Here is a 72,089-nt window from a genome sequence, read left to right as displayed (position 1 = left end):
GGTGGTGAGGGGCTCCCCGTCCCTTTCATTCATTCTGGAAAATGCTGTCAACATCTACAAGGGTGCCTTAGGGTCAGCAGGTCAAGGCAGTCCCAGATTGTGATTTCCCTTAGTGTATCTTGGAAAACGCGTGGCAAAGATGCCATGAGCTAAGCAGAACCGTGTGTTCTGGGAGGAGAGAGCAAACTCAGGTTTCAGTGACGTGGATGATAATCCTGGACATACCCTTCACTAGGTATGTGACCCATGAAAGAGTCACTAACTCTTGCTGTTCAGTTCATCCCTTGAAACACTTGAAACTCTGGGCGTCTCGCACAGATTGTGAAATTTAAAAGGTAAGAGACATGGAAAGGGTTTAAGATAATAAATACATCCTATGTCACATGAATAATGGGATAGTTATTTGTCTTGCAAGTGTCACTTTTGTTGGTGAAGTTCTTCAAAGGGAAGTATTAAGTTCCCACGGGCTTTCCCCTTTGGCTATATTGTTTTGTGGTTGATTGAAAAAGGCCAACCGATTTTGATTCGTCTGTGCCTATTTCGTGTAACCTATTCATACCGGTTTATGGACGTGAGAAAGGTCTATCACCCACTAATCACAGGGTTTATTGGAATAATTTGGCTGCTAAGTGAACTTCCTATTTTGTTGTTGATTTTTTTTTTGGTTAAATGCACATCTCCCCCACGTCGGCGAGCTGGGTGGAGAAGAGCATTCATCGTCTGCCGGGAAGGCCAATTTTTCCATCAAGCTCTGTGAGTAGCTGATCTTTCCTGTTAAAACTTTAACCTCTTCCTTGTGCTTTTGCAACAATGCAATGCATATCACACAATAGGGGAAACTTCCAGGGCCCCATTAGTTATTAGCTTTACTTATATTTCATATCATCATGAGAAGAAGTTCAAGGCAAGTTTTGTTCATAGAAATGAAGACTCTGTGAAGCCACCTCCTCCCAATTACCAATTCGTAGTAAGATAAACTGAGGCGAGATTAAGTCATTAGCATTGTCTCATTGTAATTGTCGCTACCCACCTCCCAAAGGATAAGTTACATCCTTTCATGCTATGCTGTTATTCTATAGGACTGTGGTCCCCACCCCCTGGGCTGCAGACTGGTACCGGTCCATGGCCTGTTAGCAACTGGGCGGCACAGCAGGAGGTGACTGGCAGGCAAGCGAGTGAGGCTTCATCTGTATTTACAACCGCTCCCCGTTGCTCACCATCCCCACCCCTGCCCAGGTCCGTGGGAAAATCGTCTTCCATGAAACTGGTCTCTGGTGCCAACAAGGCTGGGGACCACTGCAGCGTAAGAAAGTCTCTGAAAGGAATCCAATACATTGCACACTAATTCCAGGGTGGTTGTTTTGAAGAGGAACAAAGTCCAAGCCATGCAAATGGAAGGAATGTGCTTTCCTTCTATAAGAGCAGATGGGACATCTCGGAGAAAATAACGATAGTGCCTGCTTTGATGGAGAAAGGTGGCTTCTTAGGTCACTTACAGGTAAATCAGCTGCAGCTCCCTGTCGAAGGAGGTTTCATGTGAACTTGAGCTCCCACCATCCTGCCTAGACCTTGGGACCAACTTCCTTCAGAGTTTTCAGATGCACGTAGATGAGATTCTTCCTGTGCACCCAGGAGAATGCTGGGTTTGTAGGGCAATGGCAGGGAATGAGGGGAAGGGTGGATTTCCTGAGGAAATACAATGCATGCTGGAGCAACCACAGGTAAGGAAAATGAGGAATGGGATGGGTGAGGAGTGGGGGGGACCCCACACGGGACCCCTGCTTCTCTTCATCTTGGTGGAAGAAGGGAATAAGGAGGGTGCCTTTGAGATCATCCTGGCTGCTCGGCGAAAACACGCGGATGTCAATGACATGGTTTGGAGAAGGCAGAGGGTGCCGGGGCAAGGAGACGTGTCTGCCTCCGTCACCTTGTGGACCACCCTGACAGACGTGGGTGGAGAGTGCACCAGCTAAGTCATCTCAGGGCAGCAGACGCTGTGGAGGAACCTGAAGACCAGCAGTGGCCGAGACAATTCCCTGAACACGAGAGACATGGAGAGGAATCCCAGGATCGCTCCATCCCGTCGTGCATGGGCTGGGGGGTCCCACACAGGTTACTCACGTATGCAGTCTCCATGCCCTATGCTTACTAAGGCCATGTTCCTCTCTCATCGCTTCTTTCTTCTCCCATTTCACAGCTAATATACGATGAAGGGATGCAAAACAATGTAAACGTGAGTCGAAGTGACTTCTCAGTAGGTAGGGGCAGCGATTGGAAAGCGAAGCATATTTAATGCATCTCTAAAGGAAATAGATATAGCTCTTTGCACACTTGGTTTTAGTGTAATTCTGTTCAGGTGGATAATCGAGAGTCGCTGTTCCATCTCCAAGTATGAAAATGTTGGTGTCTGTCTGTCTTGATCTCGTTTCTACGTGGCTCAGCCAAGATTGACGAAGACATCAAAGGCAGCTGTGACCAACACCCTTTCCCTTTGCCAGGGGTCTCTGAGCTCGGCTGGAGTCCCTAGCTGGGCTTCTGTGGCTGATCTAGGAGCCTCTTCCCTTCATCTTAGAGGATGGGGCAGGTGGAGCTGGTTGTTGCCGGCCTCTTGGAAGCTGAGAGGGGTGGATGTTCTTGCCAGGTGGTTGGAACAGGAAGAGTTTCTAGGGAGGAGATCCTGTCGGGTCTAGTTCTTAAATCACTAATTAAAATCTCCAGGTAATGGGTTACTAATTTGTTGGTTCCTTGTATCCTTTTACTGCCTTTTGAGGATGGTGGGGGATGGGGAGGCTGTGGTGGTGGTTTTGCTCTTGTCTGATTGCAGTGTGGCTGTACAGCCACGGTCTTCAGAGGCATACCCGCTTGTGTTCCTTTTTCTGATCAAAATTCTGAGAAACAGAGTTTGGAAGGGCCCTGCATCCCGAATTCCTAAGCCATCAGAAACCCACGCCAAGCCAAACCAAGCTTCTCTGAGTTTAAGTAGAAGAAAAAAAATCACTGCTCACTGAGTAACACTTCCCTTCCGAGAGGAGAACTCAAAACTCATCACCATCAACCTGCTTGCTAGTCAGCTTCGCAGGATGTGGGACCAGGTGAAAGGAGAGTGCTGTGTCTTATTTTTTAGAATACGCCGGGGTGGAAAGTCTGAGCACGGGGCTTGGCACCAGAAGTCTTGAGTTGGAGCCTGGGCCCTGCCGTATGCATCTGGGAAAGTCATTTGGATTCTCAGGACCGTGATTTCCTTATCTGTAAAATCTGAGTCATGATACCTTCTGTCCCCTATTTTACAGGGTGGTTGAAGGGGGAGAAAAATTAAAATCACATACTGTTTGCTAAAGGACAATAGAAAGCAAACAGTGCGAAACACAGTGGGATGTTACAGTTACTCAAGGAATGAGAAACCAGAGCGTGTCACAACTTATAAACTTAATCCAAATAAAAGATGCTCCGCCATCCAACACATTCCCTGATGCATGCTCTCAAGTGAAGCAACCCTCTGAGGACTGTTGCTAGCAATGTTGACGCCCGAGCCAGCAGGATTACAGATTTGCTCTTGGTTTTAGCACTTTGGCAGCTACCTGACGTATGAAGACAGGTTTGTCCCCTTCACGGACAATCTCCTGGTGGCTTTTTGGGTGACTTCATTTGGACTTGGATGTTTCTACAGCGTGTAAGGATCCCGTTTAATCCTTTTGCGTTAGGGGCTTCAAATGCCAGGGCCACAGCACGAGTGGCTTGTCACCATATGTTTTCTGGCAGCCGGTGGCCCCAGCAGTGACTACCGTGGAAACCGAGGCAGATCCCAACAGGCGGCTGAGCAGGCAGGTCCGGCACCAGCCTCGAGAAGAACCCTGGGCCGGCTGCCAAGTTTCAGCCAGGAGGGAACATCTCTCCTGGAGTTTATAACCCTGCAAAGAGGGAGTCAATAATGAAAAGCTGCTCCACGCCCTTAATACCATAACATTACTCATGAACACCTTGCTGTTAATTAACAGCGGTAAATACCACAGTTATTTCATTTTGCTCACCACTCTCTCGGGGAGCAACTCTGAGACACCCAGCAGGGGGACGGAGGGGGGAATTTATATGCCCAGGAGGTCTTGGAGGCCTTGCTGAGGCTGGAGTTCCAGCGGGTCTCATCAAGGGGCAGGCTGGTGTTGCTGCCCACATTCTTGCACCCAATGTAGGGTATGTGGCCATGACTTCTCTGGAAAGTTCAAGTTGGAACCTGCTGATCTTTGAACACTCCAGCAAGTGCTTATTTGATATGAACAAGTCTCCAATCGCCTCTGAACCTCCCTGCTTCCTGAGCGGGCCTCCTGAATGAGGGGGTAGCTCTCATCCAGTGTTGACATATGGTCTTCCCCTTTTCCCACTGCTTGGAAGGTCTGACTTAGGAAGCAGTTTTCAACTCTTCCCAGCAGCTCAGTTCTCCCCATAGAGACCTGGCCCCACTGGATGGTCAAGTTTGACATGGCATGTAATAGCCTTTTTAAATATTTTTAATCCAAAAAGCATACATTGAGGACTTCACCATGACAGGCACTGAAGAGACAAAGATAAATGGGACAGGATCTGGCCTGCAGGGAGTCACAGTCAAGCAGTATAGATGGATGAGTAGCAAGTTCAGCTATAATGTTAAATCGTACATACAATGACGGTGGAGGTCATGGGTGCTGTAGTAAGCCACAGGGGAGAGTAGTCATTTTGGGAAGCTGAGAGATGAAATGAAAATTAAGTTTTGAAGGTAGGCATAGGCATTTTCCAGGAAAAGAAGTTTTGGGCATTTCATGGAGAGAGAAATGCACGTGCAACAATCTCAAGGCATAGAAGAGCAAAGCAGTTCCACACAGTGAGAACAAATCAATAGTATATTTTTCTATACATTACTCGTCTTATTTTCTGATTCTTACTTCTCTGTAGAATGTACACTGGGTTTGCCTGTATACATTTTCTGCATATGCTAACATGCCCTGCATGCATAAAACATCCTTGTGTGTATCATGCTATGACAATACCGAGCACGGGCACTGAGTGTTCTATTTCTTTTATGCTCTGCACCCTCCTCCTCCTTCCCTCCACATATGGGGCTCAGCCTTCGCTCAGCCCTCACAATGCCCACTCATCCCAGATCCATTGCCTTTGAAGGTGATGAGTTCGAATTCTCCTCTTTCAAAATTGACTCCAATTCCCTTTCCTAAAATTGCTGTCTGGGAGTGGGGTTGGAGCAGGGAGGGATGTGGGGCTCAGAGTTTTTTCTCTAGCCCACAATGCACTTCCTTCCTTCACTTCTCCCGGGACAACTGTCTAGGTCTTCCAGTGGCAGGTTCTCCTATTCTGCGGGTCTCCAGTTAGGTTCTCAGCTCCTACAACCCGCACCTCCTGTCTCACTCCTGTCCATGCTCCATGGGCCTCGCACCGTGAGTGTCCTCGGTGACGTTCACATGAGGAGATTGAGAGTGGCGAGATTTCTTGGCAAGAGCCCGGTGGGGCTTCAACATTCCGGGAAAAGTTTCTGACTCATGCATTCATTCATTCCTTCACCAGCCCACTGGGCTCCAGGCCCGGTGCTGTGTGCTGGGGTTGCTACACCGGAGAAGACAAATGGTACCTGCCTCCATGAACCCTGCAGTCACAGGATGCTGATCCAGAGCACTCCTGGCGTGGCCAATAGTCATGCTCAGATTTGGGGACCAGGGTTCCCCAGTACCTAAGCTACCTTCTAAGAAGGGCAACTTCCAAGAAGGGCACTGCAGACACTGAAATAGCACATTTCCCTTTCAGGGGGACGGGAAGGAAGCCACCATTGACCTTGAGCACCCCAAGGTTCTGCAAGAGAGAAGGCAGCCCCTCAGTGGACTGTAAACATGGATCCTGGTGGGCAGGGCTGTTAAGCAGAGGATACTCTGGGGAGTTTGTGATGCTTTGACTCCAAACGCTTTACAGTGAATATTTTATTTAGGCAAGAGACACAGAAATCCAGCCAGCATCGGAGGGGTCCCTGGAGACAATGCGTGTCGTGTTTCTAAACCGGGACCCTTCCACCCACAGGTCTTGCAGTTGCAGATGTCTAACTCACAGTAGCAGTTTTGGGGAAGGGGTGGAAGGTTCATTTTGGCCCAGACACAAGCACCCCGCTGCCAACACCCTGTGAAAGGGAGGCAAGGTGCTTGTTCTTCCCTGGCATAATAACAGTCTGCAGTCTGTTGTCTTTTATATGCCTGCTTAGCTCATGGTGAAGACCCAATAAATACTAATTGATGGACAAGGAGCTCTGGGGTTTGGCTCCAGCCAGATCCAAGTACTATGTTTTGAGGAAGTTTATAAGAGCAGCGGAATGTGGGATATTATGTTGTCAGTCCGGAGACTCTTGGGACCCCTCTCCTCCTTGTCTCATAGACAAAGCCTGGGAGAAGTGGGTGGAGCGGGAAGGGAGGCACCTAATTATATTCACGGGTTATATAATTACACTTTCAGGTTCTCACTGGTGGTGGGTTTTAAAGGAGCTTTGAATAATTTCCATTTTGAAATGCTTTGTTTTCCTGGGCTTTGTTTTAGTCACCCTTTATTCATCATCCTTGGTCCTTTCTCCAGCAACTTCCAGAGGGAGTTAGCTGAGGACCAACCCATGGACTTGTACCCATACATGACAAAGCTGGGATCTGCAGAGACTTGCCAAAGCTTTGACAAAAGGATCCAAATATCCTGAATTGAGCCCACGCTCCTCGGCCTGTTGAAGTACCTTTCATGGTGGGACCTCACTATGCACTAACATAGTGGTTGTCACCATCTCGACCCAGACCAGCAGCTGCAGCAGCACCCAGGGACTTTCTGGAAATGCAAATTCTTGGGTTCCATCCTAGAACTCCCAGAAAGTCTAGGGTGAGGCCCAGCAAGCTGAGTTTTAACGAGCCCTCCAGGGGGTTGTGATGCATATTGAAGTTTGGAAATCACTGCTCTAGAGTCTACAGTCTAGAACAATGATTCCCACCCTGGTGACTGGGCAGAACAATCACCTGCCTACACCCCACCCCAGACCTACTAAATTAGACTCCCCAGGAGTGTGGACTAGACATCAGATTACTGTTTAGTTCTTTTGAGCTCCATAGGGATTCTGATGGTGCACAGTCAAGGCTAAACACCACTGTCTCTGAGTGATATACTTTGCCTTACACATATGTTAAGGGGCCGTTCCCATGAGCAAAAATCACAAGGCGGGCTGTGAGGGGGACAAAGGTGTGGACCTCACAGATCTTGCCTAGGAACATAATCACATCTCCCCCAAGGCTCTGGCTGCAGCCAGAAATGCTGCCTATAAACTTTTGATCTAACCAAGGAGGGGGAAAAAAAAAAAGAAACCAACTTAGATGAGATAGATAAACAAATATTCTTATGAAAAAATTTTAAAAATATGTTTTCAGTGCCTTGATTTTCAGTTGCACACAAACATTAAATGCTCAGGGTGGGGGGAAGGGGGGCCCATAGCTCCTCAAGCCAGTCTCTGGTGTCCCTACTGGCACAGACTTTAGCTCTCACTTGGTGCTTTGCACATACATTGTCTTCAAGGCCAAAACATTACTCACAAAAAATCTTATTTTTTTTTGGTTTTGTTGTTGTTCTTGATGTAGAGCTAAAGTAACATGGGAGGAAAATTTTGAAAATTCAGTCGAACAAGGATTTGTGGAGCAGGTAGTAGGCTCTGAGGCATACATATGGTGCCTGATATTGAGCAGCTTACAGTCTAGTGGGGAGACTGACATTTAAACAGGTGATTTTAATAAAATGCGGTGAATGCAATAATAAAAGCAATCATGGGGGAGATTTGGGGAGGTGGTGATGTTTTTGCTGGGTCTTTAAGGTTGCATAGGAGTCTTCTGGCTGAAGAAAAGGAGGAAGAGTGGGGGGCGGAGGGGAGGTGGAGAACAGTAATATTCCAGCAAGGGGAGAGGACTTGTGCAAAACAAGAAACAGTGTGATGTGCTGAGGGGTGACACACAAGTAAGTTATTTTGGAATGTCAAGGGAGAGGCAGAAAGCAGGGAAACATGAAGGATGTAAACAGTAGGCAGGACAGGTCGCAAAGGGCCCCTGTACACCCTGTCAAGCAGCGGTTTGTTGGGTGGGATTTGCACTGAGGACTGGTGTGCTCGGAGGTGGACTTTCAATACGGCATTCTGGCCGCAGTACGGAGGATGATCTTGAAAGTGGAGTAGGTGACAGGGAGAAGCAGCGACCGCTCGAACTCTGCTGTGAAGTCCAGGCATGAAACAATGGGGGCCTGAAACAGTGGCAGCAGGAAGGGGAGAAGAGAGCCAATTCCAGGCATGTTCAGGACACAGCATCAATACGGCTTACTGATGGGTAGACTACGGAAGAGAGAGAAGTCACTGATTTCCAGGTCTCTGACTTGGTGGCCTGAGTGTCATTGGTTCTGGATGTATAAGAGAAGGGTCCACAATGCCTCCCAATATAGGCATTGGGAGGGACGAAATGAGATACCTTTTTTTTTTTTTTTTTAAAGTTAAGCCTAGGGATGTAATGAGATGCATTTTGGATGTGCTGATTTGAGAGTTTTATGCCGTACCTGGCAAGACATGATGACGGCCGGCCGGGTGCCAGCCAGGGTTAGTCTGAGAAACAGAACCAGCAGGATATATGTGTGTATGTGCGTGGCATGTGAGAGAGAGACAGAGGGAGGCAGAGAGATAGGAAGGGACGGAGATAGATAGAGACAGAAAGATAATCAAAAAGACAGAGAGATTTATTTTAAGGAAGGGGCTCACGTGAGTCCAGAGTCTGACCGGGGAAGCTGGCAAAGTAGAGACTGGTGGGTGGGTTGTGGTTACAGTATGAAGGCCGTCTGCTAGGGAAGTCCTTCTCTTCCAGGGGAAGAGAGGCTTTGCTTCATGCAGGCCTTCAGCGAACTGGATGTGCCCACCGAGTTATGGAGTCCTCTGCTCTACTCAGAGTCCACCGATGTGAATGTCAATCTCATTCAAAATACACCTTCACAGAAACCTCCTGCAAGATGGCAACCAAATGCCCAGGCACCGTGGCTCAGCCAAGGTGACACATTAAATTAAGCATGATGCTCACTCATGCTGAGGGAAACAGTTGTGTGGTTGTGAGCCACACAAAAGAGAAGTCACAAAAGAGAGGCCACGTGGAGGACAGGCCCACGTGACGAGGCGTGGAAGGAGGCCCCAGGCTGACGTCCAGTGAGGATCTGAGGCCTCAGGCCAACAGCCATGCAAGGGAGCTTGGAAGCAGAACCCACCCCCAAGCCCACCCCAAGTCATGCATTGAGATGACCACACTCCTGCAAGGGACATCTAGGCAGGGGACCCTGCTAAGTTGCACCCAGATTCCTGACCCACAGACACTGGGAGATGCTAAATGTGTTGTTGCTTTTAAGTTGCTAAGTGTTGGTGTCATTTGTCCCTGAGCAATAGATAGCCACATGCCACGCTGCATAGGCTGGCCCTGGTATTTCCCAAATGTTTTATCTTAAGTCCAGGTGTGTGTCCTTGGTGCCCAGTGTGGAGAACTGACTCGTGACCATCCAACACTCTACCAGGATGGCCCAATCGTGATCATTTTACTGCTCTCCCTCTCCCTCCTTCGCTCCACCTTGGACGGTCTTAATCCAGTCTCTAGATGGGGAAACCGAGTTTGGAAGCGGCCAATAGTCCAGCATGATGGAACCACTCTCGTCCTGGTTCTGGGGTCCGCGCTAGGAGCTCCCCCGCCCCATGGCCCGGCCGTTCCCATGTCAAAAGCACGACTTTCCTTTAGTCGAAGCCTTCTGCAAGGAGGACGTGGCCACATTCCACACTGAAGCAGAGACTTATTGCATCTGGGGAAGGAATTCATTCTGCTGAGCCGGGCAGCGGGCCCCCTCGGTAGGCAGTCTATCCATGTTAATAAATGTCTCACCTACCAGACAGCTTCAATAAGGTGAACCGCAGAGGAGAGGTCATGCTTGTCAGTTTAGTTTTGCCGAGACACGGAGGGCCCGTCTGATGCGGCCCTGGAATTTAGCTGTTGTCCTGAAGGGAAGAGAGGCTGGCAGTTTCTCCCCAAAGACCTGCCCCCACCCCCAGACACCCTCTCGCTTTGTTTCCATTCTTGACGTCTTGAGGCTGCCGGAGTCATGTGGCCCTGTGTCCCACACATGTGTGCATCATGATGTACCGTGTTTCCCCGAAAATAAGACAGGGTCTTATATGTATTTTTCCTCAGGAAGACACCCTAGGGCTTATTTTCAGGGGATGCGTTATTTTTTTTTAAAGTACGGTACAACAAGCTGCATTTATTCAAATATAGTTAAGTGGTCTCCTTCTGGAACATCATCATAACTCTCCAAACCCCAAATTCCATCCTGAATTTCTTGCGACTCTATTTCCTTTACAACCATTGGCCCCAATCTCTTATGTAGAGCAATAGAGCTCTCACGGGGCAGACGAGAAGGGCTGCTCATCTTCTTTACCACTCCGAGACGAAACGCATGGGTTGTGCAGACACGCTGTGTAGCCACGCCCATCACTAGGTCTTATTTTCGGGGTAGGGCTTATATTGCACGAATGTTTAGAAATCCTGCTAGGGCTTATTTTATGGGTACGTCTTATTTTCGGGGAAACACAGTATAATATATTTGTGCAGAGATTTTTCTATTTTTAAAAATGCTTCCATAGCAGCTGTTTTATTTGTAGTCCCAATAGGCAACCTATGCTGGGACTATATCCCCATCTTACCGGTGGGTATCACTGAGTTTCGGAAGGTGCCTGGCTCCCTGGTTACACTGTGAATGAGGAATGCGTCTCCTCCTGTCGTATCTCTTTGCATCATCTTCAAACAAGACCTCAGGGCTCAAGAGAACTCCCTCGTGTTCCTCAGATCTTCAGAATGTCACCAAGGGGAGTGATAGGCAGAATGCCTCATGCTTGGGCATTCCCCATGTACCATGAGAGGGAAATGGAAGACAAACAGATCAGGACCAGGTCAAATCTGACAACAAGAGGGAATCTAGGAATCATCTGGGTCAGGCCTGTCACTTGACAAATAAAAACAGGTCCACGTGGGGCAGCAGGTGCCCAAAGTCAGGGCGCCGGGCCAAACCACGGCTTCAGCGCCATGTTTCACGCTAACCAAGGAGATGCCGCAGCCTGTGGGGGCTACGGGCATCTGTGTGCCTGTGCTGGTGGCAGATCCCTTCCTGCCTCCTCTTCCCTCTGCCCCGTGAGCAGGTGGCCCCATAAGCCCAGCAGAGCCAGGTTCCACGGTGAGCTTTGTGTCCCTCCAGAGCCTTAGGGCCCCTTCCCGCAGCCCTGCCCCTCCCACACCGGCCCTGGGCCCCTAGATGTTTCACCTGCCACCGTAGGTCTCTCTGCTTCTCCGGGGGCCCCTCCTCCTCCCTGTATACCCTGTCAGCCCGTGAGTAATGGTCCCTCTCCTTCAAAGAGCAAACAAGATTGATGAGGGAGAAAAAGGCCAGTGACGATCCCCTGCTCCTCCCTGCCCCGGCAGAAAACATGCTTGTTCCGTGTGGATTTATGAAGTGGTCACGTCTCCCCTTCCAGATAAAGCCTGGCAGAGACGCGCCCACCCACGCTCACATTCCCTTGCAGCAGCCGGGCGCGGAGGGAAGATTCTCCGAGGTGGGTGTGCAAATGGGGCCACCAGTGGGGAGCGAGCGGGGGCTGCTTTTTCAGACCCAGAGGAATCCAGACTATTGCTCAGACCTTCCTGGTTTTTCTCGAGCAGCCAGAATCCTGAGAGGGCGTCAGTGGGATTAAGGAGAGGGCTGCCTTTTTTTTTTTGATTTTGATTACAAGTCAAATCCTGCTCCAAGAAAATGGGATATTTCTGCACCATGAGAACATCTGTTCCGGCTCAGGACGTTTCCCTGTTTGATCACCTCCACCTGAAGACAGCGATGACAGATACGACACAGAATGCTCAGGTTGATGCACATTCCAAATAAACAATCAATAATTTTTTTCTAGTAAAAGTACATCCCAAATACTACATGAGATATTCCTTATACTTAAAAAAAAATATTCTTTTTTTCCTTTTTGCTAAATTGCGCCGCCCCGACCCAAGAGCCATTTTGCCGGTATATCTTTGTTCTTTGTTTTATGCATGAGTTTAAAAGTGCTTTGGGGAAATAAATTCCCAGAGGTCAGCAAGAAATGGGCCTCCTTTTTGTATTTCCTTCCGCACCAGGTGCCCCAGTGCCCGGCTCCTCCTGGGGCAGCTTGACTCCTGGCCGGCATGGCCAAGACCCGTGGCAATGACTTTGAGCAGGCAAAGGCAGAAGACCTGTAGAGCAGCGGTTCTCAACAGGGACAATTTTGCACCCAGGGGATATTTGGAAACGTCCAGACTGAGGTTGTCAAGACTGAGAGGTGCGGGGGTGGGGCTGCTGCTGGCCTCCAGCAGCTAAAGCAAGGATGCCACAGACCCCCCTGCGATGCACACACACACACACACACACACACACACACACACACACACACGATGCCACACACAGCCTCAGATACAGATAACAGTGAAGTTGAGAATCCCCAAAGTAAAGGAAGAAAATCAGTGTTTGGGATAAAAGACTGGGGCCTCCACTACGAACCTGTAGTCTAAAAAGTTCTCCCAGTCATCAGGGACTGGGCAGGCAGCTGGGGCCGCAGCCCGCCCCCTCCCCCACTGGGAGCCCTGAGTCTGGAAGCCCCTGCCTCTGACTTCCCCTTGAAGGCTGCCCCAGAGGTTAATTTTAACCATCTTCCATGCATATAACAATGTTGGGGGCTGGGCAGTCTCCATCCTGTGGGGCTCAGGTCCTCTCCTGCGGCTTTCTGCCCTTCCCTGTCGCTTCCCCACACGGGCCTGTCCATGGCTGGGCAAAGCCTGGTGTAACCGGTTGCCAACCCACGCCCACGTGTGTTCTCTCTGCCCCCATGGAGACGGAAGGAGAGATGTCTCTGTGCTTCCTGCTCAGTGGAAAATCTGAAAGCACTGAAGAAGCAACACACATCACGCCCCACCCCCTGCCCTCTGTGTCCCCTTCCCTTAACAGCCCGGGGCCCCCAGGCAGGAGACCAGCAGAGCCAGCATCCGTTCCTGGGTTCTTACAGCCGGAGAATGGACTGGAAGCTACGCTGCAGAGGAGGAGGAACTCACCTTCAGCAGACCACAGCGGCCCTCAGTAACCTCTAGTTCGGGGAGTTTTGTGAGTTCAGCTGTCCGGCACGCACGCACGCACGCCCCTGCATCTTTCTGTTTTCCTTTCGCACTTCTCAGCAGAGAGGAGGAAGCTGAGCCCCCACGCTCAGCAGCCAACAAGGATGGAGAAACTGAAAACACCCCCATCAGCTCCCCTAAGAGCCCCCCATGGACCGTGGGTGAGCAAAAAATCCAGTCCTCTCTCTAGAGGGGAAAACAAACAAACCCTTCAAAACAAGAACAAAGACAAAAACAAGCAATGGAATAAGGGGGGGGGCGACTTTGCTTCTTAAGTGAAATGATAGGATGGGCAACTTTTGAGCTTGTGTTTTGAGCTAGAAGGGTTAAAAAAAAGTTCTAGGCTTACGGATTAGATTTTTGTTTCCCACAGCCCCCTACATCTTCACCTATCCCTGGAGAAGCCAAATAGTTTATTTTATGTGACTCGTGACTTTCCCCTCCACCAAGCGACAGCCGCTAGTGGTGGCCTGTGGGGTTTCAGCAGAGAAAGCTGCCCCGGAGCAGGCCCCGACGTCCCCTCCCTCTCCGGCCCCTTTTTCTGTCTGCCCCTTGCTCGGGGCTCCCGCTTTCCCCACCCTGCCCTTTCCAAAAGATTTATAGAGCACAGTGGCTTGAGAACAAATGAGCAGACTTTAGGCTGATGTATTCTGCATACTAATGACAAGATACTGCTTCTGTACCTAGGGGCAAAGCCAGGTCAGGCCAGTTTAACCATAAACTTTATTTATGGGCTTATAACTTTGCAGCTGCAGTAGCTCTGCCCAATCTTGGGACTGAGATCTGTCTCTCTCTATAGATTCATACATACTTTTTAAACAAATTTGGTGGGGGTGGGGAAGAGAGTGCTGGTAGCTCGCTCTTTACGATCTCCTGGGTAATTCCAGCAAGAAGTTTAAGCCAAAGGGAGAAGTGGGGTCCGACAAGAAACTAGCAGTGGTAGCTGCAGAAGTAGTAGTCGTAGTCGCATAATACTTCCTCCCTGGGAATAATAAAGCAGTAATAGTAATACTTCCTTCTCGGGGGCGGGAATCTAGTCTATCTGGCACTGCTGAGTTTTCCACAAGCTGATTTTCAGACCCACCCATCTTGAATCTTGAATGGCAGAATGAACTGTCTGCTCTGAAGTGGCTCGAGACCCTTCCTCCAGAGGATCTTACAAGTCTGATCATCTTCCTTGCTCCAGCGAGCTGGTTCCCCCAGTCCAGATGGGGTGCGGCTCTGAGCTCAGTTCTCAGGACGTCCCTCTGGCTTTCTGGTTGTATGTCGTGACCCTGTTTGTTCAAGTGGGCGCAGCATGAGAAAGCGCCCAGAATCGCAGGCTCAGTGCCATGGAAATGGGTTGATCGTGCTTGGACTCAATGTCACCGACTTAGCTCAAGGATAGAGATGGTATAGATAGCTTTAGTCACTCGGCAAAGATGCACTAGTCACTTGTTCTGTGCTTGGTGTCAGGGACACTGTGGGGAGCAAGATACCATCATCCCCTGTCCATGCTGAGTTTAGCAGATGGTCTAGCATCTGCTGGATGGAATAGCAAGTCCATTCCCACTGCTAAGGATGCATTTTCAAGCATGTGTTGGGCCACTTCTGGCTCCTGGCCCAGTATTAGTAAGCCATGCAAGTCCTCCAAATGACAAGGTAAACAGTATTGGATGCATGGTTGGGGGTCAGCCTCAGTGTCCTGGGGACTTGAGTCACAGTCTCTGGCCATCCGTGGAATGGTTCATTTAACCCTTCGGTGCTTTAGCTCGCCCTTCAAGAGTCTGTGAGCTCCTGTGACCTTCAACAAAAACTTGGAAACACAAGGTCACCCTGCATCCTTGCTGCTTTTCTCTGGTTCTGGGAGCTCCCCTGTCAGTTCTACCCCTTCTGGGGTCAGAAATTGGATAAAGACATCCTTTGAAAGTTGCTCAGAGCAAAATGTTCCCCTCTGGGGAAGGACCCTGGCCAAGTTGACATGAGATGCCAGAGTCTTTGTCCTTGGTTCTTAGGAACCCACTCTTGTTTCCATATGGCTCGTGTGCTTAGCTTCTGCTTCACGCTGAAGGAAAGTGATACAAGATGTCACATTCATCCTTTAGGAGAGTTCATCCTCATTTTCACCTCCCTTTCCCATGTTTACCCCCTTGGGAGGGGTAGATCTCTCTTTGGGTGGGAGACACTCGAGGACCATAGGGGCGTGGAGGTCAGTGGTGGAGGAAAACTGGGCGGCTGGTTTGTGTGTGTTTGGGGAGTGGCGTGAGGCAGTGGGTTGGGGCCGCAGAGCTCTGGAGTTTGAGTGTATTAGATTAATGGAACAGAATAAATAGCCTAGAAAAACACCCACCCAAATAATCTTTGTGTGATTTTCGACAAAAGAGCAAAGGCAATTCAATGGAGAAAGAATAGTCTTCTCAATAAACGATACTAAAACAATTCGACATACATATGCAAAAGAACAAAACAAAACAGCCTAGGCACATATCTTACACCTTATACAAAAATTAAAAATTAACTCAAAATGAATCATGGCTCCAACTGTAAAATGAATAACTATAAAACTTCTTGAAGAAAACAGGAGAAAATCCACATGGCCTTGAATTTGTGATGTGTTCTTAAATACAGCACCAATTGTGCAATCCATGAAAGAAAAAAATGGATGTCAGGCTTTATTAAGATTGCAAATGTCTGCTGTGCAAAAGACACTCATAAGAAAATGAAAAGGCAAGCCACAGACTGGGAGAAAATATTCACAAAACACACATTGGATAAAAACATGTACACAAAAATAGACAAGGAACTCTTAAAACTTAATAATAAGAAAATAACCCAATTTTAAAAAATGGGAAGAAGATGTGGACAGAACCTCACCCAAGAAGATATATAGATGTCAGATAGCATATGAAAATGATATGTTCAATATCATTCGTCATTAGAGAATTGCAATTAAAAGAACAAAATACCACTACATACCTATTAAAATGACTAAGATTCAAAAACCAACAATACCAAGTTTTGGTGAGGATGCAGAGCAACGGAGACTCATTTGTTGCTGGTGGGTATACAAAATAGCACAGCCACTTTGGAAGACAATTTGACAGTTTCTTAAACTAGACATAGTCTTACCCTACCGTCTAGCAATCAGACTCCTAGGTATTTGTCCTACCGGTTTGAAAGCACATGGCTACACAAAAATCTGCATGTGAATAACAGTTTTATTCATAATTACCAAAATCTGGAAGCAACCACGACATCCTTCAATAGGTGAATGGATACATAAACTGTGGTACGTGCATGCAATGAATTATTATTCAGCAATAAAAAGAAATGACGCATCAAGCTGCTAAAAGACATAAATGGATCTTAAATGCATATTGCTACATGAAGGAATTCAGTCTGAAAAAGCTTCACAATATAAGATTCCAATTATATGCCAGTCTGGAAAAGGTAAAACTTTGGGGATGGTAAACAGGTCAGTGATTGCAAGGATTCAGTGAGGTGGGAGGTTTAGATGGATGAAACATAGGAAATTATTTAGGGCAGTGAAACTATCATGTACAATAGTGTAACGGTGAGTCTAAGAATATTAAGCTTTCGCCAGAACCCATAGAACTTTACAGCACAAAGAGTACACCCTAACGTATACGTTTAAAAACAAATAATTTAAGAGTTTGAGGGATCCCAGGATGGAAGGCAGATGTGACAAAAGAATCTAAATGTATTACAAATGTATGAAAGAACACCAATGAATGGGGTCAGGGAATTGGATACGTAAGTAACTTTGGGAATAAGTGGAGGCCATAGGCTGAAAGCAAAAAGAACAGTACACAAACTCTGTGCTGTTAAAAATGGTCTCCCATGAGAGTATGAGTTAGCCATTCTGAAACCATTATGCATATAGTCTGGGATGGGACAATTACGTAAAAGGATGGAGGACAGTAGGAGCCCAGTTTTTATTGTTGGAGTGGGAGATTATAGATCAGCAGGGGGAAGAGACTGGAATGATCAAGGTGGGTATAGTTTAGGCACAGATGGTTACACACAGAAATATTTGTAGATGTATGTGTGTACATACAGGTTAGCAGACACACACACGATTCCTTGCTCTATCAGTCAAGAGAACCTAGAAACAATGACACCCCAGTAACAATGAGCACATTAAGTGCCCAGGTCTTGGTTTCTAAAACCATTCGCCTGTAAAAAGAACCAGGGCTGCTTGGAGAAACAGCTGATTTCATGAAAGCAGAAAATATACAAAATTAACCTGGTGTATCTTGCAGTTCCAGAAAGTAAGAAAATGCTCAAAAACCAAAGGCAAAACAAAACAAAACGACAAAAGCAAAACAAAACACCCCCACAATGACGGGGGTGTGTTAAAGGAATACGGGAGCCTACTGGGAAAACTTCCAATGGTCAAAGCTAGTTGAGCGAAAAAATAAATAAGTAATATTGCATATAACCCAAAGTATAAAATAAATACCCATGAGTTTATCATGATATAAATAAACGATTGAATAAATAAATGGAGAACAAAGCTCCTGTGCAGAAGAATTTCCAAATAATGCCTGCAGCTTCAACACTGAAAAGGCGGAGCCTAGCTCCCATTCCTTGAGTGTGGGCTGCACACGCTGACTTCCTCCCAGGGAGTACAGTGTGGGGAGGGAGGAGAAGAGAAAAGCGAGACTCCTGGCAGGCCCTACCCCGGCCAGGTCATCCACCTCAACATCAGCAGTGATTCATCCTGTTGATAGTACGGACTCTGATATCTACGACGAAAGTGGCACGTTGCATGCATGGTCTTCCTCCCCAGATTCCCCCAAAGCACATCATCTCACTCTAATCTCACACGAAAAGCCAAAAACCATGCAAATCCCAACTGAGGGGCATTCAACAAGATGCCTGAGCAGTATCCCTCAAAACTGTCACTGTCATCATCAAATACAAGCAAAGTCAGTCTGAGAAATTACCACAACCAAGAGGGGGGCTAAGGAGACATGATGGGGTGTCCTGGCTGAGAGCCTGGGAAAGAAAAGGGTCATTAGGGGAAAACCAAGGAACTCTGAATAAAGTATGGACTTGAATTCATAACAATTTATTAATTTTTTGTTCATGAATGGTGACAAATGTACCACACTAATGCAGGATGTTTATAATGGAGGAAACTGGGTGTGGAATATAAAGGAAATGTCTATACTTTTTCTCAATAATTAAAAAAATCTGAAACTATTCTAAAATTTAAAAAAAAGATACAGGCAGCTAGCTGGATTTGGCTAGGTGGCTGATTTTTACCAGCCAATGGTTTTAAACCTGCTACTCATGAGAATTAATTTTAAACCTGGTACTCATGAGGAACTTTTTGAGAATTTTTTTTTTTTTTTTATAAAATAGGCAATTTGCACGTTAAGACTCGATGAAAAGTCTCAATCCCACCCGTGTCCCCAAGTAATCTGTCACTCCCTGGTCCCTATAGTCATTACTTTTATTACTTTCTTTTGTATTCATCCAGTGTTTCATTAAGCAAATGTGAGCAATAATAAAGTATATTCTTGATTTTCCCCCTTTCTTCTGACACAAACAATAGTACCTTATAAATACTGTTCTGCCAGTTGCTTGCTTTCTTTCTGTGTATGCCAGAGATCTTTCAGTATAAGAATGGAGAAATCTTTCTCATTCTTTTTAGACAGATGCATAGTATTCTAAGTTTAAGAGGTTATTTAACCAGCGCCTCCCACGGATAGACATTTGGGTGGTTGTCTCCAATCTTTGCCATTATAAATTATGCTGTAGTGAATAATCTTATAGGTATGGAATTATAAGCTTGATTGGAGGTTTGTTTTCGATGCCTGCATTCCACTTCCAGGGAATTAAATCAGAAATCCTTAGGGCAGGTCCTGGGCATCCTTATTTTTAGAAAGTCTTTTAGCTAATCCCAACGTGCATCTCAGATTGAGCAGCACTGACACAGAACAAACACATCCCAGAAATTAAGAGGGGGGTTGATTGATACGGAAAATGTCAGGCACTGGGACTTGGCCACTTGTACCTCCCCGTCACTCCGCATCTCCGCTGGCCAGCCCTGCTCGTGGCCAGTTGGAGGGCACGCTGCTTGCATGATCCTGATTGGGTAATTTTTGAATCTCACTGTTTTTGATTGGATGTTAAAGCTTGGTGTTGATTGGATGTTAAAGCTTGTAGTTGATTGGATGCTTTTTGAGCCCTACCAAGGGTATAAAAGCAGGAGGAGACCAAGGAAGGGGGGCAGAAGGGGCAGAAGATCGGAAGTCAGGAAGAGAGCTGTAATACTAGGTGTGCTGAGTCTGCTGGGGAGAAATAAAGGCTGTTCTCCGACTCTTTGTGTGCTGCTCAGTTCTTTCCCCGGTCATGAGCTACAACGCTAGCCGCAACAGGATGGTTCTCAGGCCAGGCAGCATATCAGAATCACTGAAGAGCTATACAAAAATATATAAAAGTATCTGTGTACGAGGCTCACCTTGGAAAAACTGGATCTTAATGGGGGCAGGGCCAGAACCTGAGAGAGTATTTTTTTTTTAAAGCTTCCTATGTGATTCGAATGTGTCATTAGGGTTAAGAACCGTCCATCTAGGGGAAAAGTGCACCTTGTCAGAGAAAGACCTGCAGAATTGTCTTTCCTTCACCTGGATCTTGAGGTCCACGGTCTGTCTCCCTGCTCCCCTCCCTAAGCCACGCCTTGGAGAGAAACTTGGAAGCAGCTCTAGAGCCCAGGGTGAGTGACGAGTCACGCTGAGTGCCCACAGCGCAAGGGTGTGGGCGGTGGGCTGTCCCGGCCCACGGGCAGCATGAACATGAAGCGGCCGCCTGCGGTCGGAGGGCGCGCTCCGCTGCCCATCCGTGAGCTCCAGATTAATGTTTTGCCAGCCCTTGATGAACTTTCGTTTCCTTCCGGCAACCTCTCTTTCTCACCAGCAGAGCTGCCGTGAGCTGTGAGGACATGCGTACACAAACCGAAACTTCTCTTTCCTCGTCTTTACTTGATCTCAATGAGTTGGCTTGAAATCCACGACCTGACGGGCTTGGGGCATTGCTTCCACATGGTGTCATGGGGAAGTTCGAGGGGAAATGGATTTTTAAAAAAAAGAAACAAAGAAAGAAATAGCCCTTAGCGATTGACGTGTGTTGGGTATCTACTCGTGGAACCCTTGCCCCAGACGTATGGCATTTTATCGTCCCCGTTTTACAACGGGAAACCGAGGCACAGAGAGCTTAAGACATTTGTCCGAAGTAACACAGCCGGGTAGTGTCAAAGGAAGTGGATCTCAAAACCTGGTCTGTCCAGCTCCCAAACCCAAGCTGTATGCTACACTGCCGCCTTCCAAAAGGAGCTGAGAAATTGCTCCTGCTTTCTGTGTATCTTAGAGGATTGCCATCTTTGATGGAATCCAAAACATTGGTGGCCTCCACCTTGGGAGGCATAAAAGGAATCTGTAGGTATTATCTACCTTTATTCCAAGGCTGACTTTCCACATAAGGCAAGAAGAGCTGCTCTGCATCTCCGATGAAACCACAGTGCTTTTTCATGGTGGTGTCCCTAATAGTTCTTCAAGTCCCTCCTGGAACACCACAAATGCCACCTGCTATAACAAATATTACAATAACCAATATTGTTTCCAGGTGTCACAGAAGTGTCACCCTGGTAGCCTCATTCAACCTTCATTCCACTGTGTTACATAAGTAAACTTGGGTTCCAAGAACTTAAGTGCCCAAGGTCACGGCACTAGGAAGTGGTCCAGCCAGATTCAAATTCTAGTCTCATTTCACACCTACGCTGGTGCTCAAATGCTGCCCAGCCCATGCCAGTGTATTTTCTAGGTAAACTTTCCTTTTCACCTCCTGGTGAGTCTTTCTACTTTCCTGTCTAGCTACCCCTAAAAACATTCACAACTTCTAAGTCTCTTTCTCTTTCTTCCCTTACCCAAGCCAGGGGGAATTAGGCCACAGTGGATGGATTGATATGTGAAGTTAACCCATGTCTTCCCCAGCCCGTGGCCAGACAAATTCCAGACGTTAGAATCTGGGGCAAGGAACTGGAGTGAGAACCCAAGGGTTAATATTGCTATAGTGGGAAAGTTATCTGCTTTGTTGTAAAACACAGCTTCCCAGCACTACAGAAGGGGCTATTAGCATGCAAATGTACTTTGCCTCATGCTTTTTAATGTTTTACTTCTCTTAATTACTGAAACCGGTTGTAATTTCTGAGCACTGCTGGCTTCAGGGAAGCAGTTTCCTCCAAAGCAAGCGAGCTATCATTGCACCTGGAAAGATTTGAATTCTAATTTTATTAACCAGTTGGGTGAGGCATTTTCTCCTCTCTTCCTCTAAGTGGGGGCGGTGGGGAAGTCCAGGTTGAAGTTAGAAACCTTCTCACTTGCTCCAGTGCTTAGCTAGTTTCCTCTGCATTCTTTGGTTTAGAACTTGACGTTCTCAGTAAGAGATCAAAAATCACATAGGAGCTTTGATGAAGATATGAGCATGCTTATTAAAGTCTTTAGACATCAGAAAACTGGTTGTGAGTTAGCACTGAAAAATATTTCTGAATGCTACATGGATTGGGGTAGCATCCATTCTCTCATCCCAGAGACGTTCTAGATGAGTACATTTTCTGTAAGGTAACTTCCAGTTCTAAAACTCTACTTGCTACGAAGTAGAAATGGGTGAGAAAGGAACCTCTGCTCTGGTAAGCAAATGTTGCTGCTGGCACTGATGAGATCATGAAGGAAATTATTTCCCCCTTTCCCCATCTACACATACACCCAGCTGATTTTTTATTCATGAGTCAGTAGTGAATGGAGAGATCCTGAAACCAGGCGCAGGCTCCAGAAAACAGGTCATTTTTCTAGATGTTCCACAGATGCCGTTGTTGGTCAAGCGATTTCATTTTCTAGAAGTATTTTGTTATGGAACTCTTGCTTTCTGGTTGAACAGCAGTCTGTGGAGGCTGAAACGTCATCAGAGGCAACCGCTCCATGTGGATCTAGGACTGCCGCATGCAGACGTCTGTACTGGCCAGCGACATACCTATGCAGGGCAAGGGTGCAGTTGCCACCCAGACCTCACCTGATGCAAAAAAAAAGTCAATGTGTTGGGTAGATAGCGAGGGATCCCGGGTCTCCTAGGTATGAAAGTGGATGTTATTGCACCCATCTTGGCCCTGCCCGGGGCCTAATTCTCCATAGGGGGGAGGGGAAGGGAATACTCTATAAATCTGCCAATCAGAACTTGGTGAGCCAGCTGCAAAAGAATGTAGAGGACTCTCTAGCCCACAGGTCACGCAGCATGGGTACCATAAAGTCCCAAGAAGTGACCTAGAACTCACATGCCTAGTTAAAGCTCAGGTCATGTGACTCCCAGCTGTCCAATCAAAGTGGTTCCATGGTGACCTCTGAACCACGAAGGAGGTCCCTATCTGGGCATTATAAAATAGATGCAGACCGTAGCCAACCTCTCTTTGCCCTTCCTTTGGCTCTCCCTTTGCGGTGACAATGGGTCTGGTCGTCATCTGGGGCGTATCCTCATCTGTGGTGCATGTACCATGCTCTGAGAACCTGTGTCTTGCTCTTGCTCTGTAATCCTATCTTGCATTCCTCACTTACTTTAGCCTGTCTGGTCATTCTTCGGCCATGGGTGCATCAGGAACCGACCTTTCAGACTAAAACCCGGCAAATGAAAATACAAATTCTGCCTCTGCTGAATTTGTTCTGCCAATGCTTATCTTCTTTTGTCATCTGCTATATAGAAGGGGTCACCCGTGTCTTTTGTTAGCTATTCATCCGCCACTTTTTGGCAGTCCTGTCTGCTAGTTTGTTCTCTCAGTTGAATTCTGAGTTTCTGGGAACCCCAAGTGCAATGAGAAACGATGGAGAACCGCATCCTCATTACTTGTTAAATGAAAGAACAGGACACCTGCAGCAGCAAAGTGCTCAAACAGGCCTTCTCCCACCTTGGGTTGGTTTTCACGTGCCGCGTGTGTCTTGTCTTCCCACGTGCACCTGTCTGCATCCTCAGGATGTCCTGTACGATGTCCTGCCCTTAGAACAGTGTGTTGGTAAAAGCACGATGGCAACACACAACAGGAAATAAACCACGAGTGTCTCTGCTGATTTAGATTTGCGCGTGCACAAGTTCTCCTGGGCAAGGGAGACTGTGGTGTCTGAGCGGAATGGAGTCAAAGCAAGAAGCTATTTGGGCAGAGCCAAGCTCTGCACTGGGCTTTGAAGGAAACTAAAGAGAGGACAAGAGGAGTTTGCTCCTCAGGTAGAGGAGGCTGGAATAGGGAACTGTCAGCAGGGTGACAGGTCGCCATGACTCGCCATGCTGTCAGACCACTGGGTCGAATCCGGGACTCTTTTCAGTTTGCCTTTAAAGTCTTTTCAGTTAGGAGTGGGAATAGTGAGTTCGAGAACCGACTTTCCCCTTTTTGAGCACCGCATTTGAGCACCAGGCACTTTACATTCACCGGCCATTTGGGAGAATTCAATAGGTGGGTTTTGTCTCCATTTTGCAAGAAAAAGAACCTGAGGTTTAGAGAATCCCAGGTGCCCCAGGCCACAGGACAGGTGAGGGAGGGTCTTAGAATGAGGGCTTCCCTCCTCAGTTCTTCCTGATTCCAGAGCTCTCCCCTCCCCCACACTGCCTCTGACACGGAGCAGAACCTCCCCTTTGCAGAACGGGCGGCGGGGAGGGTCCCCTCGAAGGTGGCCTCCGTGGTCGCAAGTGGCCACCTCCGAGGGTCTCCCAGCCACCCACCCGCCAGCCCTTCCCCTCCCCGACAATTTCCACTTGTTCCTTTCGGAGAAAACATGACTTTTCCCATTGATGGAACTCACAGGCCAACAATGCACCCACTGGGGACCAGCTTTGACACCCACCCCCCACCCCACCTGCCCGGCCTTCCTGCAGGGGGTGGGTGGGGAGGGGGCCGGGGGAACTCCCTGCATAACAATGTCTGGCCCTGCTGCCCTTTTGCTATTAGCACCTAATGAAAATGTAACCGCGTTTAACCCCCCACGGTCCTGCACGGGCGAGGGGGGAGCGGCGTGGGCCTAATTCCTTTGTATGATAAGCAGCCCCGGGTGCTCGGACGGGCCCTGCCTCTCTCCCCGGAGGGGACGCGAGCTGTGCACGGCCAGCTCGGACCTCTCAGCTGTCCGGGGCACAATGGGGAAAGTATCTTTTGTGGCATTAACGGCTTTGGGGAGGGGAGAGGGGAGGGTGCGGGCCGGCGGGGAGGGGGTGCGGTTGAAGAGGAGGAGAACAATGCGTGAGAAGCCGGGGCTGCGGGTTTCCCACACGGACCAATACGCGCCCCCCGCCCCCCTCTGGGAGCGACAGATCCGCAGCGACCAGCCCACAGCTGATCCCGCCTTGATTGGCTTTTTTTTTTTTTCCATTGTGCTCTCAAGGGACGAAAATCCTTTTGTGGCGTGAAAGGAGAGGCGTTCCTGCCGTCCCCTCCCTCGAACTGATTGGCTGTGTCACAAGATGCCCAAATCCACCCGGATTAATGTGCGGCCGGCCGGGCGGCGGTGAGGACGCCTGAGCCCGCCCCTCCGGGCGAGCGTGTCTGCTGGCCTGGGAGCAGGGGAGGGGACACCCCGAGGGGCAGGCCACCACTCTCCCCGTATTTATTATTCCCCCGCCCCCAGCCCCGCGGGGATGTTTATTCATGGGCCACATCTGCTGGCTGGCAGGCAGGCAACACGTCTCTCGTTAGGAAGAATGCCTGGGAGTCCCCAAGGAGCCCGGGAAATGGGGCACATTCCTTAGGACCCGCCTTCTCGCTCTTGCGGTGGCGTTCCGCGACCCTCCTGTGATGCCAGCCGTGTCCCCACGTCCCCGCCCCAGCGCCCAGCCCTCCGCGGGGGGCAGCCGCCACTCACCTGCAGAGACTGGCCTCCCCTGTCCCAGGGACCCGGGGCTAGAAGGAGAACACCCTCTCTCTCTCTGCCCTTTGCCCCTTCTGTCCCGCCTACCTGACTCACCCGACCCCTGCGGTAGCTTCTTGTATACATCCATCCATCCACATCCATCCATCCCCGGCCTTTGAGAACCGGCTCGGGGTTGGCATCTCTGACTCTCCTAATGGGAAGACCGTTCTTCTCTCTCTGATGTCTCATAGTGTTTCTGTACCTCTTTCATCACGTTTACCACTTTTTACAGTTAAGTAATCATGATTCAAGGGTGTGCTGTCCCTCCTCTCTCAGCCCGTAAGGTCCCCGGAGGATAGGACATGACTGGTCCACCCCGGTTACACCACCGGCCCTGGAAGCAGTGCTGGCCCTATGTGTGTGCACTCCGGAAGTGTCATTCACTAGCTTGTGAGGGAGTGCGGTGAGTGAATGCATGGGGAGACGCATGTGGCTGGACCCACACGTCTTGGATCTCTCTTTCAGATCTGTCGAGGGTGCCGGATTAGTCTAGAGGGGGTGCAATGCCTCTTGCTCCTCATTTGTAAAATGCTGCAAAGTTTGCTTCAACTAAGCTTCCAGTTTGTCTGTCCTGTGTTCAGCTTTAGCAGTACCATGCATTTCAAAAAATTAGACACTGATGGAAAGAAGGGCCTCAACACAAAGAAGACAGAGAGAACTAAGCCCAGATTTGGGGAAAAGACACCGCATTGAGTCACTGACAGGTCAGTCTGTAGCACCAGCTACCAGGCAGCCAGGCTAGTCATCACTTTTGGATCAGCAGCTGGGAATGTCTTGGCTGTTTTTTCATATAATTGATATTGGCTTTTGGAAATGGGAAAGCCTATGATTTACATAGGAATATATGGGCAAGGAAGAAAAATAGGAAAAAATAATGGAGGAAATTGTGATGTTTTCATGGGCAAACCAGGTCAAGGCTTTGGAGTTTGCAAGTAAAGAAGTAATAGCAGACAAAGCTGTGTCGGAGTCATATAGTTTTAGCAGTGCTAGCAAGAGTTCAAATTAAATTGTGGCTGGTTCTGGTTCTGAGTGGCGGTGTGTTAGTAGGACTATGGCAAGAGGTAGGGCGTGGCTTCTAAGTGGGATGGCCGGCTCTAAAATGGTAAGTAGGACATCTTTCAGGTATGTGGTTGAGCGCCTGGAAGGCTCCTTCTTCCAGGAGAAACTGAAGAAGTGGAGTGTGATCACAGAGACACTTTCACCTGTAAGAGCTGTTAAATATTGCTCAGCTGTATCAGTCATTCACATTTTAGTGTGAACTGAGTCAATCAAGTTGCCTGTTTCTTAAATCTTAGCTGATATTAGCTGCCCTAGGTAATGGGAATTTGACCACTAAGAGTAGACCTGGGTAGAGTGAAGGCTAAGAAAACCCTAACACCCTCAGAGAAAGGACTCTAGGAAGAGAGAAAAATGCAGAAAGGGGGAGGAGTGTGGTTGCTAAGCAAACTTCCCTTTTTTCCTCCCCCACCTACATTTTGCCTAAGATGATGCCTCTCTGGGAAATGTGGCAATGACTATTCACTTTTCTACCCCTCTCCTTCCAGAACCCTGCATGCAATGGTTACCGCTGCAACATTGCTCCCTTCCAGGTCAAATAAGAACCCAAAGCACCTTTCAAAAAGAAAGAACAAAAAAAGCCACATGAGTTCTTAGTTCCAAGTAAGCTTTACAAAGGACTTTTGGAATAAAATCCTTTCCCCACTTGGGATCAGTGTTTAGACTGGACGTGGGGAAGTGAATTAAATTGGGGGATGGAGGAAGTGGCCAGGTCTCTGAGGGTATCTGATCCTCCTTCTTTGATTAATGAAGAATCCAAGAAGTTACGTACAGCGTGCATCTCAGTATGTCAGCCCGGGCGGACCTGCATCAGGCACTTGGAGTGTTAAAATAAAAATGTGAGTCTCGTTCTCCTGCCCAGACCTGCCTCTTCGGAATCTCTGGGGGAGGGCTCTGGGAATCTGCATTTTAACAAGTACCCAGGTGATTCAGTTAGCCAGGTCGCACTATGGCACTGTGCCTGAGTAGAAGAGTCAAATCCAGACCCACTGTGGCTCATGCAGAGCCCGGGGTACACCTACCCTGCCCACCTGAGAGGACCCTGAACCGAGAGGAGGCTGATGGTGATTCTGAGCTAAGCAGCCTTAGCAGTGATTAACACTTAAAATCAAAACACACTTTCGATTTATTTCATTAATTCCACGAGCCTACTTACTTTTTTTTTTAAAAGAGGATTGGCTTTAATAGAGACAAAAAAATTAATATTCAAATATGGGAATCCGTCTTCCAAGGCATAGGAGGTTAGACGGTAGCTTTGAAAAAGTGAAAGGACAATGAAAATTTTGAGAACATGTTCTTTCTAAAGATAAAGTGCTTGTCCATGAAACGAAAGTCCTTTGTTGCCATTAGAAGTTGAGTGCCTCTCTCTAAACAGGCTCATGAGAGCGTCTACGCATTTGTTATCTGCATGTATGCATAAATAATACAGTTATTCATGCCCAGCCTTCTAAGAGCTCCGGCTTTTAAGACATAAGTCTGTCTGAGAGGGAACTTGGCGTGAATTGGCATCACTCTGGACAGATATAACTGAGGCTTGGCTTAGAACTGTTGGGGGGAAAACTTAGAAGATTGTCCAATGTTTATTTTTTTAAAAAGACATCTCGGATAGGTTTTAGTTTATGAAAAGGAAGTATTGAAATTAGTACTGTTTTTCTAAAGTTAATCTGTCATTTTATACTTTAAAATAAATTTGGGGTCAAGAAGAAACAACTTCAGCTCCATTCTTTGTGGTAAGAAGATTTGCATGCATTTTTATAAATGTTGCGTTACCTAGAGCTGAGTTAACGATGTCATGACGAATTATTTCCCACCAAAGTGGATGAGTCAACAGTCACCTTCCGGGACAGACAGAGTTTACAACCTAAAGAGAACAGTTTTCTAAAGCCAACTTTTTAACAGAGTAGTTTCCTGTTACATTTCTTCGCCTCAAGTTTTCAAAACGATAGCGGGGCAGTGTTGGAAGTCTCCAAGTTGCTTTGTAAAATCTATGTGTTTTCCTAGACATTATTTGGGTTTTATTTTTACCATCGTTAATGCATCTAGTCCTTTGCTTTCTTATTGAAGTACAATAATATACCTACAGAAAAGTGCACAAATCATAGGTGAGCAGCTTGACGAATTTCATGCACTGAACACACCTGTGTAACTCGTGCCGGGATCACGACAGGGAACATGAGGAGAAGCCCCTTAGTGATCACTTCGAGCGACTCCGTCTCCCTCCCTGCTAAGCGAAGCCCCTATCCTAACTTTGAATGCCATCAATCTATCCTGCTTATCTTTGAACTTTATGTAAATGAAATTATACAGTATAGATGGTTTTGTGTCCGGCTCCTTCTACTCAACGTTCACTCTGATTGTTGCATAAAGTTCCAGATTGGTTTTTTTTTTTTTTTTTTTTTGCATTTTGGTGAAATATTCCATTGTGTGAAAATATCACAATTTATTTTTCCATTCTACTCTGGATGGACATTTGGGTAGTTTCCAGTTTAACTAGAATGTACATAGAGTTTAAAGGTTTTTTTTTTTGTTGTTGTTGTTGTTTTGTTCTTTGTTTTTTTTTTTTTGAGACAGAGTCTCACTTTGTTGCCCAGGCTAGAGTGAGTGCCCTGGCGTCAGCCTAGCTCACAGCAACCTCAAACTCCTGGGCTCAAGCAATCCTGCTGCCTCAGCCTCCCGAGTAGCTGGGACTACAGGCATGCGCCACCATGCCCAAGCTAATTTTTTCTATGTATATTAGTTGACCAATTAATTTCTTTCTATTTATAGTAGAGACAGGGTCTCGCTCTTGCTCAGGTTGGTTTCGGACTCCTGAGCTCAAAGGATCCGCCCACCTCGGCCTCCCAGAGAGCTAGGATTACAGGCGTGAGCCACCGTGCCCGGCCTGTTGTTTTTTTTTAAGATAGGGTCTTGCTCTGCTGTCCAAGCTACAGTACAGTGGTGTGATCACAGCTCACTGCAACCTCAAACTCCTGGGCTCAAGTGATCCTCCTGCCTCAGCCTCCTGAGGAGCTGGAATTACAGGTACCTGCCACCATGCCTGGCTATTTTTTCTATACTTTTTTTTTTGGTAGACATGGGGTCTTGCTCTTACTCAGGCTGATCTTGAACTCTTGGCCTCAAGCAATCCTCCCAGCCTTCAGCCTCCCAAAGTGCTAGGATCACAGAAAGTTTAAAGTCTTTTTCAAGCAGGCCCACAAAGCTTGAGGGCATTTTAAAAATGGGTAAAAATCCTTTTGAATTTTTGAAGTAGGATGCTAAAAAAAATCCCCACAAACTCCCAAATTGTAAACATATCATGATGGTAGGTGTCATACTAATAAAAGATAGAAATTGTCCCTGTGACTTCCAGAGATTATGATCTAAAATATGCAGGAGCAGTAGCCTGAGAAAGTAGTACATTGAGGATACAAAGCTACTGAGTGAGCATGGAATAATGGCAGGACACGTTGAAATGTTCACAATTTGCAGTTCTACATTTTTATCTAGAAATGTTAATGTAACTTGCATTACCAACGTCTCGAGCGTGTGTTATGTGCACTAGACCTGGCTCACACAGGGAACCCGGTACCACTGGGCCTTGCAAGAACTAAGGACTGAACCCAGAGAGTCCTGCAGGCCAGGCTTTCCCTCTCTCTCCTCTCTCAGGAGCCCAGTGCACTCTCCGTTCTGCTTTGCTCATACGTATGCCTCACGATCCCTTTTCAGAATTGCTCTGCTGTATTTACTTGTCGTTTCTGGGGTTCTGTAACATTGTGCACATGGCTTTGGTTGGACCTTGCAGACCCAGACGGTGACTCTTTCTCACCTCGTTACTCAACTCCACCTGCTGATTGGCAACAGGTCTTTCTCTCCATTTTCTAATCCCTAAGCCCCCAAGGGTGGAATGCGCTTGGCCCCACCTCATCTTTTGTTCACTTGGTGAACTGAATTGCTTGCCTGGGGGTCAGGGGATCCAACCAGCTGGTTGACTTGCACCCGGGATGTCTAATGAGTCTCCATGTGCTCCCAGCTGCATTTCAATTTCCCAGAACTACTTGGGAAGTGAGCTTTATCCTGCTTCGTGGCATTTCTGTTGGGTTTTGTCTCTAAGAAAAGATTCCCTGTACAAGGTGTACATTTCTTTAGACACTGAGTAGGCAGTGGTGCATACATACACACAGGACAAAAAAAAAGTTTTATGCCTTGATACTGGCCTCCACACCTTAACACCTTCGGGTTTATAATATCTGCACAACTGTAACTGAGTGTGAGCCAAAACTGCAGCAGACCACCTGTCGGCTTGGTTTAGAAAATCACCTCCACCAGGCAGGATGAGACTGGATATACCTTAAGGTCCCTTCCAGCCCGGGCATTCTGTGAGTGCATAAATGAGGCTGGAACCCTCTGGTGCTGTCTATGGCCTGATATGCAGGAAGTCCTCTGGACATTTCACTCACCGTCTAGAAACAGTTTCGTTAGCATTCGTCATTATCATTAATTAAAATCCAACAATTCATTGACCAATTTTACACTTTTATCCAAATGCAAATCTTCCCTTTGGGCCGCCCAGAAGCAACCAGCACTGCCCACATGCACACAGGGTTGGGAAGCATGCACAAGGCAGTGGGCTGCTCAGACGGAGGGGACCAGGGAAGTGACGTCGGGTACCAGGGCGCCCAGCTCTAGAACAAGAGGGACTGTCCGAAGAGTGGCAGACACAGTCCTGACTCTAACTGAGTTGGGTGGGTCCTCGGCTTTTATATGGAGAAGATATTCTGTGATTGGGAGCACTGCTTCTTAACAGAAGATGTCTGTTTTGTAAGCATCCTTTTCCCCAATCTGTCCTCCCCTCTGTTCATATTGGCTGTCACGACTACTTTGCTTCTTAAAAAAGTTGTGTACATTCACATGTATGTGTATATTTATTACATAGAGAATATAGGTAGTGTGTATATAGTGTAGGTATATAATTAAAGGGGATGGCAAGTATGTGTATACACATGCATGTATATACATACACATGTGTGTATGTGTGTGTACAGTCATGCATCACTTAATGATCGAGAAACTCATCGTTAGGCAGTTTCACAACTGTGGGAACACCAGAGAGTGCAGTTACACAAACCTAGAGGGTGTAGCTCACTACACACCCAGGCTACCTGGTTCAGGCTACTGCTCCTGGGCTACAGCCTGCACAGCGTGTTACTGTGCTGCATACCGTAGGCAATTGGAATGCAATGGTAAGTATTTGTGTATCCAGGCATATCCAAACATAGAAAAGGTACAGTAAAATGCAGGATTATAATCTTATGGAACCTCCGCCGTGTTGTAGATGTGGTCCGTTGTTGACTTAAATGTTGCTGTTCAGCATATATATAATGTTATTAAAAAGCAAAGTGGTCACAGAGTCCAAATGACTTGCCATCCCATTCAATCCATGGAATGTGGAGCTGGAGGAGATCCCTTTGCTTTTATAAAGAGAAACTGAGGCACAGAGAGTGACGATGACTTGCCCAAGGTCACAGATCGAGTGGGTAAGAGAATGTGGGGCTACAACCTGGGTCTCCTGCCCCCCAGGCCAGTGCGCTCTCCGCTGCTTCTGCACGGGCCTCCCCTGGGCAGTGAGACAGCCAGGGGTGGGTCAAGGAGGAGCTACTGCCACAGTCCCCCCGGGGGGGGGGTGCGTGTGCACGAGGGGCCCTGGAGGGGCCGTGTCCGGGACTCTTACACGCTTGGGAAGAGCAGGTGATTCCGGAATGATGGAGTGTCAGGACTCTGGGAAGGCCCGCTGCCGTGCCCCAGTCCCCTGCGATGAGCATACTATATGTTCTTGAGGAAGGAATGAGGCATTTCTGTCCACTCTGTGTCTGTAGTGCCTGTCTCAGTGCTTGGGGACAAAACAGAGTTCCAAAAACATTTATGGAGCCAACTTTCTTGTCTAATTGACTTTCAGATGTAAATAACTGTGTATAGGGGGGTGGCTTATGTTTTAAATTGTCACTTGTCATCTACTCCATGCCACAGATGAATAAATGAATGTTTGAAAAGCAGGTTGCACGTCAGGGAGGAGGAGATAGTGTGAAACTGGGTTCTGGAAATAAGGGTAAAACCAGGAGTTAGAACAAGTACGGACCAGGAAGAGAACAGCACCAAAGACAAATGTCCAGGGTTTCACAATTTGCACCTAGACTGTCCCTGTCCCCAGGGCTGTGGTGGCCATCAGAAAGCCTTCACCCTGTGGCTAAGCCAGCACCCTGGAGAGACTCTGGACCACCCTCTTCCCTTCCTGGGCATTTGCCTGTTTTCTGTTTCCCTTGAGGGAATAGATGTTTCTTCTCTTTCTCGTATTGGCTTTCGCCTTATAGTTGGTCCCTTGAGAACAAGTTTTTAGCCTGACATTCTTACCCCTGGAATAGGTGCGACTGTGGCCATCGCTGCTGATCTCACCCCCCACCCCATCCCCAGTTCCCAGCCTGACAACCCTGTCTATGATGCTTCCCACCGAGGCAACTTGAAAGAACCTTGGAGAAAGAACCTTGGAGAACGAACGGCATGAAGGTCACCATCATCAACGGCATTTTGCAATCACGTTGTCAGATTAACCTTTCTGCATTTAACGAGTCCCCTTCTCACTTAGTGCCCCTTGCTCTTCCTTGGATCCATAAATAGTGGTGACAATCTTGGAGACGTGTCTGCCAAAATCAAGGGCAGATTTACACTCTGGATTGTGAGAGCAACATACAACTTGACCCTAATATCCAGAATACCGAAGGCTCATCTCTGGGCAACAATTCTTGTTGGTCAGTCCTGCCAGGGTTCGAAAAGTTTAAGAGGGAATAAAAGATGGTCTAAAAAAGAGCAGGAAAAGGGGACTGTTTCTGCTTTATTATCGAGTTATTTAACCTAGACAAGAAAGATTTGAGGGGGGAGTTAATAGCTACCTTTATTTTTATTTCAGAATATTACAGGGGTACAAATGCTGAAGTTACAATATTGCCTTTGCCCCCACCGGAGTCAGAGCTAGCTTTGTACCTACGGAGGGGAGAGGCGAGAAACCAGCATGGGTAGCGTGCATGTCTACCAGGCGTTTCTACTCAGGCTTCCCTCCCCAGATCCTCACCAAATCCCAGCGAGATCAGTGTTACCGCCAGGCTTTCACACGTGAAGAAACCGGGGCTTGGAGAAGTTAGGTGACAGCGAGAGGAGGATCTCGTTCCATCCTTCCCAAGCACAGAGAACATAAGAGGAAAAGGTCGTTCTTACAAACTGAAGACGTTTTAATTTAGTTCGGACATTCACCTACCTGAGGACACGGGATCCAGGAAACGAGTGACCAGGAGCTTGGAAGGGCAGACAGAGCTGGGTTCAAATCTTGGCTCTGCCAGTATTTCTCCATTTGCTACTTACGTGGCCTTAGGGGAGTTTTGAGCCTCATTTTCCTCCTCTGTCAAGTAGGGTTATGAGCATTAAGTGTTATGAGTTTAAATGGCAAGCCACGCTTAACACGTAAGACAAGTCCCAAAAAATTGGCAGGTATCATTAATACAAAAGGTCTTTGCCACCAGAAGATGGAGGTGAATCTTCTGTGTCTCCAGCTAGTGACAGGAGTGATTCAGATCAGGAGGCAGAGAAAGCTTCCCGTGTGACCCCATAGAGACCTGGCTCCAGGCGGGATTATGAATGTTGGTACCTCTCCGTGAACTACCCACAGATTAAGATTACAGGGCTGATCCAGCCAGGCGCAGGAAGGGAAGAGCCAGAATTTCCTGGTTGCAGCTAGAGGTTCCCCCTAGGAGCTCAAGTTCCCTAAAGCTTCCCTGTTCGGGACCCCTAACACTTGGTGCTGGGGTCCAGTCCTAGGCGATGACTTTGGCTGTTGGTAGAAAAACAGGAAAAGTATTCAAGTCTGCATGAAAACCAGGAGTGCTCAGAATTTGAAGGATTCCATCTGCCCTCTTTTTTTTTTTTTTTTTTTTTTTGAGGATCCCAGTATATTAAAAATACATGCAAATCTAAGGTTGTAACAATTTGGTATTTTTTTAAGCATTTACCTTGAACAAAACATGCTCAGTTTCAACAACACTCGGAATTGCAATGGCCATGTGCGTGTTCTCAGGTGCAGATTAAGTCGAGACTTTGAGTTTAAGGTGCTTTGGAAACAGAGTGCCCCACCTTGCAGGAGGCTTGGGAGGGAATAAGAAATCTCCCTGACTCCGGGGTCTTGCTAATGCCTCAGGATGCCTGGCCTCTTGAGTAGCCTCTACTGTCATCTTCGAGGACTTTTCCAAGGCTTGGGGGCTGCTGGTCAGGATGGGGTTTTCTAGGACCGCAACACAAAGCTCTCATCACCACGTCTTGGTTGAAATGGAAGAACTGCAACATCCGACCCCCAGATGCCAAATTTGCCCTGTTGTGCCTCCAGGGGCCCCCATCCTTGTATCGGATATTTCTTTATTCACCCCCCACCAACTGGAGCTGCGCAGTGAACCCCGCATGCCGCCCGCCCCCAAATCTGTCTGGACGCTGCCCCAGAGGGCTGGGTGCTTGCGCTGAGATTTGATTTTCGCGAGGGAGGTGAAGTGGCCCCGTGGGAGGGGCGGGCTGCTGACTGTGTGAATGTGGCCGCTCATTGTTCCTCCGCTTCATTCTTCAGGCCTCGATGGGGCTGATTTAGAAATCCTAATCAGGGAGCTCTCAGGGCTTCCCGGGGGTGACACAACTTGAGCGGCTCTGGGGGATTCTTTGTTCTCCGATGACAGCTGACTTGGTCGCCAGTGGGAACAGTTTGAGCATAACTCTACACTGGGCCTGCTGGCAGCTGCGGCCTTAACTCTTTGTTCCCCGCTCCCCTAGGTCCTACCTTAGCATGACAACTCTTCAAATCACCTTCCTGTGGATGGAGGACCAGGGAGGGCGGTGGGTGCAGAATGGGGGAGGGGCACACTGTGTCCCACACTGGGGACACTCTTGGAAAACCAGGCGTGCCCCCTGCCCCATGCAGTTCCATGTTGCTGGCAGTAATGGCTGTCTGGTCGGAGCCCAGGCACAAACTGGGACTGTTCGCCGTCTTACACAGGTGCTTGGGAGGACTTTTTTCCGACCTGTCAGAAGTGACTAGAAGCAGAAGGACAGGGGATCTTAAATACATGCTCACACCCTGGGGTTTTCTTCTAATCTCAAAACAGAGCCAAGAAATTCAGGAAATCTGAGCTTCTGATGAGAAAGCCATAGAGCAAATGTCTAAGAGCGCTGGATCAGAGCCAGGCAGACTTGCGCTGGAATTGCAGTGTCGCCGTTTGACCCACCTTGGCAAGTTATTTCATCTGTCCAGGCCTTGGTATAGTCATCTGTGAAAGGGGAGATGGTTATGATAACAGCACAACCCCATCGGACTGTCGGGAGGATCAAATGAGACGGTGTATGGGATTGTCTGCTGTAGGCATTACGAGACTGCATTAAAACTTTTAACTACGTTAAGAGACCACTGCTGCTGTTCTGACACCATACACTTTCTCCAGAAAGAAGATGCTGTTGCTCTTGGAGGCAGACGGGAGGTGAAAGCTATAAATATCTCTTAAACCAAATTGTTTTGCAGTTTCTCTTTGGTTCTGAGCTGGAGAAACAGCCAAAAGAAGATTGCTGGAAAGTGATGTTTGGTACCAAATCAATTATTCATTCAACAAACTTTTGAGTGCCAGTTATAAAATAGGCACTGAGGATAACAAAGATGATTAAGACATAGACCTGGCCGTGGGAAGCGGAGATGATAAAAGTGGGTGCATAGTTAGGATCCTTGGTTGCAAATCCAGAGACCTCACTCTAAGTTGCACACGTAAAAAGAGGACTTGAAAGGAAGAATGCCGGAGTGGCTGGTGAAGTTCAAGAACATGTTGGACAGTGGTGTATTTGGATGGGGAGAGATGTAAACTTGCCTCAGAGATAACTAGGGCAAGAGATTCAAGTGTGATCAGGCCCCTCTCTCTGGCTCTGCTTCCCACTTCCCTGTGTTTGCTGGCTCCAACATCCTGCCTCCCAGCAGGTTCCTGTAATGCATGGGGGACAACATAGGTGCAACCACCCCAAGTTTAACATTGCACAGAATCCCTGGTGAGGAGACTCAATGATCTAACCATGGCCAAATGCCCACTCAGGGCTGAGTGACTCTGGCCATGGGACAGGCTCTTATTCTAACACAGTCATCTCTGAACCCCTGTGAATGGGGACCAGGGGATTTGACCAATTCTCAAAAGAATTATTGGAAAGACTATTGTAGACAAAACTACTGTAGGAGCAAGGGCCAGATCATAAAGGGAGTTTGGAATTTACCCCTAGGCCAAAGGGAATAAGTGAAAAATTTAAACTGAGGAATAAAATGACCATGTTTATACCTTCCTACTGTAATGTTAAGAGCCAGTGGATAGGAGGGGGTGATTTGGGGAGTAGAGACAGCTATCAGCTGGCTACTGCAACAGTCCAAGCATTAGATTTTGTGAGCCTAAAGTAGAGTGGTGAACAATGGCGATAGCCAGAAGGTGACAAATATGAGAGATATTTAGGAGGTAGAGTTAGCAGAACCAGTTAACTAGATACTAGAAGAAAAAAAGTGAAATATTAAGGATGATCTCCAAGTTTTCATGTGGAAAAGTTTATAGAAACAGACTATAGCCATTGTCCTGAACTGGTTGTGCCTGATAAATTGATGGGCCAGTGAAATCCCCAGATATATCCGTATCTATATCTAAATCTGTGTGTCTTCCCATCTGTCTGTCCGTTCGAGGGCCGAGGGGACTGTTTGGTCCCTGGGAGAGCGATGGGGAGGAAGAGATAGGTAGCTGATAGAACGGCGACCATTCCCCCAGCTTGGCCCCAGACTCCAACCTGGTTCCCTGTGGAAGGAGCAGCAGCAAGCAAACGTGCAAAGTCTGAAATGGGGTATATCTAGATGACACTATGGGACCCAGAGCTGGAAAAAGGGGAATACTTCCCATTGCTTTGAGGCTCTAGAAGTGACTATAGCCCAGTGAGGACTAAGGGACACACTTTGGGAGCTCAGAGTTCTCTGCTTTCTTCTGTACACACTCAGCAGCCTTCTCCTAGAGGGAACCAGGAGTGAGGCTTCAGCTCTAGGATGCCGCAGACTCACTGCAGGAACTATCATGGGGGGGGGGATGCATTCTAGCTTTATCCAGAGTAAATAGTATCCTATTATCTTATGATGGAGGGGGAATGGAATTAAGGAGACCAACTTAGAAGTAATGCATACTGCTTAAGTGAGAAGTTAATGAGGACCTAACATAGGTGGTGGCAGTAGACATGAAAAGATGGGAACAATATGAAAGACAACAGGAGTTGGCCTCATAAGGGCTTGCAAGTTGCATGTGAGGGCCAAATGAGAAGTGAGGAACTATAATGATTTCCTAATATGTAGCCTTGGCAAAGGAAAATGGTGGTTCTGCTAACAGAATTAGAAGAGTCAGCAAGAGAACATGGTTTGGTTTGGAATTCAAGGAGTCTAAAGCACATATAAGTCCTGATTTGAGGAGGCAAAAAATAAGAAAATATTATATTCTGGGATATGTGATGCCAAGATATAAGGAGCATAAGGCCAGGATGAGTGATGAATGCTATTGGAAGATGTGTTTGGGATTAGAACTAGAGACTTCCTGTTTGGGGGGAGAATGTTTAGGACTAGATGGTATGGTATGGATTAGGGTTCTTTCCCATGAAGGCTCTGCCTGTCATCTATCTATACATTCATCTATCCACCCAGCCATCCATCCACCCATCCATCCACCCATCCATCCATCCCTCTACCCATCCATTGATCCATCCATCCACCCATATATCTATCCATCCATCCATCCATCCACACATCATTTACCCATCCACCCACCCATTCACCCAGCCATCCACCCATCCACCCATTTATCCATTCATCCATCCATCTACCTACCCATCCATCCATCTACCTACCCATCCATCCATCCACCTACACATCCATCCATCCATTCATCCATCCATCCACCCATCCATATATCCATCCACCCAACAAACTAACCATTATTTCTTAAACACCTCCTATTTTCTTGACTGCACTTTTAGAGAGTCCAAAAACAAAGCACAACTTAATCTCTGGAGCCAGTAAATCATGAAATCTCCATGATTTCAAAAGAACACTTGGCATCAACTTGTCGGTACTTTTGCTTGTCTAACTGGTCAAAATAAGTAGGGGTCTTCTCATAGACTCTGATCATCTGGTTAACACTTTCCTTTTAGCCAAATGGCAAATAGTTTAATTCCAATAGAATGCCTAAAAGTCTTCCTCAGCAATTGGTATTGGGATTATTTACATTTTATATTATTCATTTCAAATTTAAATTCCCTATCATTTTCTGGATTGATGGCTTTTAAGCAACCTCTGTATCAGTCTTTCACAGTGGTCCATATTTTATGCTCAGAGAATACAAATTCATTTGTATGTCAGCTTTAGCCACATATAAAGATGGGTATGTTTTCTAGAATACATACAGTGCATTGCTGTCTTTTCTGACTCCCCCTCTTCCCACCATTCAACACGAACTATTAACAGTTGACTGTGCCTTGGACAATTAAGCCTGGCAGGACAGTTTGGTGAACCCCTCAGCCTATATCTCTTTAAAGAGGAAATTTCATTTGTCATCTCAATCTCCGGAACTCCAAAACTTACTGTTTTTGGTCATTAAGAGCAAAATTGTCAAATAGATGACAGTTTTGGTAAGTATAATGGTAGGGATTTTTTTTTCCAACCTCTGTGGAAAGCAATATGGAGATACCTTAAAGTGATACAAGTAGATCTACCATTTGATCCAGCAATTCCACTACTGGGCATCCACCCAAAAGATCAAGTCACTTTATGAAGAAGACACCTGCACTCAAATGTTTATAGCAGCACAATTCACAATTGTAAAGTTGTGGAAACAACCCAAGTGCCCATCAATTCATGAGTGGATTAATAAAATGTGGTATATGTACACTATGTAGTACTATTCAGCTTGAAGAAACAGTGGTGATATAGCACCTGTTCTATTTTCCTGGATAGAGCTGGAACCCATTCTACGAAGTGAAGTATCTCAAGAATGAAAAAACAAGCACCACATGTACTCACCAGCAAATTGGTATTAACGGACCAACACCTCAGTGAACATATAGGAATAACATTTATCACGTGTCAGGCAGGTGGGAGGGGGGAGGAGGAGATGGGTATATACAAACACAATGAGTGAGATGTGCAACGTTTGGGGGATGGTCACACTTGAGGTCTGACTCGGGGGAGGAGGGGCATGGGCAATATATGTAATTTTAACACTTGCACCCCCATAATACATTAAAATAAAAAAGAAAAGAAAAGAAAAAAACCAAAGTAATTTATTAGTACTCTATTTAAAAAAATAAGCAAACCAAAAAACAATCAAACTGGCTTATGTAACACAGGAGATTTATTGGTTAACTCTATTGGAAGGGTCATGGATAAGGTGGAATTCAGGGTTGGTTTGCTCTGATGAGTCAATTAAGTCAGCAAGGACCCGGTTTCACTTTGTCTCTGTTCTGTGTTTGTTGGTGCCCCTTTTATCTATCGGCCAGTTTTCTTCAGGGTGACATGGCTGATGCTCTGGGTTTGTTATCTGTAAGCCACGTAGTCCAAAAGTGTGAAGGTCCCTTTGGGCAGCTCTTTCTCCCAAAGTTAGAGACTGACTCTCTCAGAAATCTTAGCAAACTTTCTCTAGATAGTCAGATGAGAAAACACCCTGTATTGATTGGCACAGACTTCATTTACCCCGACCAATCATTGTGGAAGGAGGTCAAGAATCTAATTTCCGATTGGTCCAACCTTGCAGCTGGTGGGGGGGGGGGTCAATCTCCATTTAACCTCAGGACTGCTATACATCTGAGGAATAATATCAGGATTTGGGGGCATTCAGCTATAATTTCTGCTACAGTAAGGTTTTAAAATTTTTTGGTATCCAGTTAACCAGCATGTATTAAGTGCTTTCTATATAGCAAGGAGCCCTGCTGGGTTTTTGGCAATTGACTGCAAAAAAAAAAAAAATCCTGGTCTTGACTTTTTGAGTACTGAAATAGCAAAGCAATGATCTGGAAGCTTTGAGCAACAGGCGGAATCTGTCCTGTAGCTTTTGGGGAGGGGGGTGATTGCAGAGAGTGGCTTGTTATAAAAATCATGGCAGGTACCTAGAATTCGAACTATTCAAATGACTGAGTTTCCAGGCACCTAAGTAGGAACATGTCATTTGCATGAAAAAGAAGTAGGCGTGCAGTTTCTTTCCTGCCTTCCTCCCCTGTGTATGTTTGATGACAGTTGTTTGGGGGAAATTATGACCACTAGACCTGCTGGGCTGCGGTACAACTCCAGTTAATATTTGACTATTGGCTTCCTGCTGCCCAGAAAACTAATAGTGAAGAATAAACCACAATATAAGTGAAGTCTCTCCTTTTCTCGCTCCAACTTTTGTGTCTCTAACCCTTTTAAAGAGATGCCTCTCTGCTTGTAAATTTGGAGAGTATGTTCACTGCTTGTCCCAAAGGGAGACAGTGAAAAAAAAAACCCTTTACTGGTACTGGGGCCTTGTCTGTTTTCCAAAGCGGTTGAAGGAAAGGATGCTGGTGACTAAGTCTCCAGACGTTCTGCCTGGTTTACCAGCTTCTTGGGAGTATATACCGCTGCCTGTCTTCAAGGGTATCCAGGTGTGTAGGTGAAGCAGATGAGAAAATTAGGGATGGAAATTGCAAAGAAGAGAGCTTTGATGTGTGGTGTCAACATGGATCAGAATGACACAACCACCGGTGGAGAGAAATGAGGTTTCTAGTTCCGAGGACAAAATTCATCTGTCGCAACTTAGTGCCCCTGGTTCCCCATCTCACGTCCCTTCCCCTTCCAGCCCCCCCGAGGACTGAAGAATCCTGTTGGCATATTGATTCCCATGCACCTGTGTCCACCAGCCCACCCTTTATGGATGTTTCCTGATCTCCTGGCTTCAGCTGGCTGGTGTCTCCGTGGTAACGGAGAGCGGAGAGGGGGACGTGGGGGCATTTCAGTCCATTTGTCATCAATTGCCACTGTTTTGTTCCGCCTGGTGTGCGCCCTCGATTGTGTGCCCGAGGAGGCAAAGTAGAGCACAGATTCGGCTGAAGGGCTGCTCCCGCCCCCGGGGACTGGGGGTGGGGCCGTGTCGCCCATGCAACTGCCTTCTGAGAGAGCCAAGGAGCAGAGACTGTAATAGCATGCCCACCTCCCCTGGGACAGTAATCACTCTGTGACTCAGATTTCATGTTTTCGGAGGGAGGGTGGCATTCGTATCAGCCCAAAGACCTTGACTGTATTATTGAATTAAGAGGCAGGAGTTTCAGATACAACCTCCCCATAATGTAGACTAAGATGTGATCTTTCTTATTCTGGGTTGGAATTTTACTTAAAAAAAAAAAAAAGATGCTGGGACTACCAGGTAGCACCGCCTTAAAAAGCAGAGCACGAGTTGTGCACCTTGTTTTTGTTTTGCATCCTGTCTGTATGCCGCACGTTCATCTCCATCACACCTACGAAGACTGTCCTACCCCAGCCCCCGCCAGCCCCCACGTCTGGCGCAAACAGTTCGAGCCTGGAGTTCGGTGGAAACATTCTTGGTAGGCGGGGCCTACGAATGCCACTGTCCTGGGCTGATTGGACTCGTGCTTCTGCTCTGCTTCTATTTTTGTCCTCAGCAAAGGCTCAGACCAAGTTCCTCCCTGGCGGGTTGGGCAATGCCCAGGCTCTCGTTGCATGAGGAACTCACCGGGGTGGCCCAGTTTGGTGGCCCCGTCTCCACATCTTCTCCCTTTGGGCTGTCTGCATCAGTCACAGCATGTCATCTTTCCTCCTCTGAACCTTCGCTGCTTCCTCAGCGCGCGTCACAGGGATTGCTCCGTGCTGTCTTCCGCCCTTACTCTGTTTGCTTCCTTTCCTTCACCCCTCTGGGCTCTTTTGTCTCTTCCCACTCTTTGATGAGGGCTGGTGCTGTCTCTCCTGAGCGCTGCGCTTCCTTCCTTGCGGCGCCATCCACTTCTGCAGCTGTAGCTGTGAGTTCCGAGGCGGAATCTCAAACCCACCTCTGAACCGGGATCGCTCTCCTAAGCAACCCGCTCTGAGCGACAGCACCGTGCGACGTGAACAACCGAACTGTTCAAAACTCATTTGACCTCCTCTTAAATGTCCCTCCTGCCATTTTCTGTTGTATTGTCAGCATCTCTGTTCTTCCAGTTGCTCAGGCTCCGAATCTCTGGATCAGCTGCAATTACTCTCCCATGTGACAGCACTCGCACTTGCCTCCTCTTCCTCTTCCCCCCACCCCGAGGCAGCCTGGTCGGTCTCCATCTTCCTGGGCTCTCCCGGGCCAGGGCTCTGCGCTGTTCCAGTCTCTGCCCCTTCCCCTTTGTCCTTCCCGATGCTTCTGCCACTTCTGGCCAAGCCATGCTCTGCTCAAAACCTTTACTACGTCTCTAATCCCTAGAAATCAAAGTCCAATCTTTGCTCAATGTCACACAAGGCTCCCCGCAGACGCGGCTTACACTCTGACGCTCTGGCTCTACCCCTCCTGTGTTCTTTGACTCGGCCCTCTGACTCCTGGAGGCTGCTCCTGGGACTGTGAAAAGGCATATTCTTTGGTGAAATACACTGAAAATCTTGAATGTGTGCTTTTTCTTTTTTGAGGTAGGGTCTCTCTCTCTCTCACTCAGGCTAGAGTGCGGTGGCATCATCATAGCTCATGGCACCCTCAAACTCCTGGGCTCAAGCAATCCTCTCACCTCAGCCTCCCTAGCAGCTGGGACTACAGGCACACGCCACCACGCCCAGATAATTTTTCTTATTTTTTGTAGAGGTGGGTGGGGGGGGTCTCCCTATGTTGCCCAGGCTGGTCTTGAACTCTTGGCTTCAAGCAATCATCCTGCCTCAGCCTCCCAAACTGCTGAGATTACAGCATGAACCACGCTGTCCTTGAAGGTGTGTTTTGACCAAGTTATTCCACTTCCAGGAATTTATCTTGAGAAAATAAATAGCTGCACAAAGATATGTACAGAAGAAACTTCATTATAGCATTATTTGCAACGATGAAAACCTGAAAAGAGTATCAGTGTCCAATAATATCAATACAATGTAACACTAGGCAACGATTAAAAAAATAATGTACACCTATTTACAGATAGGAAAGTTATTTCCATCATTTTTCTGTGTTCTAAGTAAAAAAAGTTATGGAATAATACATATTAATATAGAATTGATATATATTAATATAGGAGGTTGTATATAATATATGCATAAAGGAATAGAGCAAATCTAGAGGAGATATATGTGTGTGCATATATATATATCAGCATATAGACACATATAAATACAAATATATATAGTGACTCAAGTTGTAGTTAACGGCTTTTTTCTTAACAGTATTTGAAACATTTATGCCATAACTATGGACTAATGACAAGAAGCAATAGTTAAATTCACAATGTGCTGAGGCAAAGCAGTTTAAAAAAGAAAAACGTCCTCCACTCTTTAGTCTCCTTGCCTTTGTTAACCTCACCATCATGCCCATAAGGCTTCACATCCCCGTGTTGTGACAAAGTACTATCCGTTCCCAAATCCAGTTAAACTCCTTTTGCAAGGAGGGAGCAAAGGATCTGGAGCCAGAGGTTCCAGGTTCGTGTCCTCATTCTGCTCCTATGGAGCTGGGTTTCCTTCTCTGCAGAGGCGGGAGGGTAATGACACCCAGTTCACAGGCCTGGCCGAAGGAGGGGACAACGTAGGCGCGAAGCAGTCTGAGAACAGCAGAGCATCACGCGGCGGTCAGGGACCGTGATTCATTGTTATTACTAAGGCCCTTGGGTCTAACGCCGAGGACTGAGTTGCCACACAAGGGCCTGGCGACTTGTCAGCCTCAGCCTCGAGCCCGGTGGTGGACACGGCCCAAGCTTCGCATTGGTCGGAGTCCTGGCCCCCGCGGATTGGCTGTGCGGGTGAAAGTGGGGGTAGGATTCCTCCCCGCGTGCCCCCAGCACTTCCCGTCCCTGCCAGGGTTTCCAAAGCGACGCTTAACTCTAGAAGTCTTGGAGAGAAACACTGTGTCCTGGGCCGGCCGGCCAGCCTGGGAGCCGCGTGGAGACCTCAGAGCTGCCTTGCTGTCTCCCCACCCCGTCCCAGGGCCCCACTCGAGATCCGAGGGGCCGAGCGGTCCCCAGGAGCTGGCAGCCCTCAGTGCCACTGGCTGTGTGGACCATAAAGAGGCCACCATCTCCCACCAGCATAGCCCTGGCTGGAGAGCAAGCTGGCTGTCCTGTGTGTGTGTGTGTGTGTGTGTGTGTGTGTGTGTGTGTGTGTCACTAGTGTAAAGCCTTCTCTGCCCACAAGAGGATGGGGCCTACTGCATGCTTTCTAAAGTGAGTCAGGACTCAAAACCACCTACTCAGGCCCTGCACAGTTTGAGTGGGAAGGGGAGAGTCTGGGAAGAAGTCAGGAGGGACCAGAGGCTGATGCCAGCCCCTACCGAGGTCACCGTGCCGTGGGGCGTGGCAACCAGGCACTGTCTGATGTACCCTGCTTGCCTATGGGAGAAGGGGCATCCCTGAGGTGATCGGTAGGGAGTCCCGGAGGTGAGCAGCTGCCCAGGAGAAGGACTTGGAGGCGGAAGGGGCGAGAAAGCCCGAGATCATTTGTCTTGGCCTGGTTGGAAGCTGCCTGGCCAGCCCGCCCGAACCTGTCAACAACCGGAGAGTGAGGTCAGCTGAGGCTGGAGGCATCTCGAGCTATCACCGGGGCCTCTTGAATCATCCATGATGCAGCCCTTTATCAGCCTGGGAGGAGGCAGCCCCCGGGAACAAAACCCCCCAGGGTAGGGCTTGATTTTGAGCAAGGCCGCATCCGGAATGACCGGCCAGGATGAGTTAGCCCCCGACATGCACTCCAAGATAACCAAACAAGTGGACTTGCTGAAGGGACTATTTAGTATTCTCCATCTGGGATCAGGGCAGAGCTGATGTTCTTCTTTTCCCAAATCCGGCCTAACTTAACCCCCGAGGAACCAGGCTGCGGATTTCCCAGGCTTCATGCATCTTCTCCCAGCAGCCGAGGGGGCGGGGAGGATGGAAACAGTTTTACTTCTGGGGAAAGATTAGGGCTCATTTCGAGGCAGGGAGTGAGATATCGCCGGGGGAGAATGGGGAGTGTTGTCAGCGATGTCCTGCTAAAAAGAAACAACTGCAGCGCCCAAGCACCGCGCCGGAGAGATAGGAGAGAGAGAGTGGGCACGGCTCGTACCTCCCGTGTCTCTAACCGCTTCAAGGCCGCCCCCAACGGCACGGGCACGGGGGAGAGGCCGGCGCATCCCCGGAGCCATTTCGTGAGTGACAAGGAGGCGCTGGCTGCCTGAAATGGTGACCCTGGAGTTAGAATCAGGAGGGAGGCTGGAATTTTTAGTACAGCCTTGAAAGAAAACATTGGCCCACCCCACCCCACCGCTGGGATGGGAATAAGGGCAGGAGGCTAGCAAAATAAATAAAATCTGCTGTCTTTACTGACCAGGCAGAAATTGTTACTTGAACGGCAAAGGGAAAAAAATGTGCCAGATAGTCTTCCCGGACTTGTTTTCCGCCTTCCCATCCTTGCGTCCCTTATCAGTGTGTTTCTAGAAGAATTCCAAAAGGAGCAGCAATTGCATGAGGGCTAGGAGAAGAGCAGTTGCAGGAAGTAAAAGTAGCGTGGAGCTGAAGGGTGGGGGACGTCTTGTGACACCCTCAGGCCGGCGTTCCCACCCGGGGAGACCCCCCCATCATCAGCTGACAACATCAGAGCAGGCACTGGCTGTTTGCCAAGATTTCCCCAAAGCCACCCAGGGACACGTCACTAACCGAAAGGAAGAGAAAAGTGCACAGCACAGCACTTCTATTCACCTTACGTTTTGTGCTTCAACAGAGAAGTCAGTTGTCACAAAAGCAGCCCAGTTTGCAGTCGTGGGGAAGTTTGAATGGTTCTCCTTTGAGCTGCCCTTTTGCATTTTTTTCAATATCGACTATACCAAGGGTCCAGGGAGATGGCCAGAGGTGGTCCCAGCTCCAGGCTCTTCAACCCTGCTACTGCCACCAGCCGTGCGTGGGGATGGCTGCTCGTTTGCTTTGTGGGTGTCAGTAAGTTCATTTGAAAGTGATTACGTGCTTACGAGATTGCTATGCTCTCGGGCCAGTGACAGGAGCCAGGCCTGTCACCTGAAGGGTGCGTTCATTGGTTTCGGTGGTTGCCATAGTGTCACCGGACATCCAGGCAAATGGAGCTGTGGCTGTGTTAGGGCCACCTGGGTGAGCTGTTGAGATGGGCGATCTTTGCTCTGAGAGCAGCAAGTGTCTGGAGGGGTATGGGATGGGAAATGCTAAGACCCCTTTCACGTGGAGACAAGTCCCCAAGGAGCATGGCCCCTGGAAGGTGTCTCCTAAAGTGTCTCAGCACATTTGCCTGAGAATGTCACACAAGACGTGGACTGGCACCTGGTGGTGGCCCTGGGAGGGAGTTCTCTGTGAAGGTTCAGAAAAGCAAGCTCTGCAGTCTGGGTGCTGCCTAAACTTCCTCTGTTTTCTTTATTTTCCTTTGGTTTTCTTTTCCCTCTCTCTCTTTCATTTAAATTCCCTCATATGGGCTAAGGGAAACCAAGGGAGAATAGCTGGCCACGTTTGGGCCAGAACTCTCAGGGACAGGGACTCGCCCTGGGCTGACACGACTGTGAGTGTGAGAGTTGGAGGGGAAGAGGGTGAAGGAAGGATGACACTCAGGAGAGACGCTGGCATTGCCTGGCCACCCCCATCTCCCCACCTGGAGGATCAGCTTCCAGTTTTAGAGCCTTGGGGACTTTGTGATTTGTTTGAGTAAGGGAAGCTGTTTCCCTTACATCCTTTTAAAATAAATAAATATAAGGCTGTCATATCATTTTACAGATGCTGCTACCAACAAACACAGATTTGGAGCTCTGGCTATTTTTTACAACATCAGACAAAGACGGGGAATGTAGTGCAAGGGAGGGTGTTAGGGAAAATTAGCTGGTTTATCTATGCCTCCTGTTACTTCCACCACCACTAGTAGTAACAACAAGAGCACACCACCATCACTGACACCATCACTGCCTTCATCAATGCCACCATCACCACTGTCACCATCTCCACTAACACCATCACCACCACCACCATCACCACTATCACCACTAACACCATCACCACCATCACCATCACCACCATCACCACTAACACCATCACCACCACCACCACCATCACCACTATCACCACTAACACCATCACCATCACCACTGTCACCATCTCCACTAACACCATCACCACCATCACCATCACCACCATCACCACTAACACCATCACCACCACCACCATCACCACTCTCACCACTAACACCATCACCATCACCACCATCACCACTAACACCATCACCACCACCACCATCACCACTATCACCACTAACACCATCACCATCACCACTGTCACCATCACCACTAACTAACACCATCACCACCATCACCATCACCACCATCACCACTAACACCATCACCACCACCACCATCACCACTAACACCATCACCACCACCACCATCACCACCATTACCACCACCACCACCACCACCATCACCACCACCACCACCACCACCATCACCATCATCACCATCACCATGACCACTGTGACCACCTCAACCACCACCAGCACCACCAGCACCACCACCACCACCACCACCACCACCACCACCACCACCGATACCACCACCATCAACAACACCAACACCATAACTATCATCATTACCACCATCGCCATCACCGTCACCACCACCATCACTACTATCACCACTAACACCATCACCCCACTATCATCACCACCACCACCACTACCAGTACTGCTGCTGCTGTCACTTTCTCCCCCCACCCCCACTACCATTATCTCCTCCAAGTAGCTCTTAGGAACACCACAAAGTTAGGGTCTGCCAACCTCAGCCAAAACAACGTATGCCAGATTGTTGAACCAGAAGGGGGTCACTGAGCCTATAGGTTCATTATTCGAGTTGATGACTCTGAAAAAGTAAGTGTCCCAAAGCTACTTGCTGGACAACAGTAGCCACCTGTTGTAAAGTTTCTGCTTTTGGAGCCAGAAACTTGTTCTGTCTTTGCTTGATTTTAGTTCTTGCCTTTGCTCTGCCATTTAGCAACAGACTGACCTTGAGGGAATCACTTCTCTTTGGGGCCCTCAATATCTTATGTATAAAATGAGGATAATTAAAACCCATAGCCTTTTAGAGTTTAAAAGAGAAAGCACATGTAAAACGCTTATCACATTATCTGACTGATAAAGGATGCTAAAAATCCTTCCTTTCATCCCTCCTTTCTTCTTCTTCCTCTCTTTGTTCTTCCAATTTTCCATCTTCTCATTACTTCTAGATCTGAGGTCCCCATCTGTCCCCACACCTTGAATTCAGATAGGAAGCCATTAATACAGGATACTAATAAACCTTTATAGCTTCTCCTTTAGCTCCTCACACCCTATATTCACAGTGTACTCTCCTTTTTCCCCCAGAGGAGAAGAGTTGATCCCCGACACCGAGCAGGAGGAAGATGGACGAGGACCATGGCAGGGGACTGCCGGGGGAGGTCCAGCTCCCCCAGAGGATGGGGTCGGGCCCTGTGAGAGTGCTAATTAAAAGGTCAGGCTGCTTTTCTGGTGTCTTCCAGGAGAGCTCGCAGGGTGAGCAGGCGGGGGAAGGCCGGGCTTCCTGACACCGCCTGCCAACTCTGTACTGCAGCTGCTTGCCGGAGAGCTGGCTGCAGAGAGCTGTTTGCTTTGGCCAGATGCGCTACACGGAAACAGTAGTAGGACAATGTCGGGGGAGTGGCAGGGACCGAGGCAGAGGGGGCCCCGTGCATTTTCAGCGGAGAGAAAAGCCTTCTTTACAGGTGGTGTCAGGCCTCAGGCTGCCTCGAGGAGCCAGCTGTGTCTCGGGTACAAGATGCTGGCCTACCGGGACGTCGGGTGCCGAGGCTGAGGGTGGCAGGAGGAGCGTCTATGCCTGTGAGTGCAGAAGTGGGTGGTGTCCCTCGAGGAGGACAAGCGGGGGTCTGAGAGGAGTCGGTCAGACTTGGCCTTACTTTGCCTGTCTCCGTTTGAGTTGGGTTTTCATGGATGGTGGAGAGCTGTGGCCCATGGGCATGTGTGTCGTGCGTTGGTGATGCGGAAAATGTCAGGCACCGGGACGTGGCCACCTGCCGCCTCCCCGTGGCTCCACATCTCAAGGGGCCAGCGCTGTGCTGGAGGGCACGCTGCTCGGCCCGGCCCCGCAGTAGAGCCACCGGGGCCGCGTACCGGCTTGGCCGCGCGTGCTGGAATGCCCCGAGGCCCGCTTCTGGGCCCTGCACGCTGACCTCCTTTGCTGTCCAGGCCTCGCTAGGTGCCCGGCAGCCTCCTGTCATCCAGCTGCGCTGCTCGCATGATCCTGATTGGGTAATTTTTGAATCCCACTGTTGCTGATTGGATGTTAAAGTTTGTTGCTGATTGGATGTTAAAGCTTGTAGTTGATTGGATGCTTCTTGAGCCCTACCAAGGGTATAAAAGCAGGTGCAGAAGGGCAGGAAGGGGAGAAGATTGGAAGATGCAAAGAGAGCTGTAACACTAGCTGTGCTGAGCCTGCCGTGGAAGAATAAAGGCTGTTCTCCAACTCTTCGTGTGCCAGCTTGGTTCTTTCCCCAGTCAAGAGCTGTAGCACTAAGATGTACACTTGCAGTAACATTCTCAACCCCAGGAGGAGATGACCTTGAACTGGAGGAGGAGCAACGTCACCAGGAGATGGCCGTCAGTAAATGTGACAGTTCCAACAGGGGCTTTCAGTTGTCACTCATCGTTTTTAACTTTATTTGCAATAATAAAATATGTAAGATTTCTGATGCACCATGTATGCTACCCAGTATGCTTTACATACATGATCACATTCAATCTTTAAGAATAAATTGAGAGATGACTGCCCTAAAGCTCATGATGCTCAGATGAGGTAGGTCATGAAGCTAATAAGAGATAAAATTATTTCTATAGTCTTGACTATATAAATCTGCCTCTAAGCCTGGGTTCTCAGCAGCCCTGTTATGCTGCACCAGTAGTGATAACCATTTCCCAGCAAGTGCTACAGCCACCTCTAAAGACCACCCAAATAGGAGGAAGTGGGGGTGGGTATACTCATACCTACGGGTCCCGTGTGTGCACACTGTCTGGGGGATGGGCACGCTTGTAGCTCTGACTCGGGTGGGGGAAAGGCAATAGATGGAACCTAAACATTTGTATCCCCGTAATATTATGAAATTAAAAAAAAAAAAAAAGACTACCCAAAGGTAAGCCAGCCCAGTGTGGGATTGGAGATACCATGAATGAAAGTGTGAAGGGGAGAGGCTGGACCCTCTCTAGATCCTGGGAAAAGGCAGGTGACCCTTCAGCGTTTTGCAGAAGCAGTGCCTCCAAGAATCAGCCTTGACCTGCAAGAATGATTTGATTTCTTTCTACACTGCTAAGGCTGACGGGATGAGGAGGCTGAGCAGAGAGGCAGAGGACCACAGCCTCATGCCTCCAGCCCCTTGAGGAGACTGGCTGCGCTTGACTTGGTCTCATGTTTTGGCATTGTGAGCAACTCTTACCAGCAGGAATTTTCCACGTGAGCTACATCAATGGAGGAAGCCCCAACCGAGCATACAGGGTCCCCAGATTGTGATTGCTCCTTTCTGTGACAGACGACAATCGATTGTTCCTGGTCCCTTGGTCATATACCTTTTTTCCCCCCTCTGGGGAAAAGCAATACCCAGGAAGGATTTTTCTACTTATTCTGCTCTCTGGGAAGAATTCAAAACAGCTGGGAGGGAAGCGGTGTTTGACTGCTTGGGGTCGCCTGGGAGCCTCGGAACCAGCCAAGAGGGAGTTGGAGGAAAAATCAGCTGCTCTGTCATTTAAGGAGAACACCAACTGAGTCCGGATCCTCTTAACTTCCGGTCACCACAGTGGGTCCCTCCTGCCTGCTCAGCCACCAGCTGGTCATCACAGAGGCACTGACCGCCCCCACCCTTTGTCCAGGGAGGAAATCAGACTTGGAGTAGCTCTAGCTGGGAGCCTGGCCCCGCCTGCCCCTCCCCTGCAACTGTCTCCTCCCCCTCCTTCCTCTGCTCTGACTTGCTCCCTGTTTCCAAGAGGGGGTTTCAAAAATAAGAAGCGAACACACCCTTGGCAAGTGCTGGGAAGAGGGAAATGTGTTTGACACATGCTCACCCAGAGCCACTGAGGGCTCCCAGCAGGATACAATTAATGGCCCAGGGGGAAGAAGGGATTGCAACAGTATGTTTTTTTCCCCTCCCATATCCCTAGTTCCTGGAGTTTGGCAACATGTCATGGTGGAGAGAAGAGCATCCCAAGGATCTGTAAATAAATAACTGGTGCGCACGGGTCTCAGGTGTAAGTGGGAGGGAGTCCAAGGAGGTACGTTGCTCATCCTACAGTGGAAATGCATGGATTCAGGGGAAACCTGGGTTGCAAACTAGACACCAGCTAAAGGGCATTAGGACATTTTCCCAACTTTAATTTTTTGAGCATTCAAGCTAATTTAAAATATATTTATAAAAAAGAAAGAACGTAAGAAAAAAATTAGAAAAGCGAAGCAGGGTAATTAAAGTTATTAAAAACTGTTTACAGTTAGGCTAAGAAATCCACAGGCACCTAAACCTCATAGGGAGTCAGCATCAAAACTGGGAACAGGACTTTCTGTTCCATGTCTTTAAAATGCAAATTTGGTCCCTGGGCATTGTAAGACTCTAGAAAGCCAAACCCCTTCTCCTTGTGAGCAAATTCTCTTTATTTTAGAGTCTCTGAATCCCAAAGAGCTTCCTTACGCTATAAGGTAACAAAGCACTAAATCGTCTTCCCAAGTGGCCAGGCCCAGAAAGACTCCAGGAATCCCCAGGTCCTTCCCTCCCATAAATCCCAAGGGCAGAAGAAAAAAAAAGAAAGGAGAAAAATTGATTGTAAAATGTTTAGGGGAAACCAGATTTAGAATGAATAGAATACCTCAGTGCAGCCTCAAACTCCTGGGCTCAAAGGATCCTCCTGAGCAGCCAGGACTACAGATGTACGCCACCATGCTCCACTTATTATTTTATTTTTTGTAGAGATGGAGTCTTGCTATGTTGCCCAGGGGAGTCTTGACCTCCTAGCCTCAAGTGATCCTCCGACCTCAGCCTCCCAAAGTGCTGGGATTATAGGTGTGAGCCACTGTGTGTCCCGGCCCGCGGGACCTTCTGTTACTCGTGGGGTCAAGGGGGACCTTGCCTGAAAGAGATGGGCGAGAGAAAGGAACGAGACCAAGCAAAGGGTTGTCAAGGTCTACTTTACTTGGATTTTTAGTAGGTTTTATATACAGAAACAAGGAAGTAGAAACAGAAAAATAGAGTGGGGGGATGATGAGGCTTGGGTGTGGGCCAATCAGCCCCAATCAGCGTCTTATTGGCACCAGAAGCTGTTTGTGATTGATCACTCAACCTCAACCTGGCAGGGGGTCGGGAACAATTGGAGGTAGCATGCCCTGGAGCAAGCACGTCATGGAATGCATTCTTCTTGGAACTATAGCTGGAGGGCTGGGTGCTATTTTCGTCTTAGGCTCTTTTCTGGGGCGAGGCCCGTGCGTAGGACAAGTCGTTGGGATGTGGAGGGTCTTAGTCTCCAACATCTCCCCCTATCTTTATTAATATGAGGGAGATTTACACAGGCTGGTGGAGAGCCTGTCTTAGGCTACGCGATGGGCTTCCGCGACCAGCACCCCAAATGTAAGATCGGGAGATCGAAATGACGGTGAGGCCTCTGTCTTAGGCTATGTAGGTGGCATCCAGCTCCGGCACTTCTGATTATGAAGTGTGCCCCCGGGCATGGACCGGCAATATTCCCGTCATGGAGTTACCTCACTGCTGGCGGGGTGTGCACCTGGTACGCGGCATCGCGATAATCCCGTCATGGGCGTCTCCACAGCCTTTGGAACCAACTGTGTTCCATGTCTGAGGCAAGGTTAGAAAAATTTAGACCCTCTGTGGTTGAATGGGGAGACTGTGTATGGAGGTCTTCTCTGGAGCCTCTTAGTTCTAGCCGTTGGTAAAACACGGAGACCGATTTTTGTGTGGCTGCGTCTACCTGCGACTTGACAAAGTTGGTTAGTTTTTTGAATGCCCAAGGCCCCAAAGTGAGAAGCAACAAAAAACCTACAAACGGCCCCAAGACACTGGGAAGCAATGTGGATAGCCAGGGGGATGTGGAAAACCAATTTTGATACCATGCCTCACTTTGTTCTCTCCGTTTTTTTCTATCTTCTAGGCTCTGTCTAACTCTCTCAATGCTATCTTCTACCAGACCTGTTTTGTCTGCGTAAAAGCAGCATTCTTCTTTGAGTGCTGCGCACAAACCTCCCTCTTGGAGGAACACTAAGTCTAGGCCTCTTCTATTTTGCAACACTACCTCAGAAAGTGAAGCGAGGGATTCTTTGAGATACTTTAGGCCCTGCTGTAGCTCTCAGAGGTCGTTATCGATGGCAGCAGAGAGCTGCAGGTACTGCTGGTTGGAGGTGACTAGAGAGGCTGTGCCTGTCCCAGCCCCTGTGGCACCAAGGCCTAGAACAACTGTGAGTGTTATGGCCATGATGGGCTCCCTTTTTTCCCGGGGCATTGTGATGCCACGCTCCCAAAATTTGAGCAATTTGTCAGCAGGATGTACAGTGAGTCTGGGGAAGAGCATGACTAACACACAATATTCTCTTTGCTCAAGAAACGTTGCAGTGACTACATACGGGGTAAGGCCGGAAGAACAAGCAAAATAGGAGGTGTTAGATGCCTGAATATACTGAAAAGTGGAGTTGACAGTAATTGACTGATTGCATGTTTTCTCTAAGGGTTCGGGAGGGAGCATTCTTGGGCTAAGAAGGCAAAGGCCTAGGCCTGTGACCGTGACCTGGCTGAGTGTCAGGCCACCATGGGTCTCTAGGCCCCATTTGAGTCTGCTGGTGTTGTTAGTAAATAATAGTTTATCAAATGTAGCGACACCCTCATAGAAGGGAGGCCGGGGGGAGTAGCATACCCAACACTCCTGATATTCTGAATTATTGGCCTCTCAGATGGTCCTGATAGAGGCGTTGACTAAGGTGAGAATTCGTTTTGCAGAGGAGGGGGGCAAACCTGAATCTTTTCAGGGGACAAGCGGAGGCCTCGAGCTTGTAAGGCCGAGACAACCTGCATGGTAACTTGATGTAAGGTTGCCTCGTCGACTCCCAAAAAGAATGTCATCCATATAATGAATTATATATAGCTGAGGATGTTGAATTCTAAAAGAATCAATTGTCTGAGCCACATATTTTTGGCAAAGGGTAGGGCTGTTGGCCATGCCTTGAGGCAATACTCGCCGCTGGAAACGAGGGGAGGGTCCTATACAGTTTACTACCGGAAGACTGAAGGCCAAGGGCTTACAGTCATCTGGGTGCAATGGTATGGAGAAAAAGCAGTCTTTCAGGTCAATGACTATCTTATAGTAGCCTCTGGGGATAGCTACGGGCGAAGGCAAACCGGGCTGGAGTGCCCCCATGGGAACCATTGTTCCCAAGCAAGTCTTGTAGCAGCCGCCACTTGCCAGTCCTTTTTAGAATGACAAAAAGGGGGGTGTTCCATGGTGAAGTAGAGGGCTCTATGTGTCCGGCAGCTAATTGTTCCTGCACCAACGCTGTAGCTGCGGCTAGCTTGTTAGATGGGAGGGGCCACTGATCGATCCAGACAGGTGAGTCACTTTTCCAAGTGATTTTATCTGCCTGAAGTGCAGGGGGATCAATGGCCCTTACAAAAAATGTTCTTTGAACCCTAGTGCTGATCTGTCTGACTTAGGGATGGTGGTTAAGGGTGCTCTTAGTCCCTGACCCTCTTTGCCTAAACCCTGTCCTGGGAGGAATCTCTGTTTAAGCATTTGGCTGGTTATAACCTCATTGGGGCTGCACATAATGACATTCATTTGTGCAAGGATATCACGCCCCCATAAGTTAACAGGTAGGCTCGGGACTACAAAGGGTTGAGTGGTACCCCTGTTTCCCTCAGGGTCTTCCCATGTTAAAATTTTTGAGCTCTGGAGAGTATCTTTAGACTGTCCTATACCTTGTAAGTGCGTAAGGGAGGGCTGGAGTGGCCATGAATCGGGCCAGGCGTCTTGGGCAATAACCGTGGAATCGGCGCCTGAATCAAGAAGGCCTTCAAAAAGTTTACCATCTAATTTTAGTCGCCGTTCTTTGGTGATAGCTTGGACCCAATAGAGATCAGAAGAGCCAGGGCAGGAAGCACCTCGGTTAGAGGCGATGGCTGGGAAGGATGTATTAAGGGGCAAGGGTAATGCCTGAGCTAAGCGCTGTCCCTTAGAGACACACACAGGGCCGGTAAGCGCACTGGCTAAGATGTTAATTTCCCCTGTAAAGTCACTATCTATTATGGAGGGGTGGACTATGAGCCCTGCAAGGGTGGAGGAGGCTCGGCCCAGAATAAAAAAGAACATGTTAGCGGGGGGGGGGGGGGGGGGGGCAGTGGGCAAAATTTGAACACCATCCTCAGGTCTTAATATTGTGTCGGAGGAGGCACACAAGTCCACTCCTGCGCTCCCTGTGGTTGCTCAGAGGAGTCTAAAGTCTGGGGGCTCTCTTGTCGGCTGTTCCCCGAGGCCGACTGGAATTGAATAGGACAGGGGGCCCGGGGCTGGCCCCTCAGGCCGTTTCCCGAAAGGGGGGGCAAGGGATTTCCAAGGACATCAGTCTTGGAGCGGCATTGATTGGCCCAATGCTTTCCCCTCTTACAGTGAGGACAGAGGGAGGGGGCTGGGCTGGCCTGCCTGGCGGCTCACTGAGGTTAGGGGTAGCAAAGGAGGCGGCTAGGGGGCACTGCCTCGCAAAGTGCCCTGGTTGACCGCATTTAAAGCAGTCCCTCTGTGCCGCGGTCCCTTGGATGGCGGCCCCAACCGCAAGCTGTACGGCCTGCGATACCTTATGGGTGAAGGGGTCAACATCATTACACATTCTAATCATGTCATTAAGGTCTTTGTTTTTGAGTTTGCCCCTGAGGATGGCCCTACAGGTGCTGTTGGCGTTTTCATAGCCCAATTGTTTAATAAGCCTATTATTCTCATCCTTGTGTCCGAGGGTTCGTTCAGCAGACTCTAAAAGCCTGCCCACAAATTTACTAAAACCCTCTGAGCTCCCTGGGTGATTTTTGTCAGGGGAGTAAGGACAGATCCCGTAGAGGGACGTGCTCGCCAGGCGCCGAAGGCGGCCGAGGCGGTCTGAGACAAAAGTCCAATTGGGAGTCTCCTTTGGCGCTGTTCAGAGGCAAATTTCCCTTGTCCGCTAAGCTTTTCAAGGGGCCAAGATGCAGAATTGGGGTTTTTAAAAGTATTAGCAGCCGTGGTCTGACAGCGGTCGAGAAAGTCGGCTTTCCATGAGAGGAACTGCCCGCGAGAAAGGACCGCCTGTACTAGCTTGACCCATTCTCCGGGGAGCAGGTAGCCGCCCCCTGAGGCTGCCTCCAGGAGGGAGTAGGTAAAGGGTGCATTGGGCCCATACGCCCTAATGGCAGAGTTCAGTTCTTTTAAGGTTTTGAATTTTAGTCTGCGAAATTCAGTGGGCTCTGAGTCTGTTTCTTCTGGGAAGTCATCGCTCTCGCTTTCTCTTTCCCTCCCTTCCGTATCCTCATTATCCGAATCTTGGGGCGGGGACTGGCTCGAAGAAGGGGCGGTAAGGTTTTTCTGGCCACCAGACCGGGTAACTACCGGGAATGCTAAGGCCTTATGGGAGGATTTTAAGGATTTCTTATGTAAGGTGATGTGAGACTGGGCGGTCTCATGACATGGGTGGCTAATGAAAACCGAATCTTTAAGCGTATCTTGGAGGGAGGACAAGTCTTTGGAAAGCTGGGCAAACTCTTTTTGAAGTTGTAAGACATCCTTTAATTGCGTAACCCTTTGACTTAAGTCTTTTTTGGTACGCAAAAGTAAGGGCATTGTAAGGGGAGGCATTAACGAAGGTGCGTAAATCTGGGGCGCGTAAGGAGGCGGCCATTCGGGATTGTGACATCGGGCCGCTTCCTCTTCGAGGGTTGCCTCTTCTGCGGGGTCAAGGGACTCTTGGAGGGGTTGTTTCTTGAACACCGGGTAATTAAATGCATGAGGGGCTGTACTCTTGGGTAAGGGAGGATAGAGGGTCTTGGTGTCTGGCCTACTAATCGGGGGCTCATCTCTAGATGTCTGGAGCTCAACCGATGGGTCTGGAGGGGGTATATTAATACAAACCGAGGGGCAAGGGAAAGGGCATGTTGGTCTCTCAGGATCATTAGGAGAAGCCGACTCTCCGGTCGCCTCTAAAGATGTTTTCGGAGCAGACCGCGACACGGGTCGGAGGCAGAATTCTGCTACTGAGAGCAGCTGCTTTTTATTGGGGTCTGAATCTGCTCCCTCAACAATATCTCTGATTAGTCCCCAGTAGGAGAAAACGGATACAGGGACGGCATCTGGGCCCTGAATCAGAAGTAAATTGTTTAAATCTCTGCCTACCTTCTGCCATTTGCGTGGGTGAATCTCAGGTCCACCAACAATAAACCAAGGACAAGCACGATCAATGAACACAAAAAACTTTACTAGATCCTTTTTCTTAACTCTAATTCCTCTCTCTCTGAGTGAGGCCTTGAGATCCTTGATAAAAACGGCCTCTTTAGACAATGAATGGCCCATCTCGAGGGGGTGACAATGTAAAAATTTACTCACCAGACCGTCGACTCTGTGAGCGGCAGAACTAAGGTCTCTGTAGGGTTTCCTTCAGCCGAAGAGCTCACCGCGGCGTCACCCGACAAAGGTCCGTACCTTGGGCCCCACGTTGGGCGCCACTTGTCCCGGCCCTCGGGACCTTCTGTTACTCGTGGGGTCAAGGGGGACCTTGCCTGAAAGAGATGGGCGAGACAAAGGAACGACACCAAGCAAAGGGTTGTCAAGGTCTACTTTACTTGGATTTTTAGTAGGTTTTATATGCAGAAACAAAGAAGTAGAAACAGAAAAATAGAGTGGGGGGATGATGAGGCTTGGGTGTGGGCCAATCAGCCCCAATCAGCGTCTTATTGGCACCGGAAGCTGTTTGTGATGGATCACTCAACCTCAACCTGGCAGGGGGTCGGGAACAATTGCAGGTAGCATGCCCTGGAGCAAGCACGTCATGGAATGCATTCTTTTCGGCACTATAGCTGGAGGGCTGGGTGCTATTTTCGTCTTAGGCTCTTTTCCGGGGCGAGGCCCCTAGGACACGTCGTTGGGATGTGGAGGGTCTTAGTCTCCAACATCTCCCCCTATCTTTATTAATATGAGGGAGATTTACACAGGTTGGTGGAGAGCCTGTCTTAGGCTACGCGATGGGCTTCCGCGACCAGCACCCCAAATGTAAGATCGGGAGATGGAAATGACAGTGAGGCCTCTGTCTTAGGCTATGTAGGTGGCATCCAGCTCTGGCACTTCTGATTATGAAGTGTGCCCCCGGGCATGGACCTACAATATTCCCGTCATGGAGTTACCTCACTGCTGGCGGGGCGTGCACCTGGTACGCGGCATCGCGATAATCCCGTCATGGGCGTCTCCACAGCCTTTGGAACCAACTGCGTTCCATGTCTGCGGCAAGGTTAGAAAAATTTAGACCCTCTGTGGCTGAATGGGGAGACTCTGTATGGAGGTCTTCTCTGGAGCCTCTTTGTTCTAGCCGTTGGTAAAACACGGAGACCGATTTTTGTGTGTCTGCGTCTACCTGCGACTTGACAAAGTTGGTTAGTTTTTTGAATGCCCAAGGCCCAAAAGTGAGAAGCAACAAAAATCCTACAAACGGCCCCAAGACACTGGGAAGCAATGTGGATAGCCAGGGGGATGTGGAAAACCAATTTTGATACCATGCCTCACTCTGTTCTCTCCGTTTTTTTTCTATCTTCTAGGCTCTGTCTAACTCTCTCAATGCTGTCTTCTACCAGACCTGTTTTGTCTGCGTAAGAGCAACATTCCTCTTTGAGTGCTGCGCACAAGCCTCCCTCTTGGAGGAACACTGAGTCTAGGCCTCTTCTATTTTGCAACACTACCTCAGAAAGCGAAGCGAGGGATTCTTTGAGATATTTTAGGCCCTGCTGTAGCTCTCAGAGATTATTATCGATGGCAGCAGAGAGCTGCAGGTACTACTGGTTGGAGGTGACTAGAGAGGCTATGCCTGTTCCAGCCCCTGTGGCACCAAGGCCTAGAACAACTGCGAGTGTTATGGCCGTGACGGGCTCTCTCTTTTCTCGGGGCATTGTGGTGCCACGCTCCCAAAATTTAAGCAATTCGTCAGCAGGATGTACAGTGAGTCTGGGGAAGAGCATGACTAACACTCTTGTCCAGGTTCCTTCCCCTTTGCCATGGTGCACAGGTGTAGGGAGGTGACCTAGATGATTCTATACTGATCCAGTGGGTGGCATTTAGAGGAAGCCAAGCCAGGAAGTTCTCAGGGCTCTATTATTTCCCTTTCCCTCCCCTCCTCCCACCTCTGCTCAGGGCAGCGTTTCCAGGAAGCTCGGGGCACCATGTGCTCGGCTGCATGTGTGGCGATCAGCAGCGTGTACTCTTTGCACATATTGAGAACACTGGGGAGAATGAGTCAGAGGCTCGGACATTGATTCCTCCATCCCTCTTCGCGAGGTTTGCCCGATCTGCTCTTGGGAGGTTATCGCCTGTTGTTCATTTTGTCTGGGGGTAGCCTTGTGTGCTCATGGTCTTGCTTGGCTCATCTCAGAAGCTAAGCTGGGCTATCTGGGTGTGGACGCGAGTGCCTGGGCCAAGGCAACCTCCTCCAAGTCCAAAAGCACGGGATGTTCGAAAGGCCACCGCCGGGGGTGCCCACTGTGTGTTGAAAGGCCCATCCGGGAGGGCTGGGGCTTGAGCCTGACATCAGGAGTTGTAGAGTGACGGCTGAGCAGGGCCAACAAGGGAGTCTACGTGCTGTCGATTCTTACACAGGGAGGAGGTGCAACTCGCCTGAAAGTCGAGAGAGGCTTTCAGGGCAGGCCTTTTAAAGGGCCTGTCCCTGCTGACTGGCTAGCAGGGGCATGGCAGTGGGACCAATGGAAGAACTCCACATTCCTTCTCCCATCCTACTCCTTGCCCAATCTAGTCTCTCTCTTCCCTTTCCCCACGTGACAGTCACTGTCACAGAAAAGCCTTCTGCTAATATTAGCGCAACCGGAATCCGCCTACGGTACATCTTGCCTCCAGTACCATCTCGGGCCCGGGCACCCTGCAGAGGTTTGGGAACGACCCTGCCATTCCTATTGTCCAACCTCCCCTCCTGGGAGAGAGGACCAAGCCCTGCAGCCGCCTGCCGCGCTGGTTCTCCACCACCACTTGTGTCCTTTTCACCTCGGCCAGTATATAAAGAGCTATTTTAGGTGTCTCAAGCTTCCAAACAGTGGAGGTTGAACAAAACTACCGTGGGTGGGACAAATTCTCAACCTTAATCTTGGCCCTTGAAGTGAGGGCTGCTTGAATGCAACGTGCTGTTTATGCAAATCCCGTGCAAATCAGGGCAACTGGATTAACTCGGGGGAAGAATCCCATGGCCTCTCTCAGCCTTCCCAGCACTCGGGTGTTGGCCTCAGAAAAGATGAGCTGTGTTGGTTTGTTTTTTAAGTGCTGTTTTATATTTTCGAAACTTCTCTGCACTGGTGGCCTCAGCCAGTGCGCAGTCAGTCGGTCTCCCAACTTGGCTCTCCCCATGCCACCAGGGCCCGTGTGTGAACAGGGAGGTTTGTTTTAAGCTCTGTCAACAGGGGCCTGTTGGACGTGACCGCACCTTCAGCAGGCTGGCCAAGGTCCCTGCAGGGGGTGAGCCTGGGACAGGGGCTGGCAGTGGCCAGGGGTCCCAGGGACAGGGAGGGTCGAGTCAAGGGACACTTGCTCAGTTAAGATCAGTGCGTCTCACCATAACCAGGAGAGCTGAAGAACCCTCTTTTGGGTGGGAATCTTCTATTTGTGAGATCCTGAATATCCTACTTGAAAACACAGCCAGTTGCCATTTGACATCCTTGGAGACTCCAGCTCAGCCACTGGGCTTGCATGCATATTTATGCAAAACAGAATGCAAATGAGCCCATTGAGCCCTTTGTGTGTCTCCTGCCAGGCTGGGAACCTGTTTTGGACAGACTCCTCCTCCAGCGCCTTTCTTCTCTCCAGGAGAGTTTTTCTAATTAGGACATGGAATCTCTGAAACTTTGCCTGTTCAGTGAAACCCAACTCAAGAAATGTTTACCGAACTCCTCCTAAGTACAAAGTGTTACGTTAGGCTTTTAGTGAGTGTCAAAGAAGAAAAAAACTCTAAAGCTATTGCCCTTGAGGAGTTCATGATGTCTTCAACGAGATTTCCAGTTCTGATTAGTTTCTCATTTGCTTATTCTTTCAACAAACATCCAGGGTGCCATTTTATCTTGGCAGAAATGCACTATGGCCTCGTTTTGGTAAGTTTTTATAAGAGTGAAATCTTATTTTTAAATGAATTAAAAACAGCCACAAAAAAAAGGCAAAGGGCAGAAGGCGTTTTTGCTTTGGCCCTGCGTTCTTGTTTGCCATCACTGGAATAATGGTGTTCCACTGGTCGATGAATTCCATAGATATGTATTGCGTGCCGCCTTGACACAGGAGTGTCCCGGGCACTCGGGGTGCGCTGGCGAACAGCACGGACACGTGCTTTGAGTCAGTCTGCGTGCACTGCTGTAAAGGAGTACGTGAGGCCCGGCAATTTATAAAGAGAAGAGGTTTATTTGGGTCATGGTGCTGCTGGTTGTGCAAGAAGCATGGTGCTGGCATCTGCTTCTGATGAGAGCTTCCAGAAGCCTCCACTCATGACGGAAGGAGAAAGGGGAGCAGGCTCGTCACATGGTGAGAGAGCGAGCAAGAGAGAGCGAGCGGAGGGGGTGCCAGGCTCGGTTAAACAACCGGCTCTCCTGCCCACTCGCTCATTGCCATGGGGAGGGCACCAGGCCACGAGGACCCACCCGCATGACCACTAGGCCCCATCTCCAACACTGGGCATCAGATTTCAACATGAGATTAGGAAGCGTTAAAATATCCAAACTATTTCATGTCTGCTCTCACGGGGCGCCCGTGGTGCAGACCCCAAGCGAGTGCCCGAGATTCGTGATGGGGTGTGAGTGGGGAAAGTTGGAAAGAAGTCACGTGGGGCAGCAAGGGTGGGTGCAGGGGGGCAGGTAGGTGGTGAGGGTGGCACTGAGATGAAGTGCAGCCCAGGTGCCAAGAGCAGCAGGAGTGAAGGATCTGACGCCCAGGTTTGAGGGAGGGCAGGAGGCCTCATGCAGTTGGCGTGTGGTCACTAAGGGGACCATGGGATGGGGCAAGACGGGAGAGGAAAACGGGGGAAGAGGATGGCCAAGGCGAGGTGTTGAGAATTTGTCATCAGTGCGGTGGGAAATCTTGGCGGATTTCGGAAAAGGGAGTGAACTGGCTAGATTTAAGGTTGTTAAAAGATCCCCCAGTGGCTGCTGAGTGGTGATTAGACAGGAAGGCAGCAAGAGTGAAAGCTGGACATATAGGATGTCGTGGCAGTAGCTTGGGCAAAAGGCAGTGGCGGTTCTAATGGGAGGGGCAGCAGGTGAGCTGAGGCAGAGGAAGCCAACTCAGCCGTACTTTGCAGGTGGAGCTCGTGGGTTGGATTCAGGATGTGGCTAAAATGGAAGAGTCAAGAATGACTGCTGGGATTTTGTCTTGAGCCACCGGATGATCAGTGCTGCTGCTCGATGCTTGGGGAAGGCTGGGAGGAATGGTTTGCTGGAGACACCTGAAGGTTGAGATGCCTCCTGGACGTCCAGCTGGAGACACTGAGAAGGCAGCTCAAGCCCAGGTCTGGAGTGCAGAGCACGTGGCTAGTTTAGAGGCAGCATCTAACCATACTTCCAGTGTTTCCCTCCACTTCACAAAGGCATGGGTGAGAAGAAGTGAGTTCTTTGCACTTCCTGAGACGGGGTGGAAGGAACCATCCTCAAGGGGTAAGACCATGTGTCTCCCTTGCACTTTTCGAGAACAGAGCACAGCCAACCCTCAAAGCCTGCTCATCGCTGGATTTGTCAGGTCTGTGTCAAGGAGGTGAAGACAAGTAAGCAGATTCTAACTCTAATCTAAGGGAGGCCTTGGGATCCCAGGTGTTCATTCCCGGGAGGGCCTGAAATGTGGCCAACCGAGAAGAAAGCAGCCTTTCTTTGTGGTCTCTTAGGCCATAGCAGCAGCTCATGGCTTTATGGACCAGGAAACTGAGGCCTGAAGAAGAGAGATGCTTTGACCAAGGTTGCCCTGTTCAATTATATGCAGAGCTGGGCCTTGAACCCCGGGTCTCACTTACTTCCCACAACGTTTCCTACATAGGACTCTGCGGGCAGAACCGCCAGGGACGAGCTGTCCTCGGTGTGGCATGAGAGAGGAGCAGGCTCCCTGACATTCGCCTTGACCCTGGGCTCATGAGGGAGGGCCGCCGCAGATGGCTCAACTTCAGGGGCTTCACGTGCTGCCGGTGCTGCCGGTTCCATTTGTCAGCTCGACCATGAACACGTCTGAAGCACGACACCAAACCAGACCATTATGAAACAAAGGGAAACACTGCTGCTGGGGTGGCGGAAAGTGGGTTCCTTTGCAGAGATTGTCACCGGTCAGGCTAGATCTATTGGCAAGCAGGCGAGAGATGTCTGGGCTGGTTCTCCGTGGACACCACCGCCGCCACCCCCGACCACTGTCACCCTGTGTGTTGGGAGACTTCTTTGCACGCTAAGTTTAGAAACTTGACTTTTCTGGGTAAGAGCTGGATACGTATGTTATTAAAAGAGACTAAATGCCAAATAGATATAATAAACACGTATGATGCATGAGACTTGATTGGCGCCTGGTGAGGTTGATGGACCATCCCAGAGTGCCTAGAACAGAGTCGAGGAGGAAGCTGCCCAGACCCTCAGTGCTAAAACTGGGACATGTCCAGACAAACCAGGACAGTTGTCACCTTACATCCAGTGCAGAGTAGAAAACAGAAAGAAAAAATTAAAGCAAAACAGCTCTAAAAGACATTTTTAAGATAACTGGGGGCTTTTAACGTAGGCTAGGTAGCAGATAATGAGAACAACATGTTCTAGTCTCTTGGGTGCATCAGGGGGATGGGGTTACTTACTAAGGGGGATGCTGGTGTTCTGGACCCGGGAGAGGCGAAGTGTCCTGCAGTCTACAACTTATCTTCAAATGGTTCAGCAACACAGCATAACAAAGCAATCCAGAATCTCACACACAGAAATAAAGGAAAATATGATAAAAATATTAACAATTACTGAGTCCAGGGGCTAACTCTATGGATGGTCCCCATATGGCTCTTCTAGTTCTCCCGAAAGTTTGAAAATGTTGATACCAAAAAATTGGAAAAATGCTTTTGAGTGGAAAGGCCACTGTGGCCTCCTTTGTAAGGACATTGTTTTTTGTTTACATCAAGGTTTTGTAACTCAGTTCTTTGTGATCGTTCCACTGTCGAGGTTGCTAGCTGCTAAGAGAACGCATGCCGTCATATTTTAGTAAGCAAAGACCACCAAAGCTATCAATCAGAAATGAGGGAAACTTAAGACAGACCTCAGCCCAGTACAAAATGACACAAGGGAAGATGTGAGGGGCAGGAGGCTGGGGACAACTTCTCAACGGGAAGAGAGACTTTCAGGTTCGTGCAGTAGGCAAAGAGGCAGCACAACACAAATTCTTTTCAGGCTTCCTCCGTAAGGACATTGCAGGTGGACGTCAGAGAGTGAACGGAGCTAAAATATGAGGAAATGAAACCCTCAGGGGAGGGGTGAGATGGGGGCCTGAGCAGGCACAGGAATGGTCCCCTTCCTTGAAATGACTAATGACAGTCGCAGCTTTAAAACACCTGCAGTGGTTTCTTGGTGCCTGGCACTTCATGGAAACTAAAAGAAAAAAAAAAAAAGAAGAAAAAAAAAAAGGCTAGCTAAGCATTTAATTAAGCAGACTTGAATCAGAAGGTCAACAGAGAAGCATTTGACTTTGCTAGACACAGAATAGCAATGAAATCTTCTTACCCGGTCTAGGCCCAAAGGTAAGATCAGGGTAGGGACCCAGGAGTGACATGAGTATGAAAGTTCCCAGATTATATCAATGTGGGTGTTTCTTTAAAAAGGTAGACTTAGGCCGGGCGCTGTGGCTCACGCCTGTAATCCTAGCTCTTGGGAGGCCGAGGCGGGCGGATTGCTCAAGGTCAGGAGTTCAAAACCAGCCTGAGCAAGAGCGAGACCCCGTCTCTACTATAAATAGAAAGAAATTAATTGGCCAACTGATATGTATATAAAAAAAATTAGCCGGACATGGTGGCGCATGCCTGTAGTCCCAGCTACCCGGGAGGCTGAGGCAGAAGGATCACTGGAGCCCAGGAGTTTGAGGTTGCTGTGAGCTAGGCTGACGCCACGGCACTCACTCTAGCCTGGGCAACAAAGCGAGACTCTGTCTCAAAAAAAAAAAAAAAAAGGTAGACTTAATCCTTGAATTGTATTTTTAAGCTGGTGAATAAAATTTTGATTTGAACAATAATAATAATAATAAAAAGATGTTGGCTGGGTATGCTGGCTCACGCCTGTAATCCCAGCAGTTTGGGAGGCCGAGGCAAGAGGATTGCTTGAGATCAGGAGTTCTAGACCAGACAGAGCAAAAGCAAAATCCCATCTCTACAAAAATAGAAAAAATTAGCCGGGCATACTGGTACGCATCTTTAATTCCAGCTACTTGGGAGGCTGAGGCAGGAGGATGGCTCGAAGCCAGGAGTTTGAGGTTGCTGTGAGCTATGATGGTGCTATGGTACTCTAGCCCTGACAACAGAGTGAGACCCTGTCTCCAAAAAAAAAAAAAAAGTGAAAACATGTCTATCTTATTTTTAGATTAAAATCAAGGTAGCCGCTCAATAGATCTTTAATCGATTTTGCTCGGGCTGTGGACAATGTAGACATCTCTGCTCTCCTGATAGTGTAATTTTGCAGTGTAGGCAGAGAACACCAAAGAGAGAACGCATATGAATTTGGTTAAGAACTAGATCAAAGACGGACCCATGGGGGATCCCAACTTCATTGGCTCACTGCTTGTGTAATCTTAAACCAGCTACTTAACCCCTCTGAGTTTCCGTTTCCTCATCTGGAAAACGAGAGAATCATAGTATATTCCTCATAGAATTTGTGAGGCTTCAAAGTATCCATGCAGGTAGAGCAATTAGCATGGTGTCCAAAGCACAGTAAGCTTTTAATAAATATCACCTATAATTATGTCAGTTGCTACTAATAAAAAAGGAAGTAGATCTGACGAATCGTATTAAAATCGCATCCTTAGATGTATCTCCCTGCCACAGAATGATCTCGCCCTGACAGAGAAGTGAACTTCCCAGGAAAACTTACTTTGAAGACCACTGTCCTATAAGAACTTCTCTAGACATATGCAGCATTCTTCTGGGACTATAACCTTGGTCAAATATTTGGCTGTTAACATGTAAACTTTTTTTTTTTTTCCTGAAAAGCACATGCTCTCATTTAGAAGGACTTGAAAATGTCCACACTCTTGGAATTTGAGGTTAAGTCCTGGGAATGAGGGGAATGAGAAGGCAGGGCTGAAATGGAGGGAGCAGAGGATGAGAAAAACAGAGAAGTAATATTTTGTCCCTGCTCAGGAATACCTGGCCCCAAGCACTCGCTATGGGAAGGCAGGTGAGTGGGGCAGGGCGCCGGGACACTTTATAGCACATAATAACCATTGCAGCTGTGCAAGCAGAGATCAAAGATCAAATCAAATTTCAAGCTGCAGGGACCTCAATCTGATCACCTGCAGAGGTCAGGGAAAGGAATTTTTCTTCCCTGAAGAGCCCCAAGATTGGCTGAATTCCCAACAGGGGGGTTTGGCACTGCCTTGAAGGGTCACATTACTGGCTACTGCCCAGAAGCAAGGGGACACAGCCTTGGGGTTGATGGGACTGATGGGGCTGTTCTATTGTTCCCCAGCAGAGTGTCTGCCCGGCAGACTAGAGAAACCCAGAGAAAGCCTGGGGACTCGGTGTCCAGGGACTCCAGTGTGGTCAGTGATCAAAAGCCTGCTTTGGAGTGTCCACTCTGGAGGTAGGTACCTTGAATGCTAAAGTCTAGGCTTTTGTGGGTGTCGTGTTGGTTTCTGCTATACCCTCCTATAAAAGGAAGCATGTAGTTGCCGAGCTCAGGGAGAGATGGGACTTCTGCCAGGAGGAGGATGGGCAGTCGACTTGCAGGGCCATCTGCACTGTTCGCATGCCCGCCTGCCCATGCCGCCCCCTCCCGCCCCCCAGCGCCAACCCCAACACACACACAAAAGAAAGTAGCTGAAGCCGGGCAGCTCCGGCCTGTGCCCAGCTTTGTGGCTACTTGCTCAGTACGCTCTTCTCCAGACAATTCCGTCTGGTCCAAACGAACACCCTGGCATCTCTGCACGCTCAGAGAGACGCAGGTGGCCTCCAGCCTTAGCTCTGAAAGGCTCCGTGGAACCACGTGAACTTGGATCGTTGGCGTCAGCCCTCTCTCTTCACCTTGCCCTCCTCTCCCCACGGCCACTGGATGGCATTCCACACTGGGGGAGAAATGAGGAAGGTTTATTTCAATGGTGGGAAGAAGATTTAATTTGAGAATAAATGAAGAGAGGACACAGTTTCGTTCTGGAGAGACCCAGTAGATTGTTTTTTAAATATTCCCCAAAGGGGACATCAGTTGTCTTTTTCGGGAGCGAGAGGAGGTGTGGGCAGGGCATAGCATACGAGGGGCTGGTCGGTAGAATTAAAAGTATCGTCGACTGAACAGGGAGAGCCAGCGAGGGTGAACTTGGTGGCTTGGGCTGTGGATGTCAATCAAACTAATGTGTTGGGGGAAGGGGGGGAGGAAGTTTGTCACCCGTTTTAATATCAGAAATTCCTTTACGTGGGTGGTAACTGAGGAACAGCTGCAGGTAGCTGAATCACAGCCCAAATCCTTGCAAAAACGCCGGTGGGAGCCCTGCCAACAACTGAGCAATGGCTTTTCAAGCTGGAATGGAGCAAGTCGCACTGAGTAAGGCGAGGTGGGAGGGGCGGGGGGGGGTGGCTGGGGGTGGGGAGGCCAGTTTTGAAAAAGCTGAGTTTTGAAGCCGGTGCATATTTAATAGGATTAGAACACATGAGTTAGAGGCTGAAAATTCTCAACCTGCCTCGTTAAACAGCCAGCCGGGCTCTCGGAGCGGTGCAGGGAAGCAGGGCAGGAGGGAGGTGAAACACCTGGGCCTTTTTCCAGGGGTAGCTGGGGCCGGAGGAGAGAGTCTGGAAGTTCTCTGCTCTCCTACACTCTCTGCGCAGCCCATTTGGGTCCCTTAACACACCCAGTTTGTCAATAATGCCTTCAGGTGCCATGTCCCTGTTTGACTTGGCCCAGGCCGGTCCACCCACTGCTGGGTCAGTTCTTGGGAGGAGGGAGCGTTTGCTTTCACCTCCTCAGACGGGGCCAGGGGGCCCAGCCCCGGCCTGAAAGGTCTATCTGGGTTCTCGTCCCAGGATGTGTCTGGACCCAGCTCTGCGGCTGGGGTGCTCAGGTGACAGGTGGTGGGGAAGAGTTAGGGTGAGCTGGAACATTTTCTGTCTTCTGAGTGTGAGTCCTTGTTAGCTTGCCTGATGACTTTAGCCCGGGGGCTAAAGAAGGCTGTCCTGTTCCCTGCCCGCTCAGCTGGGTGGCATGTGACACGGGCAGAGAGCTGGGTTTCCCCTGGCTGCTGGCTCTTGCGCTCGCTCGGGGAGTGACTTCAGATAGGACCTCTCACCTCCTGGGCCTTTTGTTTCTTTATTTTCATACCGAGGCCACAGGTCACTCCAGCCTTTCTTATGACAGCTCTCCATGCCACTGAAATGAGAAATGAGTCCCAGCAATGCTATAAATATTTGGTCCGAGATGCTTTGCAAATCACGTGATTTGCATAGGGATCACAGATGCAGCCGTGCTTATAAGACTGAGGACCTACTGGGTGCTTCTGGCTGTGGCACCCATACTCGTCTAAACTCTCTAAACCCTCTGCTCTTCACGACATCCTAGGTACTGTCCTTGGCAGGCAAAAGAAATACAACCTCTCTGGAAATAATTACTAGAAGTTACTGAAGTTCATGTACATGCATAACCTCCTTCCTTGAATCTTGACCACACAAACCATCCTCTTTCCTGATGTTCTAAATCAGAAAGAGAAGGGTCGGCTTGCTCACCAGGCCAGGAGGTGTTTCCTGGACTCATCTCTTAAAAGTAGGTAGAGGTTGGAGCACAAAGATCGAGAACTCAAGTTTTAGGACTGAATGGGCTTGAGTTCAAATTCCGGCCACCACTTCTTAACTGTGTCAGCAAGGTATGGAACCATTCTAATCCTCAGCGGTTGCATCCTAAAAATTGGTTAAGAAAAAGGAAAGAGAAAGGATTGCATGGAAAAAAACACCCCTTCATGTCACATACTTGGTAGGCAGGCACAAACTTCAGGTACCTGGAACAGAGTTGCAGCAAGTGGTTGTCGTTAATCAGAAGCCACATTCGTCGTGCCTTGTGCATGGGTCAGGCCCTGCAGCCAGTGTTTGACGTGATTCTCAGAGTCCAGCAGCCGGCTCAGCTTGCTACCTCTCTCCCCTTGGTGCAGCCAACGATTCCCATGCCTTCCCTCCTGCCTCAACAACACCCAGGCGAGCACTTGGTTCAGATAAAGACCTGGCCCCGCCTGGGATGGTCCTGGAGGCCCCTGTCTTGGGACAACCCCGGGGGAATTCTTGAGCCCCAGCGTGGGGTGGAGCTCCAGCACCCGGATGCGGGGGCCTCAGGAATCCAGGAAAGCAGGGACCATTCCTGCGGCTCCAGGGAGCCCGGAGTGAACAGTGTGTGTCCTGCCGGCTGTGTAAACACGGTAACCAAATACGCGGACGGTTTCCAGGGTCCACCAGATGCAACAAGTACAGTGGGTGATGCGGTTTCCGTTTCTTCTCCTCCCTTCTCATTTTCCTTTGCTCCCCGTGCCTCAGGGCAAGGCAGAGTGTGAGCCGCCCAGGAAGCTTTGTTGTCCCCGTAAATCTTGACTTTAGACATCCGCACCTTCCCTTGCTCTGTCCTTCAGGACTTTCTTTGCTCACGTGTCACCTTCTCTGTGCAGCCTAACACCCCATAGAGTTTCCTATTCCTTTGGTGTTTTTAGTTTTCTGACTCCCCTCTCCTGCCCCCAGAAAGTAAGTTTCTAGAGGATTAGATTCTGTGTCTTTTTGTCCATTACCCAATCTCAGCGCCTGTGACCGGGACTGTGCTACTTGAATGAAAGGACATGCATGTGTACCTCCTGGGCTAGGCCGGGCGTGAAGCTGAGACCTGCTGAAATATTTCCCGGGAGTCTTAGGCATAGAAGGGGTTCCATTTCCAGATTTTTCTGGGAGACCAACACAGGTCAAAACAGAAGTCGTCACACTTTTCTAAGGTAGAGCAGAGTCCTCTGCTCAAATGCAAGGAACAGGGGGTACGCGAGAGCCTGAGAGCCCAGCATGTTGGCACCGTCACCCCCAGCCTCCCTCCGAGGGGCAGCCTAGCGGGTGGTTTGCAGAAAAAGCCTGCTGAAACTAAGCCTGACTCTCACTCTCGCTCTTTTTTTTTTTTTTTTTGAGACAGAGTCTCACTTTGTTACCCAGCTTAGAGTGAGTGCCGTGGCGTCAGCCTAGCTCACAGCAACCTCAAACTCCTGGGCTCAAGTGATCCTGCTGCCTCAGCCTCCCGAGTAGCTAGGACTACAGGCATGTGCCACCATGCCCAGCTCTTTTTTCTATATATATTAGTTGGCCAATTAATTTCTTTCTATTTATAGTAGAGATGGGATCTCGCTCTTGCTCAGGCTGGTTTCGAACTCCTGACCTTGAGCAATCCGCCCGCGTCGGCCTCCCAGAGTGCTAGGATTACAGGTGTGAGCCACTGCGCCTGGCCCCTGACTCTCGCTCTTACTGGGTACAGGAGCCGGGGACCGGCCCCCAAGCTCTACCCTTTCTCAGTGAACGGCCCCCGGCTGCCTGGGGTGCTGCACCCCAGCCTCTTCTCCCCTTTAAAGCTTGAATCCTCTCTCCCTTCCAGATATTTGTATGGTTTATGGTGTGGGTCTTGTTTTGACGACTTTTGTGCGGCGGGAGCGGAGCTGACTACAGTGGCTGGTGTCCCTGCGTGTTCCCCAGCCACCCGTACTCCGGGCTCTGTCTCCGCTCTGCATGGGCTCATCAAAGAAAACAGAGCAAAGGAGAGGAAACTGGTCTTGGGACAGATGGAATCGTTCGGAGGAAAGCGGGGACTGGAGGGAGAGTGGAGGGCGGGCGGGCATGCAGAGGTGGGATGTAGGATGCGACTGTGTGTGGGTCTGGCTGCAGCGGGGACAGAGCCCGGGCTGGGCCTGAGACCTCCTGGTCTCCCAGCTGGTCTTCCTGTCACTCCGGAGAAATAAAACTCAAAGCCCAAAGCGATTTCCAGTCCACTTTGGCTTCTTGCCATTTGCACTCGCTGGACATGTCCAGCAGCTCCTCCTGCTCATGGTGGGCGAGTGGCTTTGCCAACTTCTCTGTCCTCCGAGTTCAGGCTGCAGTTATGTAATCAATGTCATGAAAAAACAAAGGCCAGTTTTTTGAGTCTGTTT

Source organism: Microcebus murinus, chromosome 18, assembly GCF_040939455.1.
Source record: "Microcebus murinus isolate Inina chromosome 18, M.murinus_Inina_mat1.0, whole genome shotgun sequence".
In the NCBI taxonomy this organism is placed as follows: Eukaryota; Metazoa; Chordata; class Mammalia; order Primates; family Cheirogaleidae; genus Microcebus; species Microcebus murinus.
This window is presented reverse-complemented; position numbering follows the sequence as displayed.